This window comes from Notolepis coatsorum (genome assembly GCF_963971535.1).
Source record: "Notolepis coatsorum genome assembly, chromosome: 3".
Lineage (NCBI taxonomy): Eukaryota > Metazoa > Chordata > Actinopteri > Aulopiformes > Paralepididae > Notolepis > Notolepis coatsorum.
The window spans coordinates 137,425,321-137,497,409 of record NC_140167.1 but is presented as its reverse complement, the minus strand read 5'-3'; the positions used below and the strand labels follow the sequence as shown (position 1 = coordinate 137,497,409).

The 72,089-nt window shown below is 42.2% G+C and overlaps 2 long non-coding RNA genes across 2 annotated transcripts; both read left to right on the top strand.

Annotated features, from left to right (window-relative positions):
- The first annotated feature begins 21,562 nt into the window (after positions 1-21,562).
- On the top strand, positions 21,563-22,783 carry LOC311224644. The gene is made up of 3 exons (XR_014619461.1): positions 21,563-21,647; positions 22,534-22,563; positions 22,735-22,783. It is a non-coding gene; the product is annotated as an uncharacterized lncRNA (long non-coding RNA).
- A 254-nt stretch (positions 22,784-23,037) lies between these two features.
- LOC311224552 lies at positions 23,038-36,757 on the top strand. The gene is made up of 4 exons (XR_014619455.1): positions 23,038-23,122; positions 23,557-23,630; positions 24,375-24,500; positions 36,686-36,757. It is a non-coding gene; the product is annotated as an uncharacterized lncRNA (long non-coding RNA).
- The last annotated feature ends 35,332 nt before the right edge of the window (positions 36,758-72,089 follow it).

The window sequence follows — 72,089 nt, the reverse complement described above, 5'->3', positions numbered from 1 at the left end:
CACTGTTATTTCACAGGTTTTTCCTACATTTACGATGAAACACCTTCAATTAAGTGACATAACTTAAGTTCAGCAGTGAAACACTGTTATTTTACAGGTTTCCCCATAATTATTACAATCAAACTCCTTCAATTAAGTGACAGAACTTCGTTCAGCAGTGAATTGCTGTTATTTGGCAGGTTTTTCCTACATTTATGATGAAACACCTTCAATTAAGTGACATAACTAAAAGTTCAGCAGTGAAATACTGTCATTTGACAGTATTTTCCTAAATTATTACGATCAAACTCCTTCAATTAAGTGACAGAACTTAAAGTTCAGCAGTGAAACACTGTTATTTCACAGGTTTTTCCTACATTTACGATGAAACACCTTCAATTAAGTGACATAACTTAAGTTCAGCAGTGAAACACTGTTATTTTACAGGTTTCCCCATAATTATTACAATCAAACTCCTTCAATTAAGTGACAGAACTTCGTTCAGCAGTGAAACGCTGTTATTTGGCAGGTTTTTCCTACATTTATGATGAAACACCTTCAATTAAGTGACATAACTAAAAGTTCAGCAGTGAAATACTGTCTTTTGACAGTATTTTCCTAAATTATTACGATCAAACACCTTCAATTAAGTGACATAACTTAAGTTCAGCAGTGAAACACTGTTATTTTACAGGTTTCCCCATAATTATTACAATCAAACTCATTCAATTAAGTGACAGAACTTCGTTCAGCAGTGAAACACTGTTATTCTACAGGTTTTTCCAAAATGATTACAATCAAACTCCTTCAATTAAGTGACAGAACTTAAAGTTCAGCAGTGAAACACTGTTATTTCACAGGTTTTTCCTACATTTACGATGAAACACCTTCAATTAAGTGACATAACTTAAGTTCAGCAGTGAAACACTGTTATTTTACAGGTTTCCCCATAATTATTACAATCAAACTCATTCAATTAAGTGACAGAACTTCGTTCAGCAGTGAAACACTGTTATTCTACAGGTTTTTCCAAAATGATTACAATCAAACTCCTTCAATTAAGTGACAGAACACAAAGTTCAGCAGTGAATTATTTTTTACAGATATTTGCTATATATTCTCTGTATTTTTACAGCCCAACTGCTGTATACAAATTCAAAATTACATTCAAATTACCTATTATTTGAAATCCCTTTAAAAGTATCTGGACAAGAAATTTTTCTTTTTTAAATGTCAATGCACATTAGGGAAAATGAATGATGTTCAAATAAAAGCCCAAGTTCTAATCTATCGGTTTTCATTTCATGTTTCAATCTGCTCCAGAGGCTGATATAAAAGGTTTTATTAACTGACAATTCTGAAAATCTTTCCAAAAAACCCTAATTGCATAGGTTTTAATAGGAGTTTTTAGCAGGCGTTTTATGTCTAAATGGGTTAAGTATTCATTTTGCATGGTCTCAGCTGCACTCCAGTTCAACAACCCACAAGCAAGCACTCTTCTCAGTATATTTGGAGTACATACAGTTGATATATACAGTTGATATACCTTGTAAAAGTCAGTACAGTTAATGTGTCAAAAGTAGAAATAAGCATTTAAAAGCTCTATTCTCCAATGTGGATGATAATCTGCCAATGGTGAAAAGGAAACGACTATATCTAGCATAATATTGTATAGTGCTGAGAGATGAGTCGGCGGTGGTGTCTCGAAGGAGAGCGGTATTTATTAGCACAACATTTTATATGGAAATCACAACATTTATATGGAATGTCACTGTAAACCAGTGTTCATTTTGGCAGCTATTTTCATTTTAGTTTTAGTCTTAGTAATGTGTCAAGTGCTCCTTTTTCGTTTATCATATTTAGTAATTTTCATTATTTTTTTTCGTTTAGTCAGTTTTAGTCAACTAAAATGTCTGAGCATTTTAGTAAACGGATGACATTTTTGTCTATTTTTAGTCAATGGAAAAAAACTTGGCAGAAGTCAGAAATAGTCAACATGGAACATATTCTGATTTAAATTGCGTATTTATTTTTTAACCTATAGGGGAATCTGAGTCGGCGGCACAAGTAATAAACAGGAAGGGTGCAGCACTCACTGTCGATCTGTGAATGGAGAAATAACTTAATAAGACAGTCACATTATGTCTGGCCTTGCTCACCTGGCAGCGATTTATTTGAAAATATTAAATAACAGTAACAGCAGCCAGTGTAACAGTGTCAACAACACTAACAGGATACTGTGTTTTGTAAACAAACAAACAAACACAGTAGTAGTTGAACTTGAGTAGATAATAGTACAGTACAATAGTGTATAGTACACACAGTAGCAATCTGATTGCAATCTGCTTGCATAAACATAAAATGATAAATCACATTTTGAGGTTGTTGTGTAAAGTGCCACATGGTGATGGAAGGTCTGGTTAGGGGTTAGATTTAGAGGTGGTCTAGGTTTGGTTAGGGGTTAGAGTTAGAGATGGTCTAGAGGTCTGGTTATGGCCTCTATTAACCAGACCTAGACCACCTCTGACTCTAACCCCTAACCAGACCAAGACCACCTCTCTGACTCTAACCCCTAACCAGACCTAGACCACCTAGGCTCTTACTCTAACCCCCAAGTTAAGCTTGGTGATGGTCATTGGTCAGTGCTGGGCTGCTGCTGGCAGCGGTTTATTCTATAACAACATGATACTGTAAACTAAACACAGTAGTACACACTGATTGTAATCTGCTTGCATAAAAACATACATTCTGAGGTCAGTGTACTGTTAAAGTGCCACATGGAAGAGGTCTGGTTAGTGGTTAGAGTTAGAGGTGGTCTAGGTCTGGTTAGGGGTTAGAGTTAGAGGTGGTCTAGGTCTGGTTATGGCCTCTATTAACCAGACCTAGACCACCTCTGACTCTAACCCCTAACCAGACCTAGACCACCTAGGCTCTGACTCTAACACCTAAGTTAAGTTTGGTGATGGTCATTGGTCAGTGCTGGGCTGCTGCTGGCAGCGGTTTATTCTATAACAACATGATACTGTAAACTAAATACAGTAGTACTAGTAGTACACACTGATTGCAATCTGCTTGCATAAAAATATACATTCTGAGGTCAGTGTACTGTTAAAGTGCCACATGGAAGAGGTCTGGTTAGTGGTTAGAGTTAGAGGTGGTCTAGGTCTGGTTAGGGGTTAGAGTTAGAGGTGGTCTAGGTCTGGTTATGGCCTCTATTAACCAGACCTAGACCACCTCTGACTCTAACCCCTAACCAGACCTAGACCACCTCTAACTCTAACCCCTAAGTTACGGTTGGTGATGGTCAGTGCTGTATTCTATAACAGTGTAAACGTCCGTGCGGAACCAAAGTGCTCAACCATAATATACTATAATGTGTATATGTACTGTATATCACTTTATATACATGCCAACACTAATGTATTAATCATATTGTAAATAAGCTGTGTATACCAACTATGGGGTGCTCTTTGCCATGTGTGTATGGATATATATATATATATATATATATATATATATATATATATATATATATATATATATATATATATATATACATACACACACATACATATCCATGGCAAAGAGCACCCCAGTTGGTGTACAGCTTATTATTTATAATATGATACAGTATTTATGGGATAAATATATATGCGTGTGTGTATATGTGTATGTATACAGTATATACAGAACAATGCTATAAACATCATGTATGAATATGTATCATGTATGAATATGTGCAGGTATATATGTGTATAAAAAATGGGAGTCTTCAGGCGTAGGCCCGGCAAGCTATATAGTGCTTCTCCCTAGCCCTTTTCGGACAATGCTGCAACAGCAGCTGGTAAAACTTGCGATTTATGACCATTGTCATGTGTCCAATATAAAAATTAACTGAACTGAAAACAAGAATGTTATTCATCCTCTTTCTTCCAGTGCTGCTGTATCTTGTTTCGCTTCATTTTAGTCCTGATGGCTCTGGATTCTCTGTAATACACACAAACAGAAATACTATTTCAATCAACCTCATGGAGAAATAAAGAAGAAATTGCATCAGATTGATGTCCAAATCTTCAGAATTTGGACATGAGACCATTCTGATCTTGTGAGCTCACGTTTCACTGCCCACATCATTCTGGCAAATCTCCATAGAGAGAAGTTTGTAATCTACGAGAAGAGGTGGTTTAGGTGTGACAACAGTGAGAAGCAACTGTTCATTTCAAAACACCAATGGCGGAGGTTAGCGTAGATGCTGCTATTAACATTAGTTATATCTGAAATTAAATGAGTTTCTTAATTGGAAGAGCAAAGAACAGCACTGAAGGTTTTTTTTCCTGTGGAAACTGTATTCGCTTTACTCCCGACCTTGTGGTGGAAAGAATTAGATTTACCTGAATAGAGGTTGATCCGATCACCTGCCAAATAGTTTTGAAAAAAGGGACATGAAATAAATCACAAGTAATCAAATGAATTAACAGCAAACTCACCAGTCATTCCAGCCAGTCATGCTCTGATATCTTCGATATGAGTGACAGGACCTTGGGATTGACTGCGAGACACTTCTTATTGCCTTGTTTGTGGACTTTTGAGCCCTTGTCCGGATTTATCTTGAACATGCATCTGTAGAGGAGTGGTACATAAAAGGATTGACATCGTTATCAAATGGTGTACATTTACACAATTCCGTTCATTCTCACATTGGTGGGCCTTGGCTGCATACCGTGATACTGCTATAGCCTATGTGTGTGCTGCTCTCAATGAATGTTTGAAAGAATGGGCTCTGTCACTCATGCCCTGCCTTCTGCACTGCATTGATTCACTCTCAAACTGCTACAAGGACTTTATGATTAAAAGTTCATTATGCTGCGGTTAGGTGGCCGAGCGGAGATTGTGTTCGTCACCAACCCCGGAGCTGTGAGCTGGATTCGCCTGTTCGAATCCAGCTCACAGCTCCGGGGTTGTCACCAGCTTGGCTGGCCGTCTGCACTAATACAATTGGCTGTATTAGAGGGTGGGAGAAGCTGGCGGGGTGGGTCCGGGTCGTTGTAAACAGCGACTCCTACAGTTCGGTCGGGGCGCCTGCTAAGCGCGGATAGGACTTGAGGGGGATAGTGTGATCCTCCCACACGCTACGCCCTCTTGATGAGAATCCGCGCTGCCAGGTGAAAAGAAGCGGTGATTGGCTGGACGTGTGTCGGAGGAAGCACGTGGTAGCCTCCACTCTCCCAGATGATCTGACTGTGGGGGGTAAGTGCGCAGCGACCAGGAAGGGACTGGGAATTGGCATACGACAAACATTGGGATGGGAGAAAATCGGAGGAAAATGGAGGGGGAAAAAGATAAAAAAAAAAAAAAAAAAAAAAATCATTATGCTGGTAAATGAATAAAAAGATGAAAAAAATATACAATTACCTTTGAAGAAACTCCATTGTTGCACCCAGCTCTACAGGATAGTCGATGTTGAGGGCATAATAGATCATGAACATGGCATTGACTGCTTCAGTGAACGTTGAGACTCCATCATTGACCACCACCTGGTCCACTGCTACCATGAAGACAGATGCAGTCAGTGGGCTTTGTCCTGTGAAGGTATGACAGACACACGCGCACACACACACACAGAAAAATAGACAAAACTGAGCTGACAAGTTTTAACATTAGCCAAAATGCGGGCGGCTAGGTGGCGCAGTGGGCAAGGCGTTCGCCACCAATGCAGGAGATGCTGGGTTCGAGCCCAGCTCTCGGCGTTGCTACCAGCTTGGCTGGTTGTTCATACTAATACAATTGGCAGTATTAGGGGGTGGGAAGCTGGTGGGTGGGGATTGGACGTTGTGGACAGCGACTCCTACAGGTCGGTTGGTGCGCCTGCGCAGTAGAATCAGGAAGCAACGAGGGCGGCGTGTCTATCCCACGCAGACCCTCGCCGCTGAGAGATCACGCTGTGCAGGTGAAAAGATGCGACGGCTGCCTCCTTGAGTACCGGAGGGGACACGTGATGCAAGGCTTCGTCCACATTGCAGCCGGCTTGTGGGAGGCATGGCCTAACAGCGTTCGAGACAGGGGAGGGTAGGGGGAAGGGTAGGGTAATTGGACAATACGAAATTGGGGACGGGAAAAAAATAGAAAAATGGGGAGAAAAAGTAGATAAAAAAAAACATTTATTTTTCGATAATTCACCGCTGTCATGGGCAACGCGCAATAATGACCGCTGTCAGGGGCAACAGAGCGCTATTGACCAATCACAATCAAGCATTTTGATCGCAGTCACGAAAGCTAAGCATTACCATTATGCACAACTGCACTACATCAGTGCAATCAAGTCCACACACCTGCCGGGTGCCGGCGATGACAGAGGAGCCACAGAACAACTGAGTCTGCATTTGATCTCATCTTGTCGATGGTGTAAAATGAATTAGGTATATTGTTAGTAAGTTAGCCATGTAATAAGCGGGATAATGTATAGCTATACTCTGTCAATGTCGCAAAATAATTGACCTTCACTGGGTTTAGAACACCTCGGCTGTGCCTCGGTGTTCCAGAACGCAGTGTCTGTCAATTATTTTGCGACAATGACAGAGTATAGCTATACATTATCCTTTACTTAACTTACCACACAGCAATATGCATGGGGTTGTGGGAAGATCCTGAGAGTTCACATCTGCTGCAAGATCGGTATCGTCAACATTTATGAGCATCTTGTTTTGGTCTTCTTTGAAGTGAGCTAAAAGCAGTAACACAGTCCCAACGGAGTCATCACAACCCGCAGCCTGGATTTGAGGTTGGAGTTTTCCTGCAACACTATCTCTTTCTGGGCGCAGACACTTGAAAAATCCCAGGACTCTTTTGTATTTTACATTCATGGCCTCTTGGAATTCTTCATTTATCTGGACCCCAGTCAGTTCATTGAAATGAGCCTTCAAGCCAGTTGTGTTGAAAAGATAGGGCCATTCTTTTTTCAAAGTCCGTGTGTCTTTCTCATCTAGGACATCTCTTCTCTGGGAGGCAAACGTGTTAGTCATCAATGCTTCTATTTTCTTCTCATCTTTCTCATTTTCCTCAAACATTTTATGTAGGTCCTCTTTCATCTTCCTCTGTGATTCGTCATTTGCAGCACGCAGTTGAGGTTCTGGGTTCACACATCCAAAAGACATTTTCCTTCGTGTCTTTCCCTTGTCAACACTGCTGGGAGTCATCGTTGGTGGACCTATCCTTTTGTGGTTGTCCACTCTGCATTGTAGTTGTTTTGCTAGAGCATCGTAGCCACTACCTATGACTTGATCCTCAATCACATCCTTGAATGACTTAGGATACTCTTGTACCATCTTGCGGGCAATTTCATTCAAATGTTTCTTTTGAGGATGTTTGCAGACAACCAGGATTTCTGCGGAAATCAACCTGACTATTTCTCTTCTATCCCTCGCCGTTGGCCGCTCTTTATTCTCCAATATTTTTTGTATATTCAACGGCATGATGTTCCACTGTATCTTGAAACTGAAGTGCCAGTTATTGTCCAGTGCTGCTGTTCCCTTCTCACGGCTGATGGAGCACTCATTGGTGGAGGACAATGAGGACATCGGCAGACCTGGAATACAGTAAGCCATAATTAGCACAGATATGAGAGATTGGTTGTTTTGCCTCTGAGACAATATCATTTATATTTTAAATGAAACAATGAACTATGAGGTAAAAGTTCAGAATGTCTGCTTTCAATTCATGTGTTGTTTTTTAACATACATTGAACCATTTTAGAATAGTGCCATTCTGTATGACAGGTGTTTATTTTTTTTTAAACACATTTACATAGTCAGTAAGAACAGTTTTGGGCCGACCATTTACCAATTGAATTCAACATCCCCAACAGTATACATGGTAAATGTACGCACATTTTTTTGTGATGGGGCATAGTCTTGGCGTGAACGGAGGTGACAAGGAGCTTGTAGGCGAGCAGGAGTCAAACAGCGCATCCGCATTTCTGTCTGGAGTGTTGTTGGGAAAGTCTGTAGAGGGGTCCAAAATGGTAGTGAATGATAACGTTATTTTCAAAACAGGCACAGAGGAGTATTATCATATTGTTTGGACCACCACCTCTGCAAGTACACTACTCAGTGCGACCATGGTTGGATGTTAACAGTGAAGATGGCAACAAATTGAGCCCACAATATGAAACTCAAATTTGAAGCTTAAATCAGTGTATTTAAGGGGGGTAGGCTCCCAGATTTCTATGTACTTTTTATTATAATCTCTGCATTTGTCATAATGTCTCGATGGTAATCAATAGATTATGATGATAGGTGCATTCTGGTTCGGCTTCTGACGCACAACTAGGCCGTCCAATTAAACCTGCTGGTTTGAGTTTTGATTGGGTGGAGGTAAATCTTCCCCTGACCCCTTATCCATTATGGATTTTGATTTGACATCATAATTTATTGATTACCATCGAGACATGACAAATGCAGAGGTTATAACAAAAAAAAAAGTACACAGTACATTTCACAGAGTAAATTCTACTCAAACTGAGTACATTTGACTCAAACTGAGTAAGATTTTACCCAAACCAGTTTGAGTAAAATGTACTCAGTTTGAGTACAATTTACTCAGTTTGAGTAAAATTTACTCTGTGAAATGTACTGTGTATATCTGGGAGCCTACCCCCCCCCCCCCCTTAATAGGAGAACCCATTAGAACCCTAATACTTGAACTCATTCCATGTGTACCTTATTAAGGCAGCAGCTAATTATGTAATGAGCACAGTGCAATCTCCTTTCTGGTCGTAACAGACCTCTCAAGTATTGTCATTTGAAAGGAAAGTGTGCACAATGGTTTTACTTACTGCCGCTAGAAGAAAAAATGCCTGAACTGGCAGGAAAGGCTGTAGACGGGCTACTGGAATCTTCTTCCGATTCTCTGCGGTTGTAACCTAAAGATAGATACTTTATTAATCCCATTTTGTTAAACAAAAGTCAGTTTGACATACACTCTACTATATAAAAATGAAGACATGCTCAAATAGAGTGACAGTCAATGTTTCACTTACGCTTGGCATGAGCAAGTAACTTTCTGGATTCCACCGGCTTCAGTACACCTTCAAGTTCATGCGGTTGCAAAAACTGTAGATCGTCCACACTAGTCACTCCGAGGCCGTCAAGTAAATCCAGTAGTAAAGGTTGTAGTCCAGAGCCTGGAAGCACGGCATTTATGTAACTGGCCAGGTCACCCATGACTACAAAGAAAGATAAACACAGCTTGAGCCCAGATTTAGCTAAAAGCTAGCATGAATCGAATCATTACTCCCAAGAATCAAGATCAAATATAACTGAGATTCCCATCCCCTCCCCAACTAATCAGCCACCCCATATATCGTCAGTAGCGAATTCAGTAAGCTACTGATCCAGAACACTGTGTTTAAGGGACAGGACTGTCATTCCACATAGACTATATGCAGCTAGTGGATAAAAGTCCAAACACTGTTCAGCATTGATGCAAACCATTTGTCTAGCTGCTTCTCCAAGGTTATAGAGGCCATACTCTGCCAGATAGGATGACGAGTGTGGTATCACCAGGAAGTACACACACTTGTTTTCCTTCATCAGAATGAGCTCAATTTGTCCAAATTCCACTGACTCTTCATTCTTAATGCATATAAAATAGCCTTTCCTATACAGGGTACCCTTCCACTGCACTTCTGTGGACACCAACTCAGGATGTGGGAGCGAGCTTGCTTTAACCGCATCACGCACTTGGTCACTGTACAAGTCAGTGTGGTAAGGAAACATGTTTTTTACTTGCAAAGTTGCAGGAAAGAAAGAGCTGGAGTTCAGATATGACTGAAGCAGCTGATGATTGTTTGCAAGTGTCTTACACACATTTTTGAAGTTCTGTGTCCTCCTTATGCATCTTTTGAAGTATGAGTGTTTGCTCTCAAACCTCATCGTCCACAACCGTATGAGCGGACCAAGTTTCACGATCAAAGAGGGATAGTGGACGAGGTAGTGATGTTTTGGTTTGAGTTTCTCTGTGGGAAATAGTTGTTTCCTTGTTTCAAGATAATCTTGAATCTGAACATTGAGGAAACAGATTTGAGGTACAGATATCTTGGGGGCACAGACCAACTCACAAAGCTCTTTCAGCAAGATCAGTAACTGCCACACTGGATCCTTAGTATCCGACATCTTATCCCCAATAATCAAGTTCAAGTTCTTTAATAGTTGTCATACAGAAGTACAGAATACTTTCATACAAAATGCTTCTTACTGTTACGCTCCAGAGACTGTGCTAGACAAGATAGTATCAAATAACATAATAACATAATATAGCATGAATTTAGAAGAAGAAAATGAGGTCACAGTGTTCGGTATAGACATATGTACAATGTTCTGAGTTACCATATAATATACAATACACAATACTATGCAGTGTACTAATGTACAGTACTATCTAGTGCAAAGCAGAAATGGGATGAGGTACAATTTTAGGTACAATTTACAGTAAGGTGTACGAGTTGTAGTGCAATCCTTCATCCATAAATATAAAGTGTGGGGAGTGGGTGCTACAGTGTGTTTGTTTAAAGTGGGTGTGTGCTATAAGTGTGTGGAGTGGGTGCTACAGTGTGTTTGTTTAAAGTGAGTGTGTGCGTGTGGATGTGTGTGCTATGTGCGTTTGGTGGTTGTTGTTGTGTAGTGTTCATTCATTGTTCGTTTAGCAGCCTGATGGCCTGGGGATAGAAGCTTCTTCTGAGTCTTTCTGTGCTCGCCTTGAGACTCCTGTATCGCTTGCCTGACCGCAGCAGTTCAAAGAGGCAGTTGTTCGGGTGACTGGAGTCTTTAATGATTCTCTTAGCCTTGCCCTTGCAACGCTTGTAGTAAATGTTCTGGAGGGTGGGGAGCCCCCCTCCAATTGTGCGTTCGGCTGAACGTGTCACTCTTTGTAGTCTGCTTTGGTCTTGTGCAGTGCTATTCCCAAACCAGGAGGTGATGTTGCCGGTCAAGATGCTCTCTATTGTACATGAGTAGAAGTTCTTAAGGATCTTCTGGCTGACTTGGAACTTCCTTAGGCGCCTGAGGAAGTAGAGGCGTTGTCGTGCATTCTTCACAACACTGTTAATGTGTGTGGTCCATGTCAAGTCCTCGGATATGTAGGCTCCGAGGTACTTAAAGCTGTTGACTCTCTCAACCGGTGCCCCGTCGATGCTGAGGGGGCTGTAGTCCTTGACCCCCGACCTCCTGAAGTCCACAATCATCTCCTTTGTTTTGCTGACGTTCAGGGAGAGGCTGTTTTCCTGGCACCATCCCGCCAGGACCTTGACCTCTTCCAGGTAGGCCCTCTCGTCGTTGGCAGAGATCAGGCCCACCACCACTGTGTCGTCAGCAAATTTGACGATTGTATTGCTACTCCGCTGAGCCACACAGTCGTGTGTGTACAGGGAGTAGAGGAGGGGACTCAGAACACAGCCCTGGGGGGCCCCTATGTTGAGGGTGATGGATGAGGAGGTGCAGTTGCCTGCTCTCACCACCTGGGGTCTGCCAGTCAGGAAGTCCAAGACCCACTGGCAGAGGTCATAGCCCAAGCCCAGGTCCCTGAGCTTGGCTATGAGTATGGAGGGGACTATGGTATTGAATGCCGAGCTGTAGTCGATGAATAGCATTCTCACATAGTTCCCCTGCCTCTTGTCCAGGTGTGATGCTGCTGCGTGCAGCACATGGGATATGGCGTCCTCCGTGGACCTGTTGGGGCGGTATGCAAATTGCAGGGGTCCATGTTGATGGGGAGGGAGGAGCAGATGTAGCCCTTTACTAGCTTCTCGAAGCACTTCATGGCTATGGAGGTGAGAGCTACAGGGCGGTAGTCGTTGAGGCAAGCAGGCTTGGATTTTTTGGGTACAGGGATAATAGTGGACTTCTTCAGGCAGGTGGGGATGACAGCCTGTTCTAAGGACAGGTTAAATATGTCAGTGAATACTGGGGCCAGTTGGTCGGCACAGACTTTTAGGACGCGGCCGGGGATGCTGTCTGGACCTGCTGCCTTCCTGATATTCACTTTTTTAAAGGTCCGCCTCACCTCATGCTCTGTTACCCTGAACACTGCGCCTCCATCAGCAGCCGACCCCCCCCCCCCCATTGCCGAGGCTTGTGAGCTGGTGTTGTTATTACCAGCATCAAACCTCGCATAGAAGGTATTGAGGTCATTTGCTAAGGAGATGTCACTGTTCAGTTTGAGGGAGGCGCCTTTGTAGTCTGTCATCGTTTTGAGCCCCTGCCACATAGCTCTAGAGTCAGCTTGTTCAAACTGGAGTTCAATTTTATCCCTGTAGCGTCGTTTGGCCTCTGACACAGTCCTCCTTACGTTGTATCGCGCCACCTTGTGGTCATTCATGTTGCCTGCCTCTAGGCCGTCGTTGTATGCTTTGGTGCGCTCTCTCAGAGCTTCACGGACGGATTTGTCTACCCAGGGTTTTTGATTTGGGTAAACTTTCATTTTGGTAGTGGGGATTGTTTCTTTCACCCTAGTACAAACACAGTCCAGCACTGTCTCCGTGTAGGCATTAATGTTATCTGTGTCGCGGAACACATTCCAGTCTGTGTTGTGAAACACTGACCGGATCGTATCCTCTGACGTCACATCCCATTTCTGCACCTCTCGCGAGACTACGGGAGTACTTTTAATTCTCTGTCTGTACTTTGGTGAAAGAAAAATTTATGCGTGATCTGACTTACCGAAGCCACTATCAGAATGAGCCTTGTAGCCACCTTTAAATTGCGTGTAACAGTGATCTAGGATGTTACCGCCTCTGGTGTTGCAAGTCACATGCTGATAGAAGTCGGGCAATACCTTTCTCAGATTGGCGCTATTGAAATCTCCCAGAACTAAAATGGCGGCGTTAACATTCGCCTCTTGGATTCTATTTACCTCGTCGTGTAGTCTGGAGAGCGCAACCTTGTTGCTGGCTTGCGGTGGAATATACACTCCGACCAGGACGATCGCCGTTAACTCCCTCGGGAGGAAGAAAGGACGACACTTGATGGTTATATATTCCAGTTCTGGGGAGCAGTGGTTGGATAATTCCTTCACGTTAGTTGGGTCACTCCAATTTTTGTTCAACATGAAGGCAATACCTCCTCCACGTTGTTTACCGGATTCTGCTGTTCTATCCTTGCGGTGAATGAAGAAATGATCGGCCGGTTGGATGGCGTGGTCTGGGACTTCTGGCGCCAGCCACGTCTCGATGAAGCAGAGAACGTTACAGTCCCTAACGTCTCTCTGGAATTGAATCCTTGCTCGGATGTCGTCTAGTTTATTGTCTATTGATTGTACATTGGCTAGCAATATACTGGGTAGTGGTGTCCTGTGCCGCCTGGTTCTCAGCCTGTTACGGACTCCAGCTCTCTTTCCTCGCCGTCTGGGTCCTTTGTCCCTGGGGGCGAGATCCGGTCCTGATGTCCTCAAGATCTCAACGGGCCATTGTTGCGGTTCAGAGAGCTGATCCAGAGAGTAATCCAGTCGGTAAGTTTCCCGTAATCCAATGTCTATAAGTGACTGACGGTCATACACATTAAATGCACCTACTGTTGGTACAGACAAAACTCTTAAAACTATAAATATTAACAAAAGTATGCACAGTCTCGACGGAGCGCACAGACAGGCAGCCGGTCATAGCGGCGCCATCTTTTCTAATCACTGGTAGAAGTCTCAAAAGACACCAATTCTCAGCCGCCTGACCACCAATCTTCATACCACTTATACTTACTTCACAAGGAGCAGAACCAGCATCAGAACCCACATATTTGAACTGTGCGATTCGTCGGTTCAGCTGTGTGTATGTGAACCATTTCTTCACCTTTACAAAATACCTCAAGTAAAGGGTAAGGTCATAGGCTACTACGCCTTCAAACAAGTCATGGCCTATGCATGGTGGGAGCCCTGGCTGGCATACATGGAAATACTTAAGAGAGTTGAAAACAGAGTCAAACTTGAGTCCCTTTACATGTGTTGCCTCAGAGTCCTGTAGTTGTCGCAGTGCTTCCTTGTAGGTCTCAACTGTTCTTACCGGAAACCGGTCTGTCGGGTTGTCCATTTTATTTGTAGGGACTAAGCAATACCTGCAGCAGTGACTTGCAGTACTGAAATTCTCAGTAAAGCCACCGATCGAGTGAGAGCCTAAATTGTCCCCCAGAATACATACGACTGTTGCCCGCACCACCTGGCCAGATGAAGTGACCAGTCCATGCCTCTCAAGTTCTCTAATATCTGACAGCATCCGTGCAAACAACTTTTCATGTGCAAAGTACTTAAAGTACCTCTCAGGACACAGAAACAAAAGCTGCAAGTTGTCAACACTAGAACGATAGATGGCCTCGAAGTTGGCAAGTGTAAAGTAAACTCCTACAATTTTGTGCTTCTTCTTTGATGATCCAAGAGGGTTCACTACCTCAAATGCATCCTGGTACAAGATAAGCTTTAAGCTTATACCTGGCTCCATGAATAAGTCGTTGGACTTGAAAACAGATCCATCGCAAATATCAGTGAACACATTAGTAGAAGCAGCATTATTTTGTGGCTTCACACACTGTTGCCACACAACTGGGTCTTTTAACATGGATCATAAAGTATCCTGAAGTGGGATATATTGTGCATAGCACTCCCTTCTATTCTCGTCTGTGCCAAGATAAATAGCCTGTGGGTGCACATATGAAAAGTTCTTTTGGAAGAACATCTTTCTTCTGTGCCCAGTGGAAAGGTGAGAGCTGCACAGCGAATGCAAATCTGCTTCTCCCAAAATACTCAAAACACTGTCAATATCAGTCTCAGACAAGTTTGTTTTAGCTTCCATTAACTTTTTGAATTCCTTCTTAGTGTACCGATGACACGCATCATTCAAACTGTCAATTTCTTCAACAATAATCTGTATTGTTGATGATGGAATGAGGCATTTAGCCTGCAGACGCATGTAAAAAAGGCATCGATTTTTTTGATACAGGGCTCTCATTTCAGTGTCATCTGGCATGTCGTCAGATGAACTTGCTACATGACTTTCATCTAAATCCCTTTGCACCTCAGCGGAATCCTGAGTAGACTGCGATTGTGTAGGGCCAGGGGTTACAAACAACTCTGTTTGCTTAATATGCAACCGTGCGATATGGCTAGTGAATGATGATTTTACTTTATAGGTTTTGTCACAATTTGCAAATGGACATTTTACTGTCTCTTTTTTCAATATATGCAATTTCAGATGTGCAATGACATCCCTGAGATTAGTATATTGCTCCTGACAACTTGCGGCCTCGCATTTGAATGAACATCCTATATAATTTCTTTGTGAAGCAGAGATGGTCCTGTGGTCACGGTACATATGTTTTTTCAAAGTAGTATACTTCAGAAACTGATGTTTGCAGTCAGCCACACCACAAGGGAATTGCTTGTTTGCTTCATGTCTATGAAGTAACTGATGGTCAACATAACGTTTAAGCGATTTGAATGACAGGCCACAGGACTTACATTTACATGTATGACCAGGCATTTTTCAGAAGTTAAGTATTCCCTCAAATCTCATGTTACATCTAACAATTCCAGGAAGTTCTGTGTGTGTGCATGTGTATATAACCTGTCCTAAATCTGCAGATAGGCTAAATGTTGCAACTGATGAAGCGGAACTGCAATCCAAACTGTTGAGACAAAATAAGTGGAAGTGAAGCACAAATAAACTTCAAAAAAGGTTATTTCTAGTGCCGTCAGGCAATTAAAAAAATTAATCTAATTAATCGCATTTTAACCGCATAACCATTTTAGGCCTGATATTTTATATTCTATAATCATATTTCAAATTGCATGCGTCCGGATGGCAGAATTCAGTACTGTATCTACAAAACCTTCTGTTGTATTTTTGTTCAATAAACAATGTGGACTAGGCCAACAGTGACTTTCATGAAGAATGGGGAAAAAAAGTATTGAAATTTACCCAGTTTTAGCGTTTTTATCAAACATTTTGTCTGCCCAACACAATCACCGCACGTGCATATTTTAATCAATGGTTCATATGTAATCGAAATGATCGTCACAACAGGTGCAGGGCACCAGGGGGCGCTGAGAGTCACACACAGCTAGTGGCATGGCACTGATATATGCTTGCTACTACTAGCCGAATGAAAATGTATCTGTTTCACCTAACACTATTGCTCCGTGATTATAGCCACCCATCTCTAAAGCCACAACCACGTTACCATATTTGTAATAATGTAAATCATTGTGTCGTTGTACACATATTGTGTTTATAACGTTAGTAGCTAACATAGCTTAGCTTGGTAGCTATTGTGCTAACAAAATATCCCGACATCCGGCTCGCTGGCCGGCATGAACGGCCGACCCAAAATGGTTCTCTCCTCTCTGTACACCCCGTCCCCACGGGTACCCTGCCGGGGGGCCATGGACGCGACAACGGCGACAATGGTGGCAGCCTGTAGGGCATAGATATCTATAATAGAATATAGATGTCTATGCTGTAGGGTGCTCTAGCCCGTAAAGGCTAGTGGTTCACGATAGCTATGAGCTAACAACGGCCGCCGCTGTTGTCGCGTCCACAAGCTCCTCCGCAGGACACCCGCGAGGACGGGGGCACACAAAGAGGAGAGAACCATAGGCTAACGTCAGTGTAGTGGTCCTGACTGTAGGCAGCAGGGACGGCGGAGCTATATACTATATAGGCTAACTGTGATGCACCTAGTGGGCCACCATTGAACTAGTACTATGACCCGGACGGGCAAGGCATTTCCTGAAGTGACGTCACGGCCGTGCTAGCTTTTAGATTCGGCTCATTAATATGCACCTGGCTGTAGTGACGTCGGCGTTTGATAAGCTTTTTTGATTCGCACGTGCATGTTATTCGTGCGTGGACCTTTTTAACTCTTTCAGAGTGGCATTTCCGGTGTCAAATGGAAAAAAATAAATAATGAAATTATATACCAATGATGTAAACTACCCATAATTGATCAGTAGGGTTTAACCTGGAGGTTGGGCTTTAATCATCTTTAGGATAGAGGGGGGTATCATGCACCCCCCGGAAATATACTTCTAACCAGTGTTTCTAGATTTGAAAGTTGTCAGAGTGTCCCATGTATCATTTATATGCAAATTAAGGACATGATTATCAAAAAACCGCAAACAAATCTGTTTAATATATCTCAGCCAATATTGCAGATAACTGAACCAATTTGGACAAGTCAATCAGGGCAAGCTTATTTGACGCATATCTCGCCTAGAAAGGCTTTCGAAATAGTGAAATGCCATTTGATGGTAGAAATTCGTTTGTTTTCACTCATAAGATGGCGGCGGTCATAAGATGGCGGCGGTCTCGTAACAATAACCTGCAAACCATCCACGTGGTACATACATGTACATAGTCGCCGCTATACTATAGGTGGCAGTGAGATCCTGCTGTAACAACCTCTGTGGAAATATTATCACATTTAAAAAAAGATAAAATCTCCTAAGTTTTAACCTTAACCTAAACAAACGTATTGCTGAAAATATACACTCTATGACTGCTGTCATATACTGCAGAGAACTCTTTCATGGCAAATAAGTAATCTGGTCTTTCCAAAGACATGCAGGACACGTGTGCACGAATACACCTTAAATGATTTTCGAATATAATGCAAAGTTTTGTTCATATTGATTCTACCAAGTGTATACTTTTTATTTCTGAATTTCCCATTCTTAATTCTTACATGTGTGCATGAACACATTCATTGCTTTAGCTGCTTTGCACGAACAAACATGTACGCTAGCATATTGTTACGGTAAAATACGTGGAAATGTACATTTTAAGACAAGACGACAGTCGCAGATTTCTATTATATAATGACTATTTGAAAACAATGACTTAATATAAATGTCTTACTGGGTCGGGTCTTGCTGCTGTTCCTGTCTTTCAGGGCGGAAAAAGTTTTTTTTTTTGTGTAATGACGATTTATATAAGAACCTCCCATGCGCAGAACAGCTTGCATAGGTATCTGTGTCTTTTGCCGGTAGCTAAATGACAATGTAATTATAATGTGATTGGGCAGGGGGGGGGGGGGGGACAACTGGGTTAGGAAATGTTTCAACTCATTCAGAACGCAGCGGCCCGCCTGATCTCAAACCTACCGAAGTCGGCCCATGTCACCCCACTTCTTAGGGACCTGCACTGGCTCCCCATTGCTGCACGAATCCGCTTCAAGGCCCTCGACCTAGCATACCGTGCGGCAAAGGGAACCGCTCCCGCCTACCTCCGGTCAATGGTTTCTAACTACACACCCTCAAGACCCCTACGCTCTGCATCTTCTGGCCGCCTCAGACCTACTCCTATCCAAGCTCCGGGAGGGTCATCAAAGAGAAGTCGCCTATTCTCAGTCCTTGCCCCACAATGGTGGAATGAACTATACCCACCCCAGTTAGGACAGCCGAAACACGTCCAATCTTTCGCCGTCGACTAAAGACGCACTTCTTCAACCATTATCTGAATTAAAAAAAAAAAATCTAACCCTAACTAACCGTACTGTCATGCACTTGTCCTAATAAACTAACCAGCACTCAACACTTTGATGAACATTGTTGCTCAGCTTGTGCCCTTCCTGATGGCTTGTCGTACAGAACATGTAAGTCGCTTTGGATAAAAGCGTCAGCTAAATGACTAAATGTAAATGTAAATGTAAATTTGTAGGGGCCATGTTTCGAATTGCAGTATCCCGTATAGGTGTTCTTTGAGGGTGTTTTTGAAAGTGGGTAGTGATTCACATTCCTTTACAGCTTTGGGTAGGGCGTTCCACATTGATGTGGCATAATTGCGAAACGTGTTTAGTTCATTGTTTGAGCCGAATCTGGGTTTAACATGATTTGTTGAGCTTCCTCTAGTGGTTGTGGTATTCACTGACCTTTGGGAAGTATTTTGACATGTACATGGGTACCTTAGTCGTATAGTGTATCTTGTAGACCAGGCCCATTGCAAGTTGCTGTACTCTGTCGTCTACTCTAAGCCATCCTAGGTTGTCAAAGTGGGCAGGGGTGAGGTGGGTTCTGGGGTTAAGGTCAAGTAGTAGTCTGACCAGTTTGTTTTGTGATGTTTGTAATTTAGATTTAAGCGCCTATGAGGTGCTTTGGTACCATGAGGTGCACGCATAGTCGTAGTATATTGAATGAGGGCTCCTGCCAGAGTCTTCAGGGTATTCTTGTTTCTTGAGAGGAGATCCGGTACAAGAATCTAGTTCGTTGGTTGACTTTTTTTATTACATTGGATGCCATTTTGTCACAGGAAAGATTTGCCTCTAGGATGGAACCCAGGTAGGTAATTTCGTCTTTCCTTGTGACAATATTGTCACCCATGCACTGCAACTGAGAAGCAGTCGGTCTTGCTGAGTTTGTTATTTGAACCGAAGAGAATGGACTCTGTTTTGCCCATGTGTAATGATAGTTTGTTATCAGCGAGCCATATGCAGATTTTGCCTATATAGTTCCGAGCTGAGGGTTTTTTCAACCTGCAACTTGTTCTTGTCAGAGACCAGCATGGCTGAGTCGTCCGCAAACAGGAACAAGTTGCAGTCACAGGCTGACGACATGTCATTTGCATAAATTAGGAAGAGTAGCGGTCCTAGTATGCTTCCTTGTGGAACACCACAGCTCACTGTGAGGGGGGGGGATAGAGTATACCGTTTACCTCTACCATCTGTTCTCTCCCCTCCAGGTAGGATTGCATCCAGCTCACTGATAAGCTATCAAAATCAATTGCTTTTAGCTTGTCAATCAGAATGGAGTGATTGACAGTATCGAAGGCCTTTTGTAGGTCCAGCATGACCATGCCGCAGTATTTGCCCGCGTCCACCTCTTGTTTGATGTGGTCGTTCAAATAGAGGAGGCATGTGTCAGGGAGCAGCTAGATATATAGCTTAGCACAAGGGCTGGAAGCAGTAGGGAGCAGCTAGCTATATAGCTTAGCACAAGGGCTGGAAGCAGTATAGGGACCAGCTAGCCTGCTTAGCACAAGGGCTGGAAGCAGTAGGGAGCAGCTAGCTATAGCTTAGCACAAGGGCTGGAAGCAGTATAGGGACCAGCTAGCATATAGCTTAGCATAAGGGCTGGAAGCAGTAGGGAGCAGCTAGCTATAGCTTAGCACAAGGGCTGGAAGCAGTATAGGGACCAGCTAGCCTATAGCTTAGCACAAGGGCTGGAAGCAGTAGGGAGCAGCTAGCTATAGCTTAGCACAAGGGCTGGAAGCAGTATAGGGACCAGCTAGCTATAGCTTAGCACAAGGGCTGGAAGCAGTATAGGGACCAGCTAGCCTGCTTAGCACAAGGGCTGGAAGCAGTAGGGAGCAGCTAGCTATAGCTTAGCACAAGGGCTGGAAGCAGTATAGGGACCAGCTAGCATATAGCTTAGCACAAGGGCTGGAAGCAGTAGGGAGCAGCTAGCTATAGCTTAGCACAAGGGCTGGAAGCAGTATAGGGACCAGCTAGCTATAGCTTAGCACAAGGGCTGGAAGCAGTAAAGGGACCAGCTAGCCTATAGCTTAGCACAAGGGCTGGAAGCAGTAGGGAGCAGCTAGCTATAGCTTAGCACAAGGGCTGTAAGCAGTATAGGGACCAGCTAGCCTATAGCTTAGCACAAGGGCTGGAAGCAGTAGGGAGCAGCTAGCTATATAGCTTAGCACAAGGGCTGGAAGCAGTAGGGAGCAGCTAGCTATAGCTTAGCACAAGGGCTGGAAGCAAGCAACTATAGCCTATAGTTTAGCACAAGGACTGGAAGTAGGGAGCAGCTAGCGCTCTGTAAAAAAATTAACTCTGACGCACAGAGATGAAATTGATGAAATTGAATTGGGTGATGGTGTTGGAGGTCTGACCCCCCACCCTGACCGCCTGGGGTCTTTCACTCAGAAAGTCCAGTACCCAGGCGCTCAGGGCGGAGCTCAGACCCAGCTCGATCAGCTTGTCCACCAGTCTGGTGATGGGGACTATGGTGTTGAACGCTGAGCTGTATGAACAGTCTCACATAGCCCCCCTTCTGACGGTCAAGGTGAGAGAGGGTGCTGTGCAGTACCTGGGAGACCGCGTCGTCAGTGGACCTGTTTGTCCTGTATGCAAATTACATAGGGTCCATATCACTGGGGAGGGAGGCACAAATGTGGTCCTTGACCAGCCTCTCGAAACATTTCATGACCACAGAGGTGAGTGCCACCGGTCTGTAGTAATAACTGTGAATTGAACTTGCATTGCTGCACTATAGTCCATCCGTTGCAAGTCAACGCCCCCCCCCCCCCCCCCCCTCCATCCATTAACTCAACTGGACTGTCACTGTAATATTCATGTACAGTTGTACAGTGTCCCCCACCCACCCCTCCTACCCAACCCCCCCACCCACCCAACCACCTCCAATGTACAGTCAGATTGGTTATTTTTGGTTGAGGTTGAAAAAGCTATGTTGATTCAATATTTAATTACAGATACCATTTCAACATTTGAAAAACTGTCGTTGAATCAATTTAGTAGATTCCCCCTCCCCTCCTCCCCCTCCCCTCCCCTTCGAGAGGGTATAGTCCTAAGCAACTCGCGAGACCTAGAAGATCTCACGGGACTTGAGGTATTCAAACACTTTGGCGCGATGGATGGTGTCTTCACTGACTGCTTGACAAATAGTCTGAGCCAAACTCCTTGGTAAGTCATTGACAATATTATGTATTATGCCATTCACATACCATAATCTTGCTGTCATCGTTTGACTACATGCTACTTTGTGAATTATTACCGTGGTGGCAACTAGTAGGCTAGAACGAAGCTTGTTAGCATTATTAGCTAACATGCTAGATGGTACTTAACTGGTAAGTGAGTTCTTATGGGAATAGTATGATTCCGTTCAGATACCATCACCGGGCTGTTATCGTTTGACTAAATGTTATCTCTGTGCCGTGGCAAATAGTTTGGAGCTTGTTTGAGCAAATAGTGATGCATATTATTATAGCTACTAACGTTAGCTAGCTAGCATGCTAGCTAACGTTATTCTGCCATTTTGTTTCGTGATTAAAATGTACGTTTTTAATAGTTACATAAGCATTGTTGTAACTAGTGTTAACAAATACTTTATTATAGTTCAATTGTGTTAAACTTGGGACACAGCCATGGCTCTATTTTATTTCATTTTGTATGTGAGGCATTTTAGCTTGCAGTTGTTGTGTTGCATCGTGGGTCTTCAGCACAAAGTAATCCCTTGCTGAGGGTAAGATGGTTTTCTGTCTGCTCAGACTCAGAATACTTAATTAACATGATCTGTGCTTCATAAAAAAACAGATATTATTTATCTGGTTTTGGTTATTTTGCACAGTAAATACTTATTCAGGCCTACCTGCAATTCAGAATTTAATCCAGCAGGGCGGCAGTGATGTTCATTCTGCCTTTTGTTATATATAAAAAATGGGGCTTTGAAAGACTGACATATTTGAACTTCTAGCTCCTGCTACTCTAAACATATATATATATATAATATACACAGTCTTGATAAATTGCATACAAGGTTTTTTGAATATTTTGATCGTCTTCTTTTTAGAATTCGCTGGCAATCATCGCCGCTATCAAGGTGAGTTAACTAACACATTCTCAAATCATGTTTTGTTTCTACCACCAGACATGCGCTAGGTATATGGAGCTAGGTACACTTGCTACTGTAGGTTATATGGTGCTCATTGATAACTACTTTGATGGTGCTTATTTTTTCCTTATTTTGTTAATTATGTTGCTCTTTCTCTAGGAATGCCAATGTATAACTCCAGCCCCTATTACCACACTGCCATTGATTCAGGTCAGTAAGTATTATCTTTCAATTCAATATTGTCTGTCTCTCTCACCCCACTTCAAACTTCACACCTTTATCTGTGTTTTCATCTCTGTCTTTCTGTCTCTCTCACCTCGACCCCCTCCACTTCACACAACACCTACATTGCCAAAGCCTTTGTCATTTGATGACACAGCAGTGCTATGTCTGTCTCTCCCTCTATCTCCGTCTCCCTCTCTCACTGGCATAACATTTTTATTGTCGTATTCAATATTTCAGAGATTCTTCGCCAGAGGAACTTGAAGCCATTCCTGAATTACCACCAGAGACCAGCAGTTGCACGCAGGCAGAGACTGCCTGTAGCGTGAGTTGAATTTTATACACAAGTTCACTGGTGTTTATTCTTATATAAAACGTCTCTAAAGACGTATGTTTACCTTTGCATTGATTGGCGGATTTTTGACTGAAGACATTGGATCTTTCCTGCTCTCCCATCCAAGTCCCAGGTTGTAATGACGTAATCATGACACTTAGTTGATTTTGAGTAGACAATTACTCGTTGCATCTGGGCTCATAGTCATAGCCATATAGGAATGACCACTACACGCGCCAATAGCGGCCGAGGGAGGGAGAGTTAAGCGATTTCTTTGTCATTCAGACAGATTCTCCTATCTGCACCTATCTGACACGTATAGCCACTGATGGTGGAGAAGTGCTGTCCAATTAGCCATTTTGGGGAAATTCAGGCATAAAATAATATTCTGTTGTGTGTCACTGTCAAACAATCCAATATTTCAGAGATTCTTCGCCAGTTGCGGGAAGTATGTCACCACCTGAAGACGCAGACCACCACCTGAAGCCCATGTAGAATTGTGAGTTGAATTTTATACATGATAGATCAGTGGTTCTCAAACTTTTTACACCAAGTACCACCTGAGAATGTAGCTGGCTCTCCATGTACCACCATATGACCGGTGTTAAAATACAGTCTATTCAGCTATGCACAGTTCACGCAGGAGGCAAATGTATTCCTAATACCATTATTTATTGTTAACTTTTGTCAGACACAGCCACAATGTACAAAGGGATAGCACTAGAACTAGCAAACGCGTCCACACAACTCATACAATGCAAGGGCATTGAGAACATAATAACTAACATTCTCACATAGCAAGTGAGAAAATTAAGAACAACTGTATTTCAGCAAATGTACTTAATCTCTATCTCTCTCTCTCTCTCTCTCTCTCTCTCTCACACAGCAAGCAATTGTCCATCATTCTCTCTCTCTCTCTCTCTCTCACACACACACACACACACACACACGCACACACACACACACACAATTATTTTGTTACAAAAACTTAATTTCCTGCATTCTGGTGCAGGACTTTTTGAAATTTTACCCTTTAAATGCCAGTTTGTGTGATGGCATCACAAATTATTGTTAAAATAAACACACAAAGTAAAATATGTTCAATAGGATAGGAGCCCCGCATTTAGTGATCTAGGAGGCAAGTATTTTGTAATAAGATCAGATAGATAGAGCAATCACAAAATAAAGAAATGAGGCTCATCGTGCTCGCAAGCCACTGTCTAAAGTCTAATTGTGTTCTCAGAGGGATGACACTGGTGATCTACACCTCTACCAGAGGCCAGCAGCCAGAGGGGGACCCTGCTGACCACAAGGCCATCTGAATCATCCTATGCTGAATTGACATGGATGGCATCTCCCTTAAGCTGATGTGAGTATAACTTCCATGTACAAACACAAACACACCCACTCTATCTATATCTCTCTTCTAGGACATGTCATCATCATCAAACCTTTATTTTTTTTTTCACTTTTTTGTTTATTATACTTTTTTGAGGACATAGACATTATAAGTATATGTCTGTATATATACATTGTTGTATTGTCATTGTCCACATAGAACAGATAACAACATTAAACAGAAGAAAATAAAATAAAAAAATAAAAAACAAGAAAAAATAAAACAGAGTTCAAAAGTAAATATTAATACAAACAAACACTGACTTGGTCGCTCGACAGTCGTCTCAAACGTATATACATAGTATATCAAATATATAGCACATGTTTAGGTACCCAAATATGCTTCTCCAATGTATATCCGGTATATCAAATAACTCACGTTGAATTAACGTTCACACAGATGAATACCAACAAGCAGCATACAAATTGTTATTCTGGAATAGTATGGAACTGTACATCATCCACAAGTACAAGGAATGAACCCCACGTTTTCTTGAACATAGATGAAGAACCTCTCAGAGTGCATCTTATCTTTTCAAGTTTGATAAAGTATAGTATGTCTCTAATCCAGTGAAGGTGAGTGGGGGGAGCAGCGGACTTCCATTTAAACAGAATCAGCCGTAGGTGGGGAGTATCCAAAAAGCGCTGTCAATACATTTGGTTCAAGATTTGTCTCAATACTTCCCGAGATGGTTTCAAAAATATTTGTCCAATACCTGTGCAAGGAGGGGCATGTCCAAAACATGTGAGTATATGTGGCTGGGGCCGAATGACATCTATCACATATAGGATCGATATCTTCATACATTTTGGCTAATCTGACTTTCGTCAGGTGTACTCGATGAACAATTTTGCATTGTATCAGCCCGTGTCTTGCACAAATAGAAGAAGAATGAACAAGACGTAGAATGTCAACCCAAATGTCATCCGAGATCTCCTCCTCTAAATCCTCCTCCCATTTACTTTTAATATTGTGTATTGTGGTTGGACATAAGGAGAGAATGAGATTGTACATAGTCGATATCATGCCCTTGATGGAAGACATCGGGGTTAAAAAGGAGTCGATGGGTGTTACCTCTGGAAGGTTGGGAAATATAGGGTTAATGCTACAGACATAGCTACGAATCTGTAGATACCGAAAGAAATGTCGGCTATGGATTGAATATTTCTCTGATAATTGCTGAAAGGAGGCAAAAACATTATCTATATATAGGTCACCTAGTGTTTTAATACCGAGTGAGGCCCATAAGGAGAATGCTCCATCCATCAATGAGGGGTGAAATAAAGGGTTAGCTGCTATCGGGGCCAAGTGGGATAGAGTTTTAAACCCAAAGTGGCGTCTGAATTGATTCCAAATTCTGAATGTAGTTTTAACGATTATATTTTTGAAGTAGGGGGCCAATGGAGAACTAATGGGGGCATGTATAAGACCGGTTAGTGAAGCAGGTTTGACAGATGAGGCTTCGATGTCAACCCACATAGGGCACACCAGAGGTTTGTCTGACTGTAGCCATTGCTGTATGATTCTGAGATTGGCTGCCCAATAGTAGGCTCTGAAGTTAGGTAGAGCCATGCCACCCAGAGATCTACTCCTTTGTAATAGAGCTTTACTAATTCTGGGAACTTTGTTATTCCAAATAAATTTGGACACTAGGCTGTCAATTTTTTGAAAGAATGAGTGGGGAAGAAAGATAGGCAGGCACTGGACAAGATAAGAAAACCTTGGGAGAGAGTTCATCTTAACGCAATTGATACGTGCAGCAAGAGAGAGAGGTAATAATGACCAACGTTCAAAATCTTCCTGAAATCGAGTCAGTAGAGAGCCAAAATTAAATTTGAATAGGTCCCCAAATGTATCCCTAATTTGGATACCGAGATATTTGAAGCCATGGGGGGAAATTTTCAATGGGAAGTTATGCAGTGGATAACTTCGAGCTTCTGCATTCAATGGAAGAAGTTCACTTTTGTCTAAATTTAGTTTATACCCTGAAATACGGCCAAATCGGGTGAATATGTCAAGTGCAGCTGGAATAGATGTGGAGATGTCAGACACGTATAGAAGCAGGTCATCTGCATATAGGGAGGTCCTCTGTTCAACACCCCCTCTGATTATACCTTTTATACGAAGGTCTGATCGAAGTGCGATGGCCAACGGTTCAATGGCAACATCGAACAGGAGTGGGCTCAAATTGCAACCCTGTCTCGTGGAGCGGTGTAGATGGAACTGTGCTGAACGTGTGTTGTTAGTCCTTACTGAGGCAGTGGGAGAGGTGTAAAGTAATTTCACCCAAGCTACAAAGTTATCCCCCAGTCCAAACTTTTTCAATGTGTCGAAAAGATATCCCCACTCCACACGGTCAAAAGCTTTGGCCGCATCTAGTGAGATGACAGCCTCCGGGCTAGTTGTGGAGGAAGGGCTATATATGACATTAAAGAGACGTCTAATGTTGGAAAATGAATATCTATTCTGGATAAAACCTGTTTGGTCTGGAGATATGATAGTGGGAAGGACAGGTTCTAAGCGCATAGCTAAGAGCTTTGATAGAAGCTTTAAATCTACCGTCAACTGACTGACAGGACGATAACTTCCACAGGATAGGGGGTCTTTATCTTTTTTTAGCAACAGAGAAATCGAGGCTTGAGTAAGGGATGGGGGTAACTTAAGTGACCTAAATGAATCTGCATACATGTCAATTAAAATGGGTGCCAGTTTATCAAAGAATTTCCTGTAGAACTCTATAGGGTAACCATCTAGCCCCGGACACTTCCCTGTTTGCATAGAGTAGGCGGCCTCTCTGAGCTCATCTATCGTGACTGGTCCCTCCAGCCCTGTGGCAGCCTCCGGGTTTATCTGTGGTATATCCAATGAATTAAAAAAATTATCATAGGCAGAAGGGTCAGAGGTTTGTTCAGATGTATATAAGGAGGAATAAAAGTTTTTAAATTCTTCATTAATTAGCTTGGGATCCGTAGTTAAACCATTGGTTGTCTGGATTTGAGGGATCTGATGTGAGGCAGAGGCCTGTCGTAACTTATGGGCCAATAATTTATTAGACTTGTCTCCATGCTCATAGTACGTCTGTCTGGATTTAATCATTAGATCCTCCACGTAAGCAGAGGAGAGGACATCAAATTTAGCTTGGAGGGAGAGACGTTCTTTATAGACATCCGGGGATGGTTGAGTAGCATGTATGTTATCTAATTGACTAATCTGCTTAGTCAAGTCACTCATCTGTCTTTTTCTATCCTTCCTTTCATAGGCGCTATATGAGATTATCTCACCCCTCAGATATGCCTTCAATGTCTCCCATAGTAAAGATGCTGAAATCTCAGGGGTCTTATTGGTCGATATAAAAAAATCGATTTGGTTGTGTATGAAATTAACGAAATTCTCATTTGACAATAAACGGCAATTTAGGCGCCAGGGAGGTGGCGAGTTGTTATATTCCTGGAAGCACAACTCCAGAAGCACTGGAGCATGATCCGACAATACGATCGCTTCATAAGAGCAGGAGTGTAGTGATGGGATGAGTCGATTATCAATCAGAAAAAAGTCAATACGAGAATAAGTTTGATGAACATGTGAAAAGAAAGAATATTGTCTTCCTTGTGGGTTTAAAAATCGCCAGGGGTCAGAGACCTTGAATTCATTCATAAAGGCATGAATGATTTTGGCAGATCTTGAAGGTACACTATTCCTGGGTGATGAGCGATCTAATCTAGGATTAATCCAGACATTGTGGTCTCCACCCTGAATCAGATAATGTGTTGACATATCAGGTATCCTGGCAAACAGTGTTTGAAAAAAGTTCTCATTGTCCCAATTGGGGCCGTATACATTAGCCAGAATTACTGGTACATCATACAGCCGTCCTATAACTATCACAAATCTCCCGCCAGGATCCGAGATAATATCGGAGTAAACAAAGTTGACAGATTTATGGATTAGAATGGCTACCCCTCTGGATTTCCCTTGAAATGACGAATGATAAACCTGACCCACCCATCTCCTCTTTAATTTGATATGATCCGTTCCCTTTAAGTGGGTCTCTTGAAGGAAAGCAATGTTAGCGCCAAGATGTTGAAGATGATGTATCACCTTACTACATTTGATCGGTTGATTTAGGCCTCTGCAATTCCAGCTGCAAAACCTAAGTACACCTCCCGACCGCTGTGCTGATCTAGGTTGGGTCATAATACCGGCAAGATAATGAATAGATGTGCTGGGTACACCGCAAATGAGAAACACTGAAAACAATAAAATAAAACTGCAATAGGGCGACCAAGCCAAGTACACAAAAATAAAAAAGAACTGATACAGACAACATTACTCCCCCTTCCCTCCTCCCCCCTCCCTCCTCCCCCCTCCCCCATCCCCCCTCACGCCGAAGCATCTCCCGCTGAGATACGCGTGTGGTGTGGTGCCCGGAGCTCCTGCCCTCTCCCGAGTTTCGTGGTCTCTGTCCAGCAGAGAGATTTTTACAACTTTTTGAACTAAACCTATAAACTGAAGCTATGGCATCAGATATGGCCACAAGTAAATGTCTCACATTTAGCAGATGGACTTTATATGAACTAATAACTGCAATAAAGTGCATATACGTATTGCACGTGTGCCTGCGTTAATGCTGCACTTACACACCTGAAATGGGCTTTGAGTGAAAATAATAAGTGTGTGCGTGCACCTGCTGCCCATGCATAATGAGAAAAAAAAAAGAAGCTTTAGATGAAATAGTAAATGTAGTATTCATACCAACGCAGTGAATGGGCTTTAAGCGAGATCATATTAAATGCATGCGTATATGTGCTGCACCTATCTGTGCAGTAAGTAGGCTTTTTAGGAGAAATAATAATAAATGCATACGTACTGTGTGTTCGCACATACACACACACACACACACCAGGGGCGGAGCTAGGGGGTGGCTACCTGGGCTCAAGCCCCGGATGTATTCTGAAAAGCCCCGAATCTATTTAAAAAAAAATAAAAAAAAATAAAAAAAAAATAAAAAAAAATGATTTTTTTATTTTTTATTTTTTTTATACAATTCATCATTGTTACATGAAAATATGTTTGCACCAGATTTAGCAGAAGCTAATTTCCATCTGTGGTCTATCCAGCTGCTAACTGTATTTGAGTGAGTTAAGTCTTGGTGTTATGGTAGACTCAGACCTAAGCTTTAAATCACAATCAACAAGTTGACAAAAACTTAATTCTTCCACCTTAGAAACATAGCTAAAGTACGGCCATTTATAAATCAAAAGGACGCTGAAAACCAGATCCATGCCTTTATCTCAAGCCAACTCGACTACTGTAATGCACTCCTTACCGGCCTCCCGAAAAAATACGATGATAACTATTTTATTGCAATGCACTATTGCATTATTTTATTCTATTTGACTAACTATTTTATTGCACTGCACTATTTTACTTTGTATCAGTGAATCATAGACGTCTGGCCATAAGAGCATTCGGAGCATCTCTGCTCTCCCACTATTGAACTTGGGGGAGCAAAGGTATGATCTTGCTCCACCACTTTTTGATTATATGAAAAATATGATATATCCCCCCCCAATATATAAATCTAACCATAACTACGTTATGGTTAACTGAGTTTTATAGTGAAAAGAGCAGCTTTATTGGTCAAGATTGAAGGCTCTATATTGCAGGAAATTGCACGTACAGGTTCATTAAATTCAAAAAAAATCTGTCGTGGAGGGGATTGTGCCGGACCCCCTCCGAACCACCCCTTGCCTACCCAAAAAAAAAAAAAAAATTACAAAAAAAAAAAAATATATAAATAAAAATTAAAAAAAAAAAAAAAAAAAAAAAAAAGGGGGGCCCATCTGGGCTAAGCCCCGGATCTCCTACAATCCTAAATCCGCCCCTGACACACACATGCCTGTCCAGGAATGTATGTGTACTCACACACATTCATATAGCCATGTGCATGCAAACAAGCCTATAGTACCACACTAATTGTCAAAAATTCATGTTCTTGGAGAGCTAACGAAAAAAAAAAAAAAAGCGAACAAGCTGCAATAATAATAATAATAATAATAATAATATACAGTAGTGAAGATGGTCGTGATAATAATAATGACAATAATAATAACACTAAGCAAAACACGTTACATTAAAGTATGTTGCGTGACTCACTTGAAAGAGTTTGCATACTTTGATTAAGTGTCTCGAAAAAAAGCGAATAACAAGCTGCAATAATAATAATAAAAGAAGAAAAAAAAGGACAGTAGTGAAGATGATCATGATAATGGAAATAATAATAATGACAATAATAACACTAAACAAAACCTGCTATATTAAAGTATGGCAAGAGGCTTGACGAGCGAAACTAAACCAATACAGCTGCACTGTGTTAATCAACAAGCTACTGTACAGCATAACCAAATTGACTGCACTAATTCAACACAGTAGATCATTAATTAAATATATTAATATAAATATTCAGTAGGCTCCTATGCAGTTCTTTAGTGATCGATTATCCTCCAATAATAGTAGGCATAGCATTGGTGAAATAATAATGAAGTAAATAGAAAAGACAGTTCAAATGTTCAGAGATACATAACCAATTGACTGCTCTAATTCAACACCGTAGATCATTAATTAGATATAAATATGGCTATGGGCAAATGTCTATGGGTGGAAAAAAAAATTAAGTAAAGAGATAGAAGTTCAAATGTTCATAGAACAGTCACTTATCTTGATCCGTTGGTTGTCATCTTAGTGTTCAACAGTTGCTGGGCCGCTTTTATTAGTTTTCTGATGAAGATTGTTCTGCTTGAGAAACACATCAGCGTCCTCTTTTGAATGACACATCACCTGCTTCCCTTTGAAGTCGATCTGTAATGATGTGGGCCAACGCATTCTATAGACAATGCCATTGTCTTGTAGGGCTATTTTGGCCTCGAGAAACATCTCCTTTCTCATCTTTTGAATGGCCGGTGGGATGTCCTGAAAGATTTGGATTTTGGCACCTTCAAATGTGAGGGACCGCTTTTCCCTAGCCAGTTGTTGAATTTTATTCTTCTCTTGGAGACGGAGAAAGCGAACCCAAACATTACGAGGCGGGCGGCCTGCAGGTGGACGTGTGTTCGGGGCCCGGTGCGCTGTTTGTAGCTCGATGCGCCTCGGGAGCGCGTCAGGGCCGAACAGGTTCGAGAAGAACGTCTCGAAAAATGCGGTTGGGTCGGGACCTTCTCTCCCCTCGGGAAGGCCGTGGATTTTAAGGTTAAACCTTCTGCTGCGATTTTCCAGGTCGATATTCCTCTCCGTCAGGTATGATATTTATTTTTCTAATTTGAGGAGTCGGCTGTCAGCTTGTTGGGTGTGGTCCTCCACGTCGCTGACGCGCTGTTCCATAGTATCGACTCTTGTTGTCAAACCTGTCAGCTTTCCATCCATGGCTGTCAATGCAGATTGGATTTGATCCACTTGTTTGGCGATTTTGTTAGAGACATCAGTCCCGTCTTTAATAGCCTTCATTAGGTCACCTAGATTTAATTCCGCTGAGTCTGTCATGACTGTTGGCGGCGTGTGACGTATGCGTCGTCTTGGCTGTATGTCTACAAGCGTGTCGGGAGGGCCTTGGCTCCGTAGTCCTTTACTCATTTAATAAATGACATTTAAATTAAATCCGACCATAAACGAAATGTCTAAGCAGACAGGGTGGTTTCAGTGTAAAAGTGGCATTCGTCAATTCTTTAGGCAAGCATTAAGTTGCTATAATAAGATTGGCATCGGGAGCACAGGGAGCGTGCGACTACTCTAGCACTGCATCTCGCCACTCCTTTATTTAATTCTTGGGAGAACAGTAGGGTTGTAAAAAAAAGTGTAAACATCTTCAAATCATTATTAACACATCCACGCTGTAAAGGGTTATTGCCCGCCATGCTTTGACCGCCAGATCTCACGAGTAGGGTCGAGCTGCAGACTCAGAGCCTCGGTCCAGATTGGAACTTCCGCTCGGAGCCTCGGTCCAGATTGGAACTTCCGCCCTGCCACAGGACTATTACTCCTGTGACAGGGCAATGCGCTGATTGGCGGAAAGTACGGAAGTATCTCGAAGTACGTCTGACGTATCTCGAATTACGTCTGACGTTTCTCTATGTTAGCGAACATTAAACGTTGTATTCATAAAATAATATAAATTCAGCAGCATGGGGAGGGCCGGGGGCAGGGGAGGTACAGGTAGTAGAAGACATAGAGGTACAGGTCACATAATTATAGTACAGTGGAGAAGTAAAAATAGAATAAAAAGGCAGTGGAAACAATATACAATATTATTAACTCTAATAATAACACGCCTCGCGGGCTCATTATAATACGAGAGCCGTGGGTCTGCATTGTATAGAGCGGATCCCCCGGCCGTATTCAAGCGCTGGAGCGCTTTGCGATGGATCAAACTGTATTAATATAGTAGTAATAATAGTAGTTGGCTAGTTGCGCGCTTCTGGCCACCTCCCGCAGTGCGCGCATACACACATACTGTCTGTAGCCTATACAGTACGTGCAAAATTAGTTGTCAAGAGCCAATCGCACAGGTTGCCTCATCTCATCTGGCTCTGCAAATAGATCTAGAGTCTGAATATCATATATAGCCTGCTGATGATATCTCTCTCTCTCTCTCTCTCTTTCTCGTCTCAAATCCATTCTGAGAACGGAATGCAGTGCCCGCGACGAGGGTCTTGATTGATTGATTGATTGATTGATTGATTGATTGATTGAAAATTGTATTAACAGATCATGCTGGACCTACAAAACAGTACAGTACTGTTTCTCATTCCTGTACTGTTGTTTATACTCTGCTCCTGTGTTGTAACCCAACCCCCTCCAATGTACAGTAAATGACCAAGTATGGTTTTGTCAATATTCCAATGTACAGTTTTGCTTGTACAGTTGTACAGTGTCCCCCACCCACCCACCCCTCCTACCCGACCCCCCCGCCCCAAGGCGAAAGTCTTTCTCTGGTCTGCATCCCCTTAACAATTGTGTGTATTGAGCTGTACTGTACTGTACCCATTCTGCAATCTGTTAATAAAATGTTCAATCAAGAATGGAGTGATTGACAGTGTCAAAGGCCTTTTGTAGGTCCAGCATGATCTGTTAATACAATTTTCAATCAATCAATCAATCAATCAATCAAGACCCGCGTCGCAGGCACTGCATTCCGTTCTCAGAATGGATTTGAGAGAGATCATCAGCAGGCTATATATGATATTCAGACTCTAGATCTATTTGCAGAGCCAGATGAGATGAGGCAACCTGTGCGATTGGCTCTTGACAACTAATTTTGCACGTACTGTATAGGCTACAGACAGTATGTGTGTATGCGCGCACTGCGGGAGGTGGCCAGAAGCGCGCAACTAGCCAACTACTATTATTACTACTATATTAATACAGTTTTATCCATGGCAAAGCGCTCCAGCGCTTGAATACGGCCGGGGGATCCGCTCTATACAATGCAGACCCACGGCTCTCGTATTATAATGAGCCTGCGAGGCGTGTTATTATTAGAGTTAATAATATTGTATATTGTTTCCACTGCCTTTTTATTCTATTTTTACTTCTCCACTGTACTATAATTATGTGACCTGTACCTCTATGTCTTCTACTACCTGTACCTCCCCTCCCCCCGGCCCTCCCCATGTTGCTGAATTTATATTATTTTATGAATACAACGTTTAATGTTCGCTAACGTAGAGAAACGTCAGACGTAATTCGAGATACGTCAGACGTACTTCGAGATACTTCCGTACTTTCCGCCAATCAGCGCATTGCCCTGTCACAGGAGTAATAGTCCTGTGGCAGGGCGGAAGTTCCAATCTGGACCGAGGCTCCGAGTCTGCAGCTGGACCCTATTGGATCTCGCTGTACAGCGTTATTGAGATCAATATTGAATTTTTTCATATATACACCCATGGCCGCCTAGTTATAGTTGAAAGTGGGGGTGCAAGATTCTTTTTTATTCTTTTTTCTTTATTTAATTTTTTTTACATTTAATGAACACCTGTATGTGCAATTTCCTGCAATATAGAGCCTTCAATCTTGACCAAAATAAAGCTGCTCTTTTCACTATAAAACTCAGTTTATATTGCAGTATGATAGCTATAATAATAATAACTTCACTGCGAGGGCTCTTTTAGCTAACGCTAGCTAGGCACGTATGATAGCCAATTACTATTATAATAATAATAATAATAACTTTCCCATCCTCCCAAAGCCCCTCCGGCCCCGTTCACATCCGCAGCGGCAGTACCAACAACAACAACAATTAATTGACGCTATCAATAGCCCCAGTGAGCGCGGCGGCTGGCTGAATGAATGAATGAAAACTTTATTTAACAGATTGCAGAATGGGTACAATACAGTACGGCTCAATACACACAATTGTTAAGGTGATGCAGACCAGAGAAAGACGTTTGTCTTGTTTACATCAGGGTCCATACTAGCCCCTTTCGTGACTGTGCTGCACCGAGTGAATCCACAGTCACTTGCTCCTCAATGGGAAACCAACCTAGATTTACCCTGAAGGGCTGGTTCTGGCCGAACCGTTCGTTATACAAGTATCACAGAGACATTACAAATGTGCTCACAGTTGCACGAGGGTTTCGGACAGAGATACGGGATGGTGCGCAGGCGCTGTGATCACCCAACGGCGGAAATAATGCCGCTTTGAGCAGTTTATAAAAAAATATTAAAAATATTTATTAGCAACGCCGAGCTTTCAAACCATCCCGTATCTCTGTCCGAACATATACAGAAATAAATACAGTAAAAACATACATGACATCATGACATTTATGGCATAGGGACATACATGACATACAGGTATATACTGTAGTACTGTTACATTTGTGACATATACGATATGCAAATAATATACAGTACTGTTACCCAGAGATCCTAACAGAAAATATTATATATATATGATGGGGATGAGACTGTACATTAGGAGGAGGGGGGGGGGTGGACATTTACGGTGGCCAGTTTCGAATTGCAGTCTCCCGTAGGTGCTCTTTAAGAGCGGTTTTGAATGTGGGCAGGGGTAAAGTGGGTTTTAGGAGTGAGGTTAAGCAGTAGTCTGACCAGTTTGTTTTGTGATGTTTGTAATCTTGTTTTTAGTGCCTTTGAGGTGCTTTGGTACCATGAGGTGCAGGCATAGTCGTAGTACCCTTGAATGAGTACTGAGAGTACCCATGATTTTTGCCATTTTGTTATCGTGAAATTGGTATTAAATTTAATTCTGATTGGCATTAAAAAGTCTTAAAGCCTTAAATCTGACTGGGCTAAACCCTGGTTATTTTCAGCCCAATTTATTCATTTCACTGCAAACCATCTGATCAATATATCACCCATACTACATAAAGCATTTACTGACGATCACGTAATTATAAACGCCGCCCCCCCCCCCTTTCCTCCGTGCATGATGACGCATAACGTATACGATCATATACAGTTGAATTTTTTAATATAGCGTGTCTAGGGAATAAATGGCAATCGATGCATTTAGGTCTATAACTCACGTTCTAGGAATTACTACAGGAAATGATAAAACATACTTATATTCTAGAAGGTATTTTTGTATTTTTGTATGAATGAAAAAGTATAACGTTCCTACATCCTGAACAATAGATAATCGATGTTGAATGCAGGCATTAAAGTGTTCCGTCTCAAGACGGATTTCCGTCAATTTGATTGGGGAGATCCGTCAATTTGATTCGCAGTCTAACGGAATTGACTACCTGGTATAATATGATTTGTAGATGCATACAGATTGAAACAAAATTGAGCCAATCAGAGGCGCCAAATATCATGAAAAGGGAATTTTTTCTACCGAGGCGGCGCCAAGCAGTCATCACTCAGGGACTCGAGTGGTTGCAGCTGGAGGCTATTGGGCGAGTGACATTTGCGAGGTCTGTCCGCCACATGGCAGGGTAACAAAATAGTTGTGTCCCCTGCTGTGGTTGTGAGTATAGTATACGTTTATTAGCTTAACTCCGTAGCAACATCACACAGGTGTATCTGTAGACAGTCTCCTCCCCACCGTATATATCTTTTTTCCTACCACCCACCCCCTCCTAATGTACAGTCCCGGACTTTCCAGTGAATCATAGTGTCCTTTTTTTTCATTTTCCCAGATGCACCATGCACCAAGGATCCAGCTGATTACTGCCAATCTGGAGGATTGTTCCTTATCTGCTCTTCACTTGTGCCACTGATTCATTGACCTTTTGTGGTGTGGTATGTTTTGATTTTTACTTAGTAATACACTGTATAGTTGGGATTCTGAATTAAACAGTATAATGTTCACATATATTATGGAGCCCCCAGGGGTCGGGAGAATATTGTGGAAAACAATATAAAACTGAAATGGTAAAGCTAAAAAACTGTAGACCTGACCACAACCCCCTCGGTTCAACAGCACAATATGTTGCTTTCTCCGCTTTTAAAAGTTGAAATCATCTGATGACATTGAAGGGATAGTTCAGAATTGTGGACATAAAGTTTAATTTACTACTTGGCCATTATGTTATGTTCAATGGACTGCACTTATATAGCAATAGCGCTTTTATCCAAAGCGCGTATGGCCTCTCATTCACCTATTCACACACATTCACACACCAATGGTGGCAGCTGCCATGCATATTGATCCATAAATAGTGTTTAGATTGTACTTCTATAGGTTTTTAACTTTACCTACTGTATTTAAACATTATATTTGAACAAACACTGCAAGCTAAAGTTTTAAATCATTTGAATCTGTTTTATACAGCACACTTGCTTCCAAAATAAAGCAGTTTTACAATCCTGATCGTTTGTTAACACTTGAAGCTTTTTGTTTCTAACAATCTGTACAATAAAAGTGTTTCTCTGCTGAACTTTGAGTTCTGTCACTTTATTGAAGGAGTTTGATTGTAATAATTGAGGAAAAACCTGTGAAATAACAGTGTTTCACTGCTGAACTTTAAGTTCTGTCACTTAATTGAAGGAGTTTGATTGTAATAATTATGGGAAAACCTGTAAAATAACAGTGTTTCACTGCTGAACTTTAAGTTCTGTCACTTTATTGAAGGAGTTTGATTGTAATAATTGAGGAAAAACCTGTGAAATAACAGTGTTTCACTGCTGAACTTTAAGTTCTGTCACTTTATTGAAGGAGTTTGATCGTAATAATTTAGGAAAAACCTGTGAAATAACAGTCTTTCACTGCTGAACTTTGAGTTCTGTCACTTAATTGAAGGAGTTTGATTGTAATAATTATGGGAAAACCTGTAAAATAACAGTGTTTCACTGCTGAACTTTAAGTTCTGTCACTTTATTGAAGGAGTTTGATCGTAATAATTGAGGAAAAACCTGTGAAATAACAGTGTTTCACTGCTGAACTTTGAGTTCTGTCACTTAATTGAAGGAGTTTGATTGTAATAATTATGGGAAAACATGTAAAATAACAGTGTTTCACTGCTGAACTTTGAGTTCTGTCACTTAATTGAAGGAGTTTGATTGTAATAATTATGGGAAAACATGTAGAATAACAGTGTTTCACTGCTGAACTTTGAGTTCTGTCACTTAATTGAAGGAGTTTGATTGTAATAATTATGGGAAAACATGTAAAATAACAGTGTTTCACTGCTGAACTTTGAGTTATGTCACTTTATTGAAGGAGTTTGATCGTAATAATTTAGGAAAAACCTGTGAAATAACAGTCTTTCACTGCTGAACTTTGAGTTCTGTCACTTAATTGAAGGAGTTTGATTGTAATAATTATGGGAAAACCTGTAAAATAACAGTGTTTCACTGCTGAACTTTAAGTTCTGTCACTTTATTGAAGGAGTTTGATCGTAATAATTGAGGAAAAACCTGTGAAATAACAGTGTTTCACTGCTGAACTTTGAGTTCTGTCACTTAATTGAAGGAGTTTGATTGTAATAATTATGGGAAAACATGTAAAATAACAGTGTTTCACTGCTGAACTTTGAGTTCTTTCACTTAATTGAAGGAGTTTGATTGTAATAATTATGGGAAAACATGTAGAATAACAGTGTTTCACTGCTGAACTTTGAGTTCTGTCACTTAATTGAAGGAGTTTGATTGTAATAATTATGGGAAAACATGTAAAATAACAGTGTTTCACTGCTGAACTTTGAGTTATGTCACTTAATTGAAGGAGTTTGATTGTAATAATTCTGGGAAAACATGTAAAATAACAGTGTTTCACTGCTGAACTTTGAGTTCTGTCACTTAATTGAAGGAGTTTGATTGTAATAATTCTGGGAAAACATGTAAAATAACAGTGTTTCACTGCTGAACTTTAAGTTCTGTCACTTTATTGAAGGAGTTTGATTGTAATAATTCTGGGAAAACATGTAAAATAACAGTGTTTCACTGCTGAACTTTAAGTTCTGTCACTTTATTGAAGGAGTTTGATCATAATAATTTAGGAAAAACCTGTGAAATAACAGTGTTTCACTGCTGAACTTTAAGTTATGTCACTTTATTGAAGGAGTTTGATCGTAATAATTTAGGAAAGACCTGTGAAATAACAGTGTTTCACTGCTGAACTTTGAGTTATGTCACTTAATTGAGGGAGTTTCATCGTAAATGTAGGGAAAACTTGTGAAATAACAGTGTTTCACTGCTGAACTTTAAGTTCTGTCACTTTATTGAAGGTGTTTGATCATAATAATGTAGGAAAAAACCTGTAAAATAACAGTGTTTCACTGCTGAACCTAACCTGTCAATTAACAGTGATTCTCTGTTCTCGGGTTCTCAAATAATAAACAGAATTATCTGTAAATTTATTGCTTTTCCACTTTATTTTAATTAGGGTATTTCAATGTAAATTTTACACTAATTCAATGTCCCCAAACTGCCAGACTTTTACCGTTTTTCTACCGATTTCTTTTTTACAGTGCTATGCCCTGCTTCGTGCCGGTGGCCGGACTATACTCAAATCAACTCTAAATGGATCTAATCAGTGGATTGCATATTTTCGTCAAGAAGCAGAATAAGGCTAACCGTCTCTGCCTATTGGGACATCATAATCGGGTTACCAACTTGAAGACGTGGTCATTTTTGGATTATCGAAGCTTTTGGACTGCAATAAGAAGATTTTGGATCTGTTTACCGCGCACAGGATCTACCAAAATGAACTGATAAGACACTTGGACACTTGGACTAATAATGCATTCAGTCATTTGGACGGAGTTGTTAAAACTCACTCCACTCAAATCAATAGAGTTATATTCCACTCTATTCAAATCAAATTTAAAGGGACGTGGCTGGGATAAATTGTCAGTCAGCCAAAACAAATTCCTGGACCAAGGTCGAACCGAGAGCTCTGGAGTCGAAGGCCCTCTGGGAGATAAGAGTGGCGAGCGGCTTCCCCACCCGCAATCCCTAGTCCCACCCCCCCCCCCCTTCCTCTGCATTGGCGCTGCACTGTCGGCTGCCTCGTGTGAGGGAGACCTCCCCCACCCAGGACTTGGCTTGTGCACTCCCCCCCACCTCCCCCCCCCCCTCCCACTTCCCCCCCCCCCCCCTACAGCCCTGTAACAACCCCAACCCACTCCCCCCCCTCCTTCCGTAAATGGCGCTGCCTATGACGGCTGCCAGTCTGTTTGCGGTGGTGAATATGCATATGTTTGTCTCAAGGCTCTGTACCATTATTATTATCTAAAATGTAATAATTGTGGAATATTACTGTAATGAGCTGTATGTGTATGATCCAAGCGTCCTATGATCCTCATAGGAGCATAACAGAAAAAAGCATTCCATGTGGAGGTATTCTGTATCTTTGCATGTCAACTAATAAAGAAACTTGAAACTTAAATGTGGATACAGCAGCGCAGCATCCACAAACTCACAACAGCGCCACTATATGGCCAAAATAATACATGGTTTAACAAATGGTGGTTTAAATGCATTAACAAAAAGCCGGCGCGTCGGGGAGATGTCACCAGCTGTGTGAGAGCGCCCCCGCTGGTCATTGTTACCATTAACCATGCAAACGGCCCCCAAACGGCCCCCTAACAGTGGTTCCAGGACTAATCCTGGCTGTATCTGTACTAACAAGAACATAAAACACGGGGAACACTTACATGGAACATGGACCGACACAGAGAAGAGGAAACAAGGAACTCAAATACACAGGAACAAATGACAAACAAGAAACACCTGGGATGATTACAACTGAAGACACCTGGGAGGGGAAACAGACTGAACTACAACTATGGCAGACAAGACAACCAACACCAGACACTGGGACAAAACAAGCAGACTACAAACACTAAACACTAAACCTAATACAACAGTAACTCTAGACTAACAGGGGGACATGAAGAAGAGAGAGAGAAAGGGAGAGAGAGAGCAAGAGAGAGAAGAGAAAGAACAGTAAGATACAGAGAGACACGGAGTGAGGCCTTTCACCATGTTGGAAGAAACAACGGTTGCTATGTGTGTTAATACATTTTTCATTCAATCAATCAATCTGCACGGTGATTGATTGAATGCAAATTTTATTAACAGATTGCAGAATGGGTACAATACAGTACGGCTCAATACACACAATTGTTAAGGTGATGCAGACCAGAGAAATACTTTCGTCTTGTTTACATCAGGGTCCCCCATTTTCAATTCATAATTAATTGTAAGTAAGGGTGCAACTTGCTCCGTGCAATCCATTCTTTTTGGATCTAGCCCATATGTGTTGATATATTTCTCAAATTGTAACATTTGGTGTCTTATTACTGAATCTTGTAAACAACTCAGGCCCGAATCCACAAAGCGCGCTATCCACTAAGGACATTGCGTGGATGAGATACTAGTGCAGACACGCCCGAATGTGTGCAATTTGCTCCTGATCTGCTCCAGCGCAGTTTGCTCGCGGAGCAGCCAGTCTGCACCTGACAGCGCTGTTGGCAGATATCAGGAAGGGGAAAAATAAACCCGAAATGAGGCATAGACATAACAGTATTTTTCACCATTAGTATTCCGTTCATTATATATTGTATTTTGTTTACTTCGTAATGTATAGAGCTTGCTTAATTAGTATTTTCATGACACATTGCGTCCTTTGTTTTTGTCACTATCTTTCATCATTGCATGTTTGTCATGTCCTATTCCAATTCTATATATTTTTTTATTATAATTGTACTATATTCTATTGTGCTATATTTCATTTAGTTGATATCCCATTTAATTTTATTCAATCTCTTCATTAAGTTGTACAGCCCTGGCCTATATTTTATTTCATAATTCTATTCTATTCTATTGTGCTATATTTCATTTAGTTGATATCCCATTTACTTTTATTCAATCTCTTTACTTAAGTAGGATATCCCAACTGCGCTCACAGACTGGGATAGGAGATGCCAAATGTGTTGCTTGGCTGCAGGTGTCGTGTTCTTGTTCAGTTGGGCAAGATGTGTTTGGACCTCATCCGTCAGGACAGGGGCGTAGCTGGGAGGGGGGTAGCTTAGGATGATCCCAAGGGCCCAGCACTGCCCCCCCCCCCCCCCCCCCCCCCCGCCCCCCCCCCCCCCCCCCCCCCCCCAAAAAAAAAAAATTTACTAGACATCACTCGGGTGTATTATTGATGCTCTCATTGATACTATGTTTGTTTCTGAAGTGTGTGTGTGTGTGTGTGAGATATATAGAGAGAGGGGGGGCTTTGGTAGACTATTGCATTGGTCCATTCATTGAAGATGAACGCAATGCGACATCCTTTACTAGGCTCACCCACCAACAGTGCAGGTGCTGAACTGCTGATCCGAATGTATAGGTAAAAACCATATTATGCGTTTTCATCAATAAAAAAATTGCCATAAAAAATTCCGCTTGCACGCTTACGCGTGCTCGCATTCACTGGGGGCCTACAAATACATTCTTTCATGGGGCCCAGAATCTGGAGCTACACCCCTGCGTCAGGACCTCCAAGTCACGATCCAGATGCCAAATGTGTTTATTTTGTTTATTCCGTATTGTATTTTGTTTATTTCGTCATTGCATTTGTTTGTCATCCACAAATAAAATATTTTGAGCAGACCTGTCCATAGTGCAGAATCTTTATACCGAATTTAGGCACTGTGCCAGTGAAGATATTTTATAAGTAACAAATATTTTGAGTGAGCAAGTTGTATTTATTTTTTAGTTAGGATAATAGAACCTGTACTATATACATATCATATACTCCAAAATACACTTTTCATTGGCCGTGTTTCCAGATCCTCATGGACCCGACGAAACGTTATAATTTAAAAGTGTATTCTGGAGCATATGAGTGTGCCGTGGTACAATCGGTTTCGCTCTGTGGTACAATTGTAATCTGAGTGCATTCAATCATTATAATAATAATAATAATAAACCTTATTTATATAGAACCTTTCATACAAGGATTGCAGTTCAAAGTTCTTTATATAATGAATACATAATAAAACAAGCAGCAAGAGCAATGCATAACACAAATAATGCAAAATGCATGATGCAAAATCAAAATCTTGTTTCAAGATCAATCAATCAATAACGCAGACAACATTGGGAAAGGCGACAACGTTAAATAACAATATTTAAATAATAAATACGATTGCATGGGATCTCTGGGTGGCTGATGCCACTTTATAGATGGCTTAGGGCTTTGCGCTTAGATACCACCAGGTCTGTGAAGACGGTATAGGTGCGTTAACTGCTTGGTGCAATTTGCACCGGGCTTTGTGGATTGGGAGCGTTTTTGGAGGGGCTCATTTGCATAGAAAGGGGAACATGTGCGGCTAAGTGGCGCAGTGGGCAAGGCGCTCGCCACTAGTGCAGGATATGCTGGGTTCGAGCCCAGCTCTCGGCATTGCTACCAGCTTGGCTGGTCGTTCATACTAACACAATTGGCAGTGTTAGGGGTGGGAAAGCTGGTGGGTGGGTCCTGGTCATTGTAAACAGCGACTCCTACAGTTCGGTCGGGGCGCCTGCTCAGCGAGGAAAGGATCTAAGGGGGGTAGTGTGATCCTTCCACACGTTACACCCTCTCAGTGAGAGTCCGTGCTGCCAGGTGAAAAGAAGCGGTTGATTGGTTACACATATGTGTCGGAGGAAGCATGTGATAGCCTCCACTCTCCCAGGAAGGGGATTGGGAATTGGCATAACGACTAACATTGGGATGGGAGAAAAACTGAGGAAAAAGGAGGGGACAAAATATCAAAAGAAATAAATAAAGGAAGGGGAACATGTTCCGCCCATATTACCTCATTTAAATATGCGCTAATTGCACAGGACGCAATGCTGATGGAATGCAGTAACCACCTCATTTCACCTGTTGCGCCTCCTCTGTGTATAGCAAACTGTGTTTCAGCGCTATTTGCACCGGCTTAGCATTGGAAAAAGCCACGCAAACCGTTTGTGGATTCGGCCCTCACTGTTGAACAGTAATAGCATGCGTTTCCAGTAGGGGTGTAAAGGTACACGTCTCCGTACCGAACCGTTTCAGTGTGTACCGTACCGTACCGTACCGAACGAATACAACGGTATGTTAACCTCTAACGACAGCCCACTGGGGGCTGTTTTTTTCACAATCAAATTATAATTATATATTTTTTTTTTCAAGTCGATTATTAATTTCAATATAGAATATTCGTTGACAGCCCTAAAAGTACAATTAGTTACTGCACACTACATCACCCCTGAGTGGAACATGGAAAGCCAAACTTTCCCCCACTGTACCGAAAACTTGTACCGAACCTCGACTTCAAAACCGAGGTACGTACCGTACCGTGGTTTTTGTGTACCGTTACAGTTTCCAGTGTTATACCTACACTACCACTGCACAGAAATTTGACATTTTCTTTTGAAAGCGGTTACCAATGTTGTCATGTTGGAAGAGAAAACTACACAAGCAAGGCCTCTATTGTTTAATGGAACTATACACTGCACACCCACCACAAGGACAAACAAATAAAGGTTGCCCTGAGTCACTCTGTAACACATGATCAAAGTGTTACCAACAAAATGTATTTATTAATGAGATATATAGATTAGGAAAGTCCAGACATTTATCGAAATATTTCAAAACCACTAAAACAGCCAACATCAATATTTTGATGAAAAATGTATAAATAAATAATTGTGGAAATGAATCGTTCTAACCTCTGACTCAAACAAAAGAATGCATCACACATTGTCTGAATATTCTAATTCCAGTTAAGTTGTTCATAGATTGCATCAAAACCCATCAACTGAGTCAAGAAAAAAAGGAAACGAAGCTAGACTGTAACATACGGTAATACCATTAGACTTAAACTCCTGAATGGTAATGAACAGCATGTCCAGTGACGCAAGGGAGAAATACTTCTTGTGTCAGTTATTATTTACTTTGGAAGAGGTTTTAGAGCAAGCACTCCAATGGATGTTCCTGTTCCTGTATGCAATTTAAGAATTATAGCCATTATAATTTATTTTTTCTTCCAATTGTACAGTCTGCTTATGCTCATTAAACATTTTCCATGAGAATTCTTGACAACTTTACTCAGCAGTGGTTACAAGCCTGCATTGTAATTGCAGGCAGTGTTTTTGTAGAAGATGTGAGGCCAGGCAAACAGCTCAAGAATGACCTAATGTGTACATTTAAAATGTAACCATGAATCTCACTCACTCACTCACTCACTCACTCACTCACTCACATTCCCTCTCTCTCACACATTCACTCATTCACACACAAAGACTGAGTACATTTAATTTACATACTATATGCATTGTTGTTGATTTCATACAAAGCTGGTACCATTTTTGCATTTTACAACTCACTAAATGCAAATATTGCCAGACCAACTACAGTGTGACAAAAGCTAGGCACCTCACATCAAACTTCACCTAGGGAGACTACTAATTGAGCCCACCAACACACCATCAGCAGGGAGAACTCAATAAAAGCAAACAATGTTGTCTGGAGTGCACTGAGCAGCTTTCATGTTTATCACTGGAATGCACCACCAAACATGTTGCATAGCAACAAATGTTCCTCTGAAAATAATAAGGGAGAAAAAAGACTAAATAAATACATTTATTTAAAAAAGAAAAAACATTTTGTGGACGTGAGCCCAAAAGCTGTTATCGGGCCCCAGTTTTCACACACTTAAGCTCCAGTCGGCCTGGCCCCGTCACTCGCCGTCTTGTCCTGAGTGCTGAGAGGCCCGTGCTTCTGGTTTCCAAAATAAGTCATCAAGGGCCCTCTCTGTGGGACGAGACAAAGGGAGGCTGCTACGGGCCCAGAGCTCTCACATTATGGCCTCCAAACAGCTGAAGACAACCGCGACAGGCTGAGGCTCTGCCGGACTATAGCGCTTGAATGGGGATATTGGACTCTTAACGCGTTGCCAAGCATGAAAAGGTCTGTAGAAAGCTCTTAAGCACCAAGCACCAGGCCAAAGCAAGTACAGTACATTTTGTTCCCAAAACCCCACCCCGTACCCCATTCCTTCTTCCCATGTCATTATATGTGAGATATACTGGTATTACACCACAACCAGTGCCCCATCTTCAGTCAATAAACTGGTATTACACCACAACCAGTGCCCCATCTTCATGTCAATAAACTGGAATTACACCACAACCAGTGCCCCATCTTCATGTCAATAAACTGGTATTACACCACAACCAGTGCCCCATCTCCAGGTCAATAAACTGGTATTACACCACAACCAGTGCCCCATCTCCAGGTCAATAAACTGGTATTACACCACAACCAGTGCCCCATCTTCAGATCAATAAACTGGTATTACACCACAACCAGTGCCCCATCTGTAGGTCACTCTTTTTTTTAAGTGTCAACGTTTGCTATGGTGTGGAAGAGCTAAACAAATGCATTATGTTGCATGAGGAAGGGAGGAAGATCGAAAACTATCATCGAATCTCTCTTTCCTGACATGTTAAAGAGAGACATAGTGGATAATTTGGTAAATGGTGAAAGAAAGGAAAAAAGCACTCTGCTTGAAAAACATCACTTGTTTTTTTTGATACAGCAATAAAATAACTGAAAAAGAGTAGTCAGTGTGTGTAGGTTTTTTCGACCACCTGATTCAAACATTGGGGCCAACACACATGTGTAGAACTACTCTTCTGGATGTGTGCGTTGGGGCCAGCACACATGTGTAGAACTGCTCTTCTGGATGTGTACGTTGGGGCCAGCACACATGTGTAGAACTGCTCTTCTGGATGTGTGCGTTTGGGCCAACACACATGAGTAGAACTCATGGATGTGTGTGTGTTACTACTCTGCTCAAGTTGATAAATGACATTGGAAAACATTGGTTCTCTTATTCCGTGCTCCCTGCGGTTGGTCTTATATGCTCGACAGGATCACAGACGCTCATCACCGAGTACATCAAATGGGCCGAGAAGGGGGGATGATGACGCTTTGATGAAATCTAATTCTATCAGCCGCTCCCATCGCCAGGCCAGAGTGACGCCATGGTTCAAACCCACACAAAATTACCAATCGCTTACGAATAAAAACAATCACTATTTCCCACCCATGAGTGCAAATCTATCAAAGAGACCATGTCAAACTTAAATTATTGTTTTCTCACATCTGTCACACTCAAAGAAGGATTTGAGCTGATTACATGCTTTGGAGACGGAATCTGAATCACAGTTTCAGAATAATCTCTCTACCAGCATTGTTATTGTCAGTAGCAAACAACAACCCAGAAAGGCTAAACATTTAGACAGGGTGGAGGGTCTTATGAGGATTGTTAGCATATATTAATTATTAATTGTTAGAATATATAATGTAGGTTGGAGGGATAAGATAAGCATTGGTGGCCAGCAGGTTAGTTAAAATTAGCATGTTCTCCTCCTAGGAGAAGATGGAATGAAATGTACTTAAGTAGTTATATGGGAGGTGGTGGTTGAGTATTGAGAAACACACACAATAACTTTGACTGAGTTGGAAGGAGACAGAGACAATCCGAAAAGGAAAAGGACCTGTCAGGAATCAGAGTAAACGTCCCTCGGAGTATTCAAGATAAAGAGTGAATAAAATAGAGGGGGAAATATGTGTGGCAAGCGGAAGGTGGAGAGTGTCTGGAAGGCCCTGTGCTGCCGGTACAAACCCCTGCTGCCGGTACAACCCCCCCCCCCCCCCCCCCCCCCCCCCCACACACACACAGGGGAAAGAGCTTTTCCTCACCTCGTCCCGGGCCTTGGAATCCTGATCCACTTTTCCAGATGGCCTCGATGGCAGCAACAGTGAGCACAGGTCCCGCTTCCAGCTTCCGCTCGGTCACCCCTGCCCCATTTGTCTGACTGGATCGACAACGCCAGCCACCAGCTGTGACTGCCAGGGACTAGGAACCCAATTCCAGGTCCTCTCACTCTGAGACCAATTTTTTAGGTGGCTTGATGGAAATCCTGGGCCCATTAACCCTCCCCCCTTTGCCCAGTAAAATGTTCATTCAATCAATCAATCTGCACGGTGATTGATTGAATGAAAATTGTATTAACAGATTGCAGAATGGGTACAATACGGTACGGCTCAATATACACAATTGTTAAGGGGATGCAGACCAGAGAAAGTCTTGTTTACATCAGTGTCCCCCATTTTCAATTCATAATAAATTGTAAGTAAGGGTGCAACTTGCTCCGTGCAATCCATTCTTTGTGGATCTAGCCCTAAGTGTTTTATGGTGGACTGTGGGGAATGAGGAAGGTGGGAAGGGCAGGAAGGAGGAAGGTGAAAAGAGCAGAAAGGAGAGGAACAAAATGTCATATTTCCCACCTCTCAATCGGCTGGGGTGTTGATAGAGGGACTGTGCCAGCTGTGTGTGTGTTTTAGCAACAATTCCTATGAACCAATTTGTAGTATATATGCTATGACAAATTGCACACCAATTACTTACACAGCTTCTCTGACTTTTACAGTTAATGTAATGTTATGGTTGGGTTAGGTTAGTTTAAGATTAGGGTTATGGTTCAGGTTAGTGTAGGATTAGGGTTATGGTTATCTATCTATCTATCTATCTATCTTCATATTCTTTACATACCTGTTTCTTGGGTTATGTCCACACCCTAATAACAGCTACTTATGATAAGTGTAATCTGGAATTACATTTCCTACTGTTGGTGCAAAAGAAAATATCTGACATTTAAGCTTCATTGATAAAGGAATATGATTTGTCACAAACTGGGACCGTCTTGAGATATTGGAAGCAGCATTTTATTTTTCGTAAGTATGTGTTAGCATCATTCATCTAGCATGCTAGTGGAAGTCAATATTGAATGCCTAGCATGATGCTACAATGGAAGCATCACATAGGACACGACACCAGCACCGCTGTGCTCTGAAACATATTATTTTCAATGGCTTGAGCCACGCCACGACCGCATTTCGATGCGCCATGGAAAGTGTGGGAGAGAGACATGCCGGGCTAGAAACAACATGCCAAAGTGTTCATGGCTAATAAATGTAAAATTACGCTGTTGGAATGATTGATGGAAATGCTGCCCTCCTTGCTTCTGTTCTCACCAACTGATCCACCTGGCCTTGTCGACACAAGCCAGGACCCTGCTTGAGTGTGATTGCTTGATACTGAAGGATATCACTGGTTTTCATATGGTTATAACAACATGTATGTAAAGTAAATATCTATATAGATATTAGTGTTAAAATTTAGAGACACATTCATCTGTAGCAGAGAGTGTATAGTGGTTGCTATAGTGACGAGATAAGAGCCAGAGAGCCAAGGCCACCCCCAGAGTTAGGAAGAACAACACCATTCCGTTAAGAGATAGCCAGTATGTAGCAGCATCTGTTTGGGTGAGAAGTGACGAGCGGCTTCCGTCGCTTAGTAACGAGATTCAAGAGAAACATCGCGAGAGAGAGAGGGAGACAGATGAGACGTTAAGCTGTGAGTTTTTCAGTATAACGCAGACGAGTTTTGACAGTGAGACGGACCACACCGAGAGCTGAGCTCCCAGCTTTCTGAACGAGGGTTGGGAGGGGGAGGGGAAAGACCACACGGTAGAAAGATGGCTAACAGACAGGCTTTGGCTAGCAGGACAGGAACAGAACCGCCAAAGCGATCGACAGATAATCTATTACAGTAATCTAGTTTCTGATACCATCAAAGACTTTTATTCTGTACGAGATGCTATGTTTATGGAAAATAAACATCCTTTAATGATAAAGAGACAACGTTTCCAGTACCTTCTTTTGTCCGGATGCATTAACGGGGTGAAACAGTGATTACAGCCAGTATGGGGGAGGACCGACTTCCAACGAATGATTGCCTTACATCAACAAATAACACAATGCAGAAGACTTCACAGAAGGGCAGATGGAGGCTGATAAAGGCCAAAGACACCATTTTCTAACAATAACAATAATAATAATAATAATTCATTTATTTTGTATAGCGCTTTTCAAGGACCCAAAGTCGCTGACAATAGGCAAAAAAAGAAAACAAAGAAAACAAAGAAACAAAACCAGAGGGAAACGGAGGACAATAAGAATACACAGGAAACATAAAACCACGAGTAACGGATAACAAATGCGGGAGTGAGTAGGGGAGACAGTCGGGAGGAGAGTAAGAGAAAACCAAGGGGGGTGGGGGGGGGGGGCAGGAGAGGAGAGAACGGGGGAAATGGTGGCGAGTTGGAGGAGGGTGGTTATGGGTAAGGAAGGTTGAATGCTTGGGAGAACAGGTAGGTTTTGAGTCTGGATTTGAAGGTGGAGAGTGAGGGAGAGTCTCTGATGGTCTGAGGGAGGGAGTTCCAGAGTCGGGGTGCAGCTCGTGAGAATGCCCGGTCACAGAAACTTTTGAGTTTGGATGACGGGACAGTGAGGGAAAGAGTGGAAGAGGACCGGAGGGAACGGGTGGGGCGGTACGGGAGAAGGAGGTCAGTCAGGTAGGGGGGGGGCAGGCTATGGAGGGCTTTGAAGGTGAGGAGTAATGTTTTGAAGTTAATGCGTTCCTTGATCGGGAGCCAGTGGAGGGAGTGGAGGACAGGGGTGATGTGTTCGCGGGACCGGGTGTTAGGGAGGAGGCGAGCGGCTGAGTTTTGGACCATCTGCAGTTTATGGAGGGAGCGGGAGGTGATGCCAGTGAGGAGGGAGTTACAGTAGTCCAGGCGGAAGGAGATGAAGGCGTGTATGAGGGGTTCAGCAGCAGGGTGGGAGAGGCAGTGGCGGATTTTGGCAATGTTGCGGAGATGAAAATATGAAGTTTTGACAATGGAGCGGACATGGGGGTCAAATGAGAGGGTGGGGTCGAGGATGACACCGAGGTTGCGGACTAGAGGGGAGGGGGTGATGGTGGAGTCATTGATGGTGAGTGTGATGGGTCCGGATCTGGTGAGGGTGGTGTTGGTGCCGATGATGAAGAGTTCCGTCTTGTCGCTATTTAATTTGAGGAGGTTATGGGTCATCCAGGTTTGTAGTTCAGTGATGCAGGATTCAATGTGACTGAGGGGAGGGCTGTGGGGGGATTGTGTAGTGATGTAAATTTGGGTGTCATCAGCATAGCAGTGGAAGTTGAAGTTGTATTTGCGAATTATGTGACCGAGGGGGAGAATGTAGCAGATGAAGAGCAGGGGGCCTAGGACTGAGCCTTGGGGGACCCCCTGTGTGACTGGGGAAGGGGAAGAACAGTTCCCCCAAAAGGACCAACCCTTTCCTTTCCCCCTCACCCTGCCTTCCTTTAGTTTTGCTTATCAGGCCCTTCTTTCCATTGATGTGGTGAACAAATGCTAAATCCAAGGCTCTTCTGCAGCCGTCCGACCTAACTAATAAACCTAGTTGAGTGACGTGCCAAATAAGGCAGCATATATCACAAATGCATAATTGAGCAGGGACATCTGAACCTGTTTATTGGGCTAAAATAGCTCTAGGCTCCCATCCCACCATTCTGAAAAGGCTTTTCCAGTAGGATGGCATCAGGCTGGAGAACACCGCCTGGTCTCTGCCAAGTTTTGGGCCAAAATTGCCCCAGCTACTTCCCACCAGACCTCATTTACAGACACAGGTGTTCAAGCAAGATTTGAAACCCAAATCCAGTAGCATTAGTTCTTCCAAAGGAGAGCCCTCCACAACCCCCCCAATCCTATATCTTATCTGACTGGTGCAGACAAAGCAGTCATTAGGTGCACAACCTTGCTGATCTGCTTTTGGAGAGAGAGCTGCAGAGTACAGTGTTGAGAGAGAGAGAGAGAGAGAGAGAGAGAGAGAGAGAGAGAGAGAGAGAGAGAGAGAGAGAGAGAGAGAGAGAGAGAGAGAGAGAGAGAGAGAGAGAGAGAGAGAGGGAGAGATTAATAAAAAGAAAACTACTCCAATTACTCTGAATATGCACATACAGTAACCATCACTGGCAAAAGTAGGGAAAGTGTTATACAATTGTTAAGGGGATGCAGACCAGAGAAAGACTTTCGTCTTGTTTTCATCAGGGTCCCCCCTGTGTTGTGTATGAGAAGGGAAGTATCAACTAAAACCCCATATTGAGCTGGAAATAAAGCACCATACAGAAAAGGAAACTCTCCACTTTCTTCCCTACATTACTGCATGACGGATCGCTACATTATGTTGATCCACCACAATAGAACACATTAAATAGCTTACATAAGTCTAACCAGCTAGCACTAACGTTAGCTTTTTTAGCTCACACCAACTTATGAGGCTGTAACTGAGTGGCGAGACTAAACAAAAATGACTAAATCGAAACTAAACAAAAAAGACTAAAACGAAAATGCTCAGACCTGTAGTTGACTAAAACTTGACTAAAGGAAAAATATATAAAGGTGACTAAATATGATGAAAATGAACAAGAGCATTTGAGACATGACTAAGGCGAAAACGAACATTTTAAATAACTGACGGAATTAACCTCTTCCGCCTATGCGGTCCGTTGGCGGACCGCAAATGACATCTGTTCATAAATCAATATTTCCAGACTGTTCTATAAAACTAGCGATTTTTATTTCAAACGTATTCAAGTATAAACATCATAAACATGTCACAACAGCATATAGAATGTACTGTATATTATCATCAATACGTTAGTTTAGGAATAGGTTAAAGTGTTATATAGATAGATTTTCCTCTTCGAAATGTCTGTATATTCCACGAGAGGCGACCATTTTGTAAAACCGGGGGAATGGGAATTGTAGTTTTTTTGCGGCCACTGTCAAAGAGGCAAAGAAAAATCATAATTCATATTCTCCTTTGTTTCATCACAATTTAAGCAAGCCTAGTAATAGACACAATATTTCTGACACTGGGAATACATTCACTGATGTCCATAGATGTCCCTAGATACCAAGAATATGCAAATAGCTTGTAGAAGTGGAGCAATATTCCATTTACTTTTCCATTTATTTTAGGCGGATTTTCAGAAAATAGGCTCCGGGTGAAATAAAGCACCATACAGAAAAGGAAACTCTCCTCTTTCTTCCCTACATTACTGCATGACGGATCGCTACATTATGTTGATCGACCACAATAGAACACATTAAATAGCTTACATAAGTCTAACCAGCTAGCACTAATGTTAGCTTTTTTAGCTCACGCCAACTTATGAGGCTGTAACTCAGTGGCGAGACTAAACAAAAAAGACTAAATCGAAACTAAACAAAAAAGACTAAAACGAAAATGCTCAGACCTGTAGTTGACTAAAACTTGACTAAAGGAAAAATATATAAAGGTGACTAAATATGATGAAAACAAAAAAGAGCATTTGAGACTAAGGCGGAAACGAACATTTTAAATAGTGTGATAAAATATGATGTCAGTAAAAAGAAGAATCCATTATATGAAAACATGCATGGAATAAATCATGTTTATCCTGAAAAATATAAATGAAACAAGATGAAGGCAGACAGTAAAGGTACACAGAGAACCTTTTTATTGAATTTTTACCATATTTACTTGTTTTCACATACAATTTCCACTTTCACACTACGCATGTAATATACAGTACATATGTAGGGATTGCACTCAATGAAAATGTGTTATTTGACATGTTCTTCACAGAAAATGAGCCAAGACCAATGAGTCTCAGGTTAAAACAAATTATTGTATCTTTTCCCACACCCCCGAACACCACACATGGGTTAAACGGATGCTTTTCGAAATATAATACAATGGTTTGCTGCTCCCATTTCATCGTGTAGGGTGACCAAATGCCAGACAGCCAGTGATGCCACAGATTACTTGTAAAAGTAATCCGATTACTGATTACTGATTACTCCTTTAAAAAGTAATCCAAGTTACTTTACTGATTACTTGATTATCAGAGTAACTTAGTTACTTTAAAAGTAACTAGGTTACGAAGTCGTCGTCGTTCCCCCAACAGTTTTTTTAAAACGCTTTATTGAAAGTGCATACATTGTTTTTAACTTGTTTCTCTGCACATAACGTAAATTGTTAAACTAGTGCTTCAGCTTCTGTACCATCAAGTATGGTAAAGCAACAGTCTATGATGCTCACAGCATTAGAGCAGCCAGCCAGTGGTTTTACAAAACCAGTGTATCCATTCACATCTAACAAATGCAGGCTGAACTATTCAATTATATCAACTGTAACTATTAAATTGTTTTTATAAATGTCTCTCTATAAACATACAATCAGTCTCTCTTTAACATGTAAATTAACTGTAAATCTGGCAAATAAGAGCTTTTGCTCTGCCACCATCAAATATACATTAATCAATAGGGAAAGAAACAATCTCTCTCTTTTGCTGTTTGGCTGGCCTCCGAGTCCTCCTGTACCTAGTCGAAGCGTCGGCTAGTGTTGTGATTCCAGATGCTTTCAATGCAATTGGATGTGCTGTTTTTAGCGGTAGACAGTATTTACGTTTAGGTCGCTTTCACATATAGTTTTGGTGGACTCGGTGCGGTTCTGGGGGTGAAGTTGCAACATTGTTGCATTCTTCATTTGGTTCGCCTGCTTTCACACAGAGGCGAATGGGGGACCCTGATGTAAACAAGACGAAAGTCTTTCTCTGGTCTGCATCCCCTTAACAATTGTATGTATTGAGCTGTACTGTACTGTACCCATTCTGCAATCTGTTAATAAACTTTTCAATCAATCAATCAGGCGGACCGAGACCTTCTGAACAATGTCACGCGGTCGAAAAGGGCGCTTGTCTATTGGACAGTGGAAATGTGTGTGTGGCTGCTGCGATCCCGTGTGTGCGCGCGCGCGTGTGTGTGTGTGTCTGTGTGTGTACTGCGGAGCCTTCAGATCAGCGGAGCGAGTTTTGACATGGCATTGATCCATTGTTCTATTGAAGCACATTACCACCATCCTCTCGCTAAACAACTTGTAGACCACGGTGTTTTTATGAGTGCCCACAAGTAGCTGTTTTAATAATATAATAAGCCGCGCGCCTCGGTAATAATAATAAGCCGCGTTTTTTCTTCCTGTAAGCGTTTTGGGGTGGAATTCTCAGACGAATGCAACGGAGCCCTGCTGTCACACGATTGGCGCATATGTCACATGACGTGCTGTGAAGACCCGCCCTACTCTGCCTCTGATTCGCAGACTGTGGATGGGGAATGTGATTGGGCCAAAGCAGAGTCACTCACAGACAGAGGGTCCAGTCACGCCGTCGCCGCGGGACACATTCTTGTGTAACCCTTTCACTGCCACACCACGTCACTCCCAAATAAGAAAAACAGCTCAAAAATGTATTTTTGACTGTCGAAAATGAAATAAAATACTGCATTCCGCCTGCATTATGAATTTATGATGAGATAGTAACGAAATAGTAATGCACAGCCACTTGGACAAGTAACTGCAATCAGATTACTGGCTTTTAAAGATTAACGCGTTAGATTACTATTTTCGGGGAAAAGTAATCAGATTACAATAACGCGTTACTTAGTAACACGTTACCGGCATCACTGCAGACAGCATACCGATTTTGCGGGACGGTAAAGTAATACTGAATACAATATATACATGTAAGTATAAGGTTGTATAATGCATTTGATCTAAATATAAACATTTTGATTAATTAACTAATTTCTTAAAAGCACAGTAGGCAGAGTCAAATAGGCCAAATGGCTGAGCAGCAGAAACACTACAGAGCAAACCAGAGATTGTAGGCTGATGTCTTCATACATGTTACTGGTTGTTACGTATGGAGGATGTTTATGAAATGCTATGCCAGGGAGAAATTCGCTTTGACTTGAATCTTACCCTTCTCGAGATCTACTGCACACTGCATCAATTTGTTTGATCCGTTCACGGGCCGGTCATCAGGGAGAGCGGCCTCTCCAGCTGTAGTGCAAAAGCTAACGTGCAGGGCTGTAGTTAGTGCGCGTAACAACACAGCTTGTGTAACCCAGGTTTCTGATTCATAACTAACGGATAAAGCATAAATAGTTAATGCTATTGTGTTAAAAACATAAATAGTTAAAGCTATTTGGCTATATATATATATATATTCATGTGAGGTCAACAACGTTTTGACAAATCCCTTTGGGGTTGCCCTCACTGCCCCTTTAAATCGTCTCAGAGCGGAAGCAGACAAACGTATTCGCGCCGTTCGTCTCAGAGCGGAAGCAGAAAAACATTGACGGAGATACTCACAGACATGACATAGCAAGCATCTTGATAATAACTATCAAACTGTCATAAAAGATCCCCCCATCTACAAAACCGAAGTTGGTGTTGCTGTTAAAGACATACCACTTCCCAAGATGGTTTTGGTGAGTTACATCAAACGTTAGCTCCCCACAAGCATGTTAGCAAGTGTGGTATATTCTTACTCAATATCTAAGGTTATTTTACAGTACAATGCGATTGCTATCTGGAAGGAGGAAAGGTCATCAATGATTCAAATGATCTCCTCACCTGACTTAGTCAGATGAGAAATAAGCTTGGCAAGCCAGACAAAAGAGGAACTATGGTTCAAACTCATTTATTTGCCTCTGTGGCTCAGAGTGAATTAGAAGTTGCTTTTCACATACAAGGATTATCAGAGTACATTAAATACATGTTTGTACAAAGGATCAACAGGGTTTGCATCTCAAACCCCAACATGTACATACACAGTCATGTTAACCTCAATGAAAATAGAGAATCTACTATAAGCATTTTACACATGAGTAAGCCTGGTTTCTAAGATAAGCATCTAAATCTATATATCACAACCAGTGACTACTCCATCCAGCTTACTCACATGAAAAATCAGCAGACAGCCTTCTCTGGATGGGTCGGGGAGCGGCAGACCTGGGGGTGTCTGGGCTCCTGACTTAACACTCTGTTTAGTCTTAAATACTATAATTTCCCACCAATAGTAGCACATTTTAATAATATGTTTGGTCCAATCCGGTTGGTTCTAGTGTGGGGGCTGTCCCCAAATCGATCTCCTGTGTGGGTGTTGGCCTGTTCCTGCATCAGAGGGGGGGCTCATGTCCCCCGTCGGTGTGGCCTTCTTGATGAGCACAGAGGCATGTTCCAATAAACATTTTACAAGATGTATCCCGTGTATCTGAATTTACACACTTCTAATATTATCACAGTTTTACTCTTCGCTTACATTTTGATCCTAAACAGTTGATTAATAGATAACTTGTTTGTGAATTAGTTTCCATGAACTCTTAGCAAAAGCAAGTTTGGTCTGTGTTTCTCTGCCTGTATTCTGTTAGGCGCTGGGTGTGACTTATATTTACATACAGTCTTTGTTCTCCACTGATTACATCTGTTAGAGTGGGGGTTGGTTTGGAATGTCTCTCTCTTGTAACTCCAATAATATCACCTTTGGCTGAGGCCTGCTTTTACATTATGATTATCTAATTATTCACACATATTAGTTATGAAATACAGTCAATGTTTACCACATTCCTCACTTTGACAATTCACATTGTCATAAACAGTACATTGACTTGATTTCTATACATACTAACCATACAATATTTTTTCGTTTTTAAAATTAAAATCATACATTTTTTCCAATTTAATTTTTTCTCGATTTTCTCATTATTCTTTGGTACATATTATCAATGAGCTTTTGCTCCTCAAGGCTCATAGCCAGAGGCCCACCTTCTAAACAATAACTTTGGATTTGTTGAAAACAATTAAAACAATTTTTAATTTAAAAATCACAAATTAAAATATAATAAATCACAAATTTGAAACCCAATTTTCTTAATCTACAGGAAGTTTGTTCCCACACTCTTTTATATGATCTGGTTGAGAGAAAACATACATTAGTATGACAATACTCATTTTACATAAATTTTTTCTTCCTGCTAATTCTTTCTTAAACAATATTTCAACCACATTTTGCATAATTCATCAACTGGCTCTCCCATCTATCCTCCCCCCCCCTTTATTAGAAGTGTGTAAATTCATATACACAGGATACATCTTGTAAAATGTTTATTGGAACATGCCACTGTGCTCATCAAGAAGGCCACACTGACGGGGGCCATGAGCCCCCCCTCTGATGCAGGAACAGGCCGACACCCACACAGGAGATCGATTTGGGGACAGCCCCCACAGAAGAACCAACCGGATTGGACCAAACGTATTATTAAAATGTGCTACTATTGGTGGGAAATGATATTAGGTTGTCAGGTCTACGCTTTTCACCTTCAATGTGCATGCCTTCTGTCACTGCTTGCAGTTTCATTAAATTCTCGTAATTATAATGACCCATAATCTTGTGCCATGTCTGAATATCGTGACTGACCGTCACGCTAAACATATCATTATTATCATTACACTTGTCGTTGTCATTACACTCTGTCAAACCGTGTACCGTCAGGCTCTACAGCAGGGGTCTCAAACTCGTGGCCCGCTGGCCAATTGCGGCCCGCAGGATGATATTTTGCGGCCCCCTACTTGACATCAAAGTTTAGTGTTAATACGGCCCGCGCGCAACTTGTTGCCGAGTCGTTGCTCGAGTTCGAAGTTTTATTTATTTTATCACTTGCGCAGGCTCATGACAGCAACGTTACGTTAGTGACTTGGTTGAAATGTGATTCCGGCCACTCTCTGTGTCTGTGTACGGGTCTGGTCCAATCACATTCAGCGTCCCGTCAGAGTTTCCCCCCCCCCACCCACAGTCTGCGAATCAGAGGCAGAGTTGGGGAGTAGGGTGGGTCTTCACGGAATGCGTGTCGTCTCTTTCAGTCTGAGTCAGATCAGAGAGTTGACACCGCATCTACACTAGCCTTGCTCCCAGTTTTATCTCCGTGAGATAAATGTAGCTAGTTTCGCCAGCAGGCAGGCAGCAGAAAAATATGGGATCTTCAAAGATGGCCAGTAAAAGAAAAGTCGACTGCAATTCAAAGGTGAATGGACTGAAAAATATGCGTTCATCCTGAGTCCAGCACCAAACCAATGTGACTAATATGCCAAGAAACGGTAGCTCTTGTGAAGAGTGGCAATATGAAACGCCACTACGAAACAAAACACAGTTATTTTGATGCAACCTTCCCTCAAAATTCAGTGCTAAGAACCACACAAATAAATGGAATGAAATCATCATATCAAGCTGCAAGCAGAATTATTGTTAAATCTATGTCACAACGAGAAAAAGCAACCATGGGTGGCATGGGTGTTTGCTAAACACAAGAAGCCATTCTCTCTCTCTGATGCATACATAATAAAATAATGTATGACTGAAGTGATGGAGACCATGTTTGAAGGCAAACAAAAGCAAATCCCCCTCAGATCGCACAGCAACCAGAATAACTGAAATACTGGCTGGTGATTTGATTAAACAGCTTTGTGATAGAATTAAAAAGAACTGTTCATGTTCTGAAATGTAATTGCTAAATATTGAGAAGATTGGATCAGTTGTACTTTTTTTTTTGAATACTTAAAACCCTTTTTTGTGGAATATTTGATGCGGCCCAGCCTCACCCAGACTCTACCTCCAGCAGCCCCCAGGTAAATTGAGTTTGAGACCCCTGCTCTACAAGAAAATGTTTACCTTTATCGAAGAATACCTTGGCACCGCTTGCAGTAGCAGCTATTAGAGGAGAATAGTCCTTGTGGGAACGATGGTTCGTAGAGAGCGTTCTTTAACGTTACTGTACGCCGGCGCCCCCCACTGTCCGTGAGGCATACCTGTGCGTCTCCTCTCTCTTGCGCCAACCCGTAGGTGTGCTTCCCGTCTGCCAGCTCCATGCTGTGCCTGTCCGGGTGGAAAGTGTTGTCAAAGTTGTTGAACCGACTCCTGCCGTTGATGACATGGGACGACGCACCTGTGTCCACGATCAGTCCCTTCCTCTGGGCCTGCTGCAGCTGCGCCGGCCTGGCGATGCACTCTGTCCGCGCCCCGAAAGCGAAGTATTCTTGTCCCGTTATTCTCCGGGCGTCGTCTCGATCCGTCTCATGTCGACCGTTGCCGCCATCTTGTCCACAGCCGCCATCTTGTCCGTAGCTGCCGTCTCGTCCATGTCCATGCGCGTATCGCGCGCTCTGGTCGTGTTTCTTCATGCATGCTCTGTCTGTGTGCCCCGTGGATTTGCAGAAGCTACACCAGACAGTCTTTGTGCAGTCGCCTCTCCGATGGCCTTTCTCTCCGCATCGCCAACACGCCAGGTCCGCCGTGGTCCTGGTCCTCTCCCTTGGCGTCGCTCGGGCCTTCAGCACCCTCTCTCCCGCCTCCGAGGTGGCTGGGTGGGTATCTTCTGAGGCCTCAAAGTTTCTCGACTTGGCCTTGAACTGTCCCAGCGTCATGTCCGCTGAACCGTGTGTTACCAGGAGTGTGAACGGTTTGTACAGCTCCGGTAGTCCTCTCATCACCATCACCATCATTAGCCCATCGCTTGGTGCTTCTCCTGCACTCTTCAATGCCGTCATGGACTGCTCAGCTCTGATGACGTATTCGGTCACCGTCTCGGTGTGCCCCTTCCGCAGTCTCGTTAGTGTTATGTAGAGGGCCACGACTCAGGGTCTTCCTCACCCGATGTAATGCTCTCTCAACACCCCCAGGCTTTCTCTGCCTTTGTCTTTAGTGTCGCGGAATATCAGCCCCAAGCTTGTGTCGTCGAGCAGTGGCGCTAACTCACAGTACGCGTCTGCGTTACGCTGGTTGTCCAGGGCTTGCTCTTCCGCCGTCAGTGGTCTTGTGGGGGCTGTCAGGATCGTCGCCTTCAGTCCCGCACCGTGCAGGCAGCATAACATGCGCTCTTCCCAGAGCTTGTAGTCCTCTGCTTTTTCATTGAATGAGGGCCACTTGCTCCTTCCCTTGGTCGCCATCCTCTTCGTTGATGGTAGGCGTAGCTTTAGCTCTTGTTGGCCTAGCGTCTAGCCACGCGGTGCTCCCGGTGCTAACCTAGCCTATACTTTAGCTAAGCTTGCTACCCTTATTATTTCACCCCGGCGTGATCTGGGCCCATAACCTGTTGACAGAATCTGGCTATGGGGCGACAATAATGTGGTCAAGAGGCATGGTTTCTATCTTTAGCCTTTGGCGTGGTTTATTCATTCACATGGTAGGGCAGCAGTTCTAGAGTTCTCCTCTCACTGAGAGGCTGGTGGAGAAAGAGGTAGAGGGGGAGGAGACATCTCGTTTTATACTCGCCACCTGGTGGTATCGTGAGTGGCTCCGCCTAGAGCGCCCTCTAGTGGAAACAGTTATATATATGCAGTTAGACAGTTACTAGCAATCCTACATAGAACCTCTAACTTCAACACTTCCTAGTTTACGAACTGATTGAACTTGATTCACAAGGACTTCCAAAGACCTTTATATCTTTTGTATTTTGTTTATTTTGATTGATGTACATTGTTGATATTGATATTGATTGTGGGTGAACTTCATTGGCGGTTTGCTTGGTGTTTCACCTGCAAAAAATGGGTAAGTGGTTAAAGGGCCATTTCACCTAAAATGGTACTTGTGCACACTTAAAGGATTTTAAGTAAAAATACTTAAATAACCGTTAAACCAATATAATATTTACCGATCTGCACCTGCAAAACAAAAGATAATAAGGAGTTAACTCAAAAAGGATACAGCTAATATATACAACTTTAAATCTAGCTATTGGCTAGTGATTCTTATCAGACGTCTGAACAAAATAAGTTGATTCAATCAACCTATAAATCAGGTACCAAACAAAACTTTCCTAAGTCAGGAAATGGTTAATTAAAGGGGAACTATCTTATAAATGGCCCTTTTGAGTGTTTAGCATTGTTTCCTAGCTATGTGAACTTATATTAATATGATCTATGTCTCAAAATTCTCATATTGGCGCATTCTTCCAATTCTCCTCTCACAATATTCACCCTCACTGAACTGAGTCGTTTGAAAATGTGCCTATATGTGATGTCATATAGTCACTGCTGCATGTTAATGTTCAGGCGAAGACGACGCTCCGCAGTGGTTTAGGAGCCCAGGCTCAAAACAGCTCGAGATCTTGAGGTAGAAAAATGCTGTTTTTGAGGACTTGATTAGAAATACAAAACAATGAATAAAAAAAATATATATATTACAGAGGTGTTCCATAGACTCACAGGAATTGTGTAAAAGTGCCCAAATAGTGAAAGAAATAGTAAAATAGTTCCCCTTTAAGGAACTAAAGGCATACCTTACAGGACTTACCTGTTTTATGTTGTTTGTCTTGTCTCATCAACGCTGTGTTTCAAACCGGTTATTGTTCTAACTCTGTCTCTGGTCTACTACTCCTTTTACATATCACTCCTCCCTCGAGCCTAGAACTGGTCCGTGGCGTCAAGCTGTTACTGTTAGTGACACAGGTGCTACACTTGCATTAGCCAGCAGTTCTGTCTCTCTGTCCCAGCAGGAGGAGGCACTGGCAAGCAGGGAGATGCTGGTGTCAATTTTGAGAAATACATGTATTTACTTCAATGCAAGAATGAACGATAGTCTATTATAGACAACCAGAAGGGGGGATAAATCGTATCTCCACCGGTGATAAAAATGAACAACCAGAGATGTAGGTACATGAAGAGCAGAGGTAGGGAACCCCCCCCACATACCCCCGGCAAATCACACCCTCATCATGAGCATAATCGGTTTGTAGGCAATGAGAGCCATAAAGTAAATCATTTCAAATAAATGTATGAATTCATATGGGGTTTTGACAATAGTTAGCCACTGGAGAATGTCTAACGTGTAATTAATTCAGTATACCCCCCCCCCTTACAAAAAATGATCATGGTATTTCCATATTTTGGTCACTGCGATGATGAAGTAATCAAATAAATCTGTATCATGGTTTAAATTGGATTATACCATGGCCTATTTAAGTATAGGAAGTGTTACCATGGTGATACATATATTTTACCATGGTAGTAACAGTACCATGGTAAATTATTTATACAATGACCAGTACCATGGTAAAACTGAAATTACCATCATCATACTACCATGACACTTTTTCATAAGGGTGTTAAGAAAAAAGTGACGTCTGCACATCAAAGACCCTCCCCCTGCTTTCAAGCTAGCTCAGAAAGAACACGGGACACAAAAAAAGAATGAACCAAAGACAGACAGACAACGAGAGAAAACATGCCCGTTCTCCGCATGAGCTATTTTTGTGTCGCCATGCTTGTGTTTGTGATTATCAAATGCCTCATGTGTTCCATTTGGAATAGTTGTGGTGCAGCGTGACTGCTTCGGGGCCTACTACTAACGGTAATAGAACTAATATGTGTGTGTGTGTGTGTGTGTGTGTGTGTGTGTGTGTGTGTGTGTGTGTGTGTGTGTGTGTGTGTGTGTGTGTGTGTGTGTGTGTGTGTGTGTGTGTGTGTGTGTGTGTGTGTGTGTGTGTGTGTGTGTGTGTGTGTGTGTGTGTGTGTGTGTGTGCGCGCGCGTGCATGTGTGTGTGTGTGCGTGCATGTTAAGAGGGGTATTAAAGTAATGAGAAAAGTTCATGTAAAGTCCAACCTCCCCGATTCCATCTTCAGTCTGCATCACAAAGCCGGGCAGAGTTCACGAGCAGTCGCGGAGGAGAAAGACGAGGTAACAGGTTCAAGAGTTCACGCACCGCTTAGACTCACTTCTCATGCCACAAACCATTCGGCACACCCTGATACTTCTGGGGATGTCAGGGGGAAACCTCATTACCTCGTCCCTGAATCGGAACCCTGGGAGAGAACCAGTGAGTGGCTCTCCGGGGGAATACCAAACGAGACGTGAAGCCTATGCGGAGGCTGCCTGTCCCTTGCCGCGTTTTCCCTTGATCAATTTGTAAAAGCAGATCTGTGACATCTTGCCAAGGACAGTCTGTGACATGGGCCCCCTTTTCAAACCCGCCACCCCCCCCCCCCCACCCCCCCAACTTCTAATCTGAGAATGGTTGTTATCGTCACAGGAGATACCGTGAAATCAATTCCCTCACCTGTGAACCCTGAATGCTACGGGGTATTCAAGTGTCACATTAGGGGAATAAAGGAGAATGTCCGTACTCCTGCTCGCGCAGCAGGAATAAGCTCTCTCATGAGGTGGGAATAAGACGATTTCCACAAAGGTTGGATCCATTCACTGTCCCTGCTGTCTTTGAAAACCCACAGAGTCTCAAACCAGTCCTGGGAAACATGTCACTCTTCAGTCCATCATTTTGCTATTTTTGAAACATGGCATGCTGCATGTTCATGTTTATTTTGTTGTATTTTCAATAAATAGATATTCTAATTGTCTTACTTCATTTAAATGTTTGTCTTAAATGGGACACGTAAGCAGGATCAAAATGTCCTTCACCATCAGTATAGAAGAGCAGTGGCATCCAAGCTGTCTAATTTAGTATCTGTGACCATGCCACTGACTATCCCTGTTCTGTTGTTAAATAATGTGTTTTAGAATCTGTGACCATGCCAGTGACTATCCCTGTCCTGTTGTTAAATATTCTGTCTTAGTATCTGTGACAATGCCAGTGAGTATCCCTGTCCTGTTGTTAAATAATCTGTTTTAGTAGCTGTGACCATGCCAGTGACTATCCCTGTCCTGTTGTTAAATAATCTGTCAGAGCACCAAGCTTAAAATGCATTGTACTAGGTGGTCGAGGTGGGAATCAATCAATACAGCAATACATGGCAATATTTTGCATGCCAATATTATATTGATACACTGACACACTTAGTATCGTATACAATTTTTTTTTTAATTCTTGACAATCCCATTTGCTATTGGAGTGAGGTGAACAGACTGAAAACATTATCTTATTAGATAAAACAGCTAGTATATTTATAGCCTATTATTATTGCAGTTGACAAAGTCTTCCATTGGGATCATTTGCAGTTGAAAGAAAATTCACAATATACATTTACTTTTACATTTAGTAATTTAGCTGACGCTTTTATCCAAAGCAACTTACAAGTTCTGTACGACAAGTCATCAGGAAGGGTACAACTCTATCAGCTTAGTAACAACGTTCATCAAAGTGTTGCGTGTTACAGTGTAGGCTAGTTTATTAGGACAAGTGCATGACAGTAAGGTTAGTTAGGGTTAGGGTAAAAAGATGATAGCGCTGTGATGGAAGCCTCCTCACTCCCTCACCACCAGACACTGACTCATCAGGTGCTTCCTTTTCCTTTGTATTTAACTTATTTTTACATTTGGTTCCTTGTGATATATGTATTTTATTTTATATGTAACTTATATTTGCAATTAGTTGTAATACTTTTTTTTATTCATTATTTATTTTCTGAGTTACCTTCTGTTATCGTTAAAAATGTGCGTTCACGGCGGTTAGGTGACCGAGCGGAGATTGCGTTCGTCACCAGCCCCGGAGCTGTGAGCTCGATTCGCCTGTTCGAATCCAGCTCACAGCTCCGGGGTTGTCACCAGCTTGGCTGGCCGTCTGCACTGATACAATTGGCTGTATCAGAGGGTGGGAGAAGCTGGCGGGGTGGGTCCGGGTCGTTGTAAACAGCGACTCCTACAGTTCGGTCGGGGCGCCTGCTAAGCGCGGATTGGACGTGAGGGGGATAGTGTGGTCCTCCCACACGCTACGCCCTCTCAATGAGAATCCGCGCTGCCAGGTGAAAAGAAGCGGTGATTGGCTGGACGTGTGTCGGAGGAAGCACGTGGTAGCCTCCACTCTCCCAGATGATCTGACTGTGGGGGGTAAGTGCGCAGCGATCAGGAAGGGACTGGGAATTGGCATACGACTAACATTGGGATGGGAGAAAATCGGAGGAAAATGGAGGGGGAAAAAGACCAAAAAAAAAAAAAAAAAAAAATGTGCGTTCAAAATAAGTTGGGCTTTTTGTTGTAGACTTCATGTATACATCTCAATAAACATTTGATCACAAAAAAGTTATAATATGGGGGAGCATGGGGGAAAGGAGGTGTGTCTTTTAATGTGTGCATGTGAACATCATAATCTGTGTATGAGTGAGAAGTGTGTGAAAGGGGAAAACAAAACGAGAGAGACAGAGTGAACAGAAAGGGAGCAGCCAGGGGTTTGTATCCTAGGCTGGAAGGCCCTGCCACGTCATGGCGTTGTGGGACCCTTGCTCCCTCCTCAGCCCCTGTGCTCCCTGGCTCTCTGCCCACCACTTCACTTCCAATTATCTCCAAAGTCAATCACACTTATCTCCAAAGTCAATCACACTCTGAGGCAAAGCACAGGAGCTCAGCTGGGCCCCCTTGTATACGAATCTGATGGAGGTTTTAACCCCTGCAACCCTCCATTATTCTCACCTTCATCTTTCATACGAGTTACACAAAACCTTTTTTATTTTCCCACGCCTTGAGCTGTCATGGGCTATGCATGGCAAACTGTGGCAACTCACTCACTCACTCACTCACTCACTCACTCACTCACTCACTCACTCACTCACTCACTCACTCACTCACTCACTCACTCACTCACTCACTCACTCACTCGCGCGCGCGCGCACGCATGCGCGCGCACACACACACACACACACACACACACACACACACACACACACACACACACACACACACACACACACATTATTTTGTTACAAAAACTTTATTTCCTGCATTCTGGTGCAGGAATCTTTGAATTTATACCCTTTAAATGTCAGTTTGTGTGATGGCATCACAAATTATTGTTAAAAAACAATCAAATGCAAAGTAAATTTTTCTGGGGGGGATTATTACAGGCTATGTGTCAATGATTAGCAACAACACAGATTTGGATGGATTTTTTGTAATGTCAGATTTAACACCAACTCTTTTCAGAAAAGTGTGAGTATTTCATTTTTTATCTGACATTACAAAAAAATCTAAAAAAAATAAATGGTTATGATCAGGGCTGAAGTTGAATTAAAGATTCATGACTGTTTAGACTGCATTACTCTCTGTCACAGTGATCTCCTGGTTGTTGTTAGGTTATCTAACTATCGCGCCGCCGCAACCAGAAACACTGGCCTGGCCTGCTTCTAAATTCAGTCGCATACCACAGTTTGAGAACCACTGAGCTAGATTATAAGTTGTGCATGTTATGACTTTGAACGTCTGCCATTTCCACCGCAAAAGGCATATAAGTAACAACAATATGATGCGTCGATCATGAATATGCAAATCGACTAAATGTATTCGTCGATTACGTCGACGTGGTCGACGAATCGTGACAGCCCTATGTGGCACTAGTGAAAATCAAACCAAATTATCAAAACATATATTTATATTATTCATATATATTTCAAGGATGTAAAAGGTATGTTTACATTTGCAGTGTTTGTATACCTAGATTTAGAAAATTCCATTTGTATGGTGCCATCTGGAATACCATCATTCTAGAATGTATGTTTCTCAAGTTTTCTCAAAACAAATCCCATGTGAGCCTCCAAACCATTACCAGAATGTGTACTGAAGTCTGATTGCACTTATTTACAAATACATCTGCGTCAAAGGCCATAAGATCGCTAGCCAAATAAATCCCTTAAGTAATGACATACATTGTGTTACGCAAGGTGCCTGCAGTAGAGCAGCAATGTTTTGCAATGTCATCTTATCCAATCAGGCACAAGGGTAGAAGTGAACTTATTTGGCAAAAGAGAAGAGAAGAATGAGGGTAAATCCACAATGCCGTTGCTCGCACCCTATTGGCTAACCAGGTTATAGATACTCAAAAACCACTCTGCTCTGAAGCACCCCCCCCCCCCCCCCCCCACCTCGCCCTTTAGAAGTGCACAAGTTTGCACCTTTTTGGCAACCATCAACCATTTCTTGTCAGGACATGTTTCAAATGCTAAAGAAAAACACATTGTTAATAATACTCCATGCTTTCTAGTTGACAGTGCTGAAGCCTGAGAAAACAACACTATTTTAAGTGCTCTGGTATGCGGTTGAAGGGCCAATTTGGTTGTGCGTATTGCATGCTGAAATTGAGCAGCTGCAAAATTACAGTAGCATGATCTCGCCACAACTGACTGGAGCCGTGCAATTAATCAGAGGTTAACCCCACAAAACTTGCATGTGATCTCTCATTTGTACACCTCGCCTCCTTGTGCACACGCTTGCTTGCACACACACAAATTAAAACTCATCTTTGTGTGCATGCTCGCACGCATGCGCACACACACACACACACACACACACACACACACACACACACACACACACACTATAGGGAGGTGTAGTCTGACGTCACTGGTTGTTCCACCCGTATAGGGATTTATCATTGGGAAAATGGATTATCGGCTATTGTAACAATTCTGCCGCATGAACATTGGCAAGCTTTCCATTTTTCCACAAAATGAGTTCCCTTCTACATGATTGTTTAAGAATTTTTGGTTGAAACAAAAGTAGTTATAAGGTTTTGAATTTGTCGTAAAAAAAGAACTACATTAACCACTAGGCAGCCTGTTGTTCAGTATGCAGCCGCTATTGGCTGTCGCCTTATCCCGTCACGGGTCATAGTACCAAGCTAGCTAGCTAACGTTAACATTACCCCGCTAAATGCTATTACGTGTCTACTGTCGTGAACCATTTTAAATCGGGGCATGTAGAGGATCGGGAACAAGTAAAATGTGCAGGTCCTCTTCTTCAGACCTGTGGCGCAAAGCACTGCACGCATCATGCCGGCTAGCAAGCTAGCTAGCTACACGTCACAGCATGTTGATAGCACGATAGTAGCCCCATTCGTGCACCGAGTGCATCACAGTCACGAAAGGGGCTACCACGATAGCTAACTAACGTTAACGTTACAAGCTCAAACACCTTATAACTACTACTACTGTCGTGTCCATAAGTTCCCTGGCAGAATACTTTGTTTGTGAGGACAAAGGTATACAAAGAGGAGAGAACCATTTTAAATCGGGGCATGTTAGGAGTTTCGAGAATGCCGGCTAGCAAGCTAACTAGCTACTAACGTTATAACTATACACAATATGTACAACAACACAATGATTTACATTAGTATTTACAGTGATTTAATATGCAGTGAAATAACGTTATACGATTTAAATTATAAATACAAATATGGTAACGTGGTTGTGGCTTTTACAAATAGTGGTTAGCTTTAGAGATAAATGGCTATGATCACGGAGCACTAGTGTTGGGTGAAACAGATACTAGCCACAGATTCAGGGTCAGTTATTTTCCCATTGTACGAATAATAGGCAGGAGGCTACGCTGTGGTGATGTCAGTCAGCAGCGCCAAATAGCAGTGTAGTTTCCCAGCGAACGAAAACATAAACGTTGTTATTTTGCTACCTTTACAATTAATTGCGAATATTTTCATGTTGAGCTATAGATTGTGGATAAAAAAATTAAACATTTTCCATTCATACTTATAAAGAGACTAGAACTTTAAAAGCATTTGATTTCGATGAAGAGCATCCGGTTCAGAGGAAGATCCTAATCTCTACTTTGTTTTCTGAATTGAGTGTCGGGGTATTCAGCGATGGCTCAGTGTTTTTTTTATACTGTTAAGAAGGAAGGGGTGGGGACCAGGAAGATCATGGGCCCTCATTTATCAATGCTGCGTACGCACAGATATGTGCGTAAACCGTGCGCACGATCATTTCTATGCAAAGTGTGGGATTTATCAAAATGAACGTGTGCTTGAGATTGTGAGATGCAGCTCAGACCGTGCATACTGCATACATGTCACCAAGCGGTAGAATATGAAGACTGCAACATGAGACGGACTTTCATGCATTAGTTTCAACACTGACGTGTTCTGTATGACCCGTAATTCATTATAGTTCATTGTAAAATAGCGACAGTAGTGTAATTATTGTCAAACCCTATAAATAGCATTTGGAATAGGTCTTTCTTTCCGAATGAATGCAACATGGTTTATCTATATAGTGTTATCGGAATACTATGGGGTGTGCTGACTGCGCTCCGCGCGGAGCTGTTTTCAGAGATAGGGCATGCAGTCTATTTGCAGAGAGAACATAATATTAACTAGAGTCCGCTACCCGAGACACATTCTCCTTGATTTGTACCGCAATTTGGGACCCAAATTGGAGCGTGGAACAAAACGCACAAATGCTATCCCCATGCACATTCAAGTCCTCTCCACCCTCGGGTCTTTGGCCACCGGCACGGTCCATCGTGATATATTGGAGATGGATCGAGCAATAGACTGTTACTGTACCACCCATGTAGCTGTCAAAGCTCGCAGAACAGAACGCAGAACACCTACCTCCAAACGCGATTAAATATTGTTTAAAATAAAAAGCTAAATACTATTATTTTGTGTGTCATGTGTGTCCAAATAAGATTGGTCACAACGAAATGCTTTCTAGCTTCAATTTGATGGTTAGAATAGATGACCTCCGTTGAAACTTCACTGAGAGCGAGATTGATCACGGAGGACTCGCTCTCAGTGAAGTTTCAAGTCTGCTTAGTCCATTATTCTACATTCCATGGGGGTGTTTCATTACCATATATGGTTAATTGGGGGCAGTTCAGTATGCAAATGCTTACAATCATGCACAAGCATAGACAGTGGCGGACTCAGGCTGTTTGAAGGGCGGGGTCGAAAAGAAAAAAGGGCACCTACTGCACAACATGGGACCCCATCAGTGAGCAAAAAGCTATGATGCGTCATGTATGGTGAAATAGTCTTCATCCTTGATTAAGATTAACATTAGAATAACATAGACAATCCAGATTAATAGTATAACCACACCTATATGATAAAAACAGACGGGGAACAATACTGTGGGAGCAGGGAGGTGTAGGTCATTTTGTCAATGGTGGTGGTGGGTGTGTCTGTCTGGAGGTGTGGGAAAAAGGGTAATTAATATCACCTGTGTCTGGGAACCACTCAGTGTTTGTTTGTTACAGAGAGAGGGTGAGGCAGGGTGCCTATATTTCTGTTGACCGCACTACGGTACTCAATATATCATCTGCAAGAGCATGTAACCAAAGGTAGAAAATAAAGAACCTTGCACTGCAGCTACGGACTCATGCTCATTCATTGGACTCGCGTGTCGGACAGATATCCCTGCCCAAGCCCTCTCAGCGGCTTTTTACTTGTCACATTGAAATAGTCACGTTACATTGTCAACAGAAAGGCTATGGATCCCATAATAGCGCTTCGCTGGACTTGCGCATAGAACGATGGACCCCTCAGCCACGTTGGATGTAAACCGTGAGTAAAGGAAAACACACAACGGAATGAATGACAGCACGGCAGCGCACGGCAGCGCAACAGGTCAGTCATGCATACTGTGTTTACGGAATGAAGTGGATCGCTCGTTTACGCACATCAAGTGGCGGACGTGGATAATGGATTATTGACGCATTTATTTCTGTTGCTCGACTACTCAGTTAATATTTGATTGCTTTCATGAATGGAAAGTAGCGAAGCTGGATGTCAACATGAGCAAATCAAATGTCAGGGAATTAAATGCTGGTTCAAATGTCGGTGAATTAAATGCTGGTTCAGATGCACGTGAATTAAATGCAGGTTCAGATGCACGTGAATTAAATGCTGGTTCAGATGCACGTGAATTAAATGCTGGTTCAGATGCACGTGAAGTAAATGCTGGTTCAGATGCACGCAAATTAAATGCTGGTTCAGATGCACGTGAATTAAATGCAGGATCAAATGTCATTGGAGTTGATGATGCAGTTGTTAAAAGAAAACGGAAATTCACTGAAAAGGCCTTGGTGAATGAAATTGATAAACGTCAGACAGCCCGCCATGCAAAAGTGAATAAAATAAAGGGTGTCATCACTGCTTTAAAGGAGCTCATGGTGAATGATGATAATGCTCTACAGGTGCAAACTCAGCTGGCTGTTTTGATACAGTTGCATGACGACACAATCTCACTGCATAATTCACTCATGACTTTGGTATCTCAGGAGGAGCAGCATAAACAAAATGCATGGTTTGCAAGCATCAACCAATATAACAAAGGATTTATAGAGGATGTGGAACAATGGCTCTCTGAAAACGACAGACTGGCCTCAAAACATGCAACAAGGGACATGGAGACTCATGACGAGGAGTCTAAAGATCCTCCAGGCTTGGGGTTGGATGAGCTACAGCTTAACAAAATGTCCTCAGACATGGAGCAGGATGTCTTGTCTGAAAAAATGCAGGATGGAATTCTGTCAAGTCACAGCATCTCAAATGTTGGAAAAAGAGGACATGGTTCACAATCTAGGTCCTCCATGATTTCAAGGGCCTCTACGTCTTCCA